Source organism: Rhinichthys klamathensis, unplaced genomic scaffold (genome assembly GCF_029890125.1).
Source record: "Rhinichthys klamathensis goyatoka isolate OS25496 unplaced genomic scaffold, OSU_Roscu_1.1 h1tg000165l_1, whole genome shotgun sequence".
NCBI lineage: Eukaryota > Metazoa > Chordata > Actinopteri > Cypriniformes > Leuciscidae > Rhinichthys > Rhinichthys klamathensis.
In genome coordinates this window covers 4,928,287-4,998,546 of record NW_026606697.1, presented here as the reverse complement: position 1 = coordinate 4,998,546, position 70,260 = coordinate 4,928,287, and the positions used below count along the sequence as shown (strand labels likewise).

Genomic DNA, 70,260 nt, shown 5'->3' with positions numbered 1-70,260 from the left:
GGTTAGAATTATGGCCAGTGACAGATGTTGTCTGCTAAATCTGTGAGAGTTTTACAACATCCAAACAGCGACAGAAAATTGCGAATTTATTTTGAATGTTTTTCCATTCCTTTGCAAATTGTAAGTTAAAGTCATCATCAAAATTAAAATTAAAATCAAAATTGCTAATTCTTGTTTTTATGGAAGATTGCAGTATTTATTGCATTCATTCATGTTCCCTCGTAATCTTTAATCAAAATATCTTCCCCTCCCTCTTGCAGCGACATCTCTTCTCTGATGATGTGTTTACTGGCACGAGGGCGGGGCAACCTGTCACTCACATGAGATCCACCAATAGCAAACCACAATCCAATCAATTCACGATTGACAAAATCAAGTCCCTCCCTACATTTTTTCTTGTTCGAAAAGCTGTTTCACTCTGATATACTCCACAATAGGGAAGAAAAATCAATATATATCTAAAATTTAAAAAATCTTTAGTCTTATTTTGTGAAGAAAACAACCTACACGATGGAAAGTTTTTATTCATAATTTTATAAATATATTAAAATCTATAAGTTAAAATATACTGACGCTGTACGGCTTCTCTCCGGTGTGGATGCGCAGGTGGCTCTTCAGCGTCTGCAGGTGTCGGAAGCGTGTTCCACAGGTGTTACATGGGTACGGCTTTTCTCCGGTGTGGATCAGAACATGAGCGCGCAGGTGAGCGACCTACAACACACATCATGCATTTTTCAAGAATATCATTTGAAATGCTCAAAAACAAGAGTGATACATGCAATCCTGCGCAGACGTACCTGGACGAATCTGGCGCCGCATGTGTCGCAGCGGTAGGGCTTTTCTCCCGAGTGGATGCGGGAATGAGTCTTTAAATTCGCAGGCCGGTTGAACTGCGCCCCGCACACATTACAGCGGTAAGGCTTGTCTCCTGGAGTCAGCGAGAGCGTACGAGAGATATAAGGAATGAGATACAAGTCAGTAATAATAATAAACTTTATTTTATATAGTGCATACAGAAATACAATTGTTGTACACTGTAAAAAAAATATTTTTTATGATTTGTTATTACAACTTTTTTTCTTTTGTCAAATCAACCTAGATAATTAATGTGGTTCAGGTAACATAATATTTTGAATTTTTGCTGATTAAACCAAATTTTTAATTTCGATGAACTTAACTAACTCACTTTTTTAAGTTAAACCAACAATATTTTTTTTACAGTCAACATTAGTCAACCACCTCACCTGAGCAGGAAGGTTTTGTGTTTGTTCCTTGATTTCCAATGTAACTGAGCTGTGCAGGGAGGTTCTCAAACTTGATTGGATGTTGGCCCAATAAAGGATTCTGATTGGCTATTTGGGTGCAAACATAAGGACTGCAGAGACCTTTTAAAAAGGAAGAGGATGAAAAATAAGATAAGATTGTTTATTTTTGTAAGCACAGCTAGTCATAGTAAAGCTAAGAGATGCTCACTGACCTTTATCCTCACTGATAGAAAGGGTCAGGGGTTGCAAACGGCGGTCCACAACATGATGGGGATATTTTTGCTGTGACATATTGTACGGAAGATGCAAACTTTTCCTAGATGAAACAAAACATTGGTCAATACATTTTTAATCAGTTACATCAGAAGTTCTTTCAGTCAAAAGAGACTAAACACACCTATTATTCATTCCAGGCTCCTCCCCTGTCCAAATGTTATTCGCTGTTTTAGGATCTTCCATCCTATCACTGACAAAGGGGGCGTGGCTTTGTGCTTGACCCTCCTCTCCAGGCCCCTCCTCCTTTATAGGTGTGGCGCACAGAGGGTTGAGGACAATATACTTGTACTTTTTCCAGTTGCAGGCCTTTGGGTCAGGAGTAGGTTTAGATTCAGATCTCTTCTGTAAGGATGAAACATTACAATTACGCCACGTTCACACAGCAACAGAATACAGTTGTCAGCCCTATTTGAGTCCTTTATACGGTTACATTCACACACACAGTTCTGTTATTTATGGGAGTGAAAACCGTATTCTTTAACTGAACTCACACCCGTAAATTTTCAGGACTCACAACTACATTCTCGGAAAACAAACGCTGTGTAAACAGAACAGGACTGGATTACTTGTCTGTCACGTCGTACAGTGTGAGAGAGACGGATTAGTGCGTGTAAACCGTGTTGCTGATTTTCGTGTGCGGTTCTGCTTTCGGGAACTTACAGCAATTCTCAGGAATTGATTGCATCGTAAGAAGTTGGGCGTTGCTAACTAAATGGGGGTGAACGTCAGGATTTTTAGTCCTACCCTCTGCCGTGACACACTTGTTTAGAGGGGGAGGGCAGGTTAACGTATTTGATTAAAGATTAAGACTGAATTAAAAAAATAATAATAATAATGTGCACAGATAAATCATTCATAAACATGCACACCTTTAGTTGAGGAGAGAGACTGCAGCCGCTGGACTCAGCAGGAGAGTTGGGCTGCCCGCTGGATTGGGAAGGACTGTCTGGGGATGGTGTGGAGGGGGGTGGAGGAGACGATTCCTCTAATTTTAGGGTCTGAGACTTGGGGATAGCAATCAGGCCAGTTCCTGGATCCAGCGAGGCAAAGCTCTCACCTGGAATCCTGTAGATATACAGTTGATGTATTTTATTACCTTTTGATAACCAATTTAGAGATGGGATATAGTGGAAGTTTCAAGTGCATTCAAACACATAATATTAGACATTCCCTCTATAAGCCTTTTACCTGGCTCGGTCTGGGATGGGATCTTCTGCCTCAGCATAGGGCCTGGAGGGGGAGGAGAAGATGGTGGGATGAGCAGGAGGGGATCTTCCACCGAGAGGCGCTCTGGAGGCTGGCTCCATCAAAGAGGGACTCACAGCGATCCTTTCACTGCAGAGAAAAGAACAAACTTTTGGTCTATTTATGCAAACATAGTTCAAACAAATATTTGTAAAGCAATGAAGGTGAGATGGGAGGAAAAAATGTTTAAAAACGTTTGCGTTCCCTTGCAAAATCTATTGCGTTCCCCTGAGAAACTTTGCACTCCCTCGCAAAATCTATTGCATTTCCCCTGATAAACTTTGCGTTCCCCTGAGAAACTTTGCATTCCCTCGTAAAATATCTATTGCGTTTCCCCAAGAAACTTTGCGTTCCCCGAGAAACTTTGCGTTCCCTCACGAAATCTATTGCGTTCCCCTGAGAAACCTTGCGTTCCCTCGTAAAATATCTATTGCGTTTTCCCAAGAAACTTTGCGTTCCCCGAGAAACTTTGCCTTCCCTCACGAAATCTATTGCGTTTCCCGAGAAACTTTCCGTTCCCCCGAGAAACTTTGCGTTCCCTCACGAAATCTATTGCGTTTCCCCGGGAAACTTTGCGTTCCCTCACGAAATCTATTGCGTTCCCCCGGGAAACTTTGCGCTCCCCGAGAAACTTTGCGTTCCCTCACGAAATCTATTGCGTTTCCCCGGGAAACTTTGCGTTCCCTCAGGAAATCTATTGCGTTTCCCCGGGAAACTTTGCGTTCCCCTGAGAAACTTTGCGTCCCTTCGCAAAATCTATTGCGTTCCCCTGAGAAACTTTGCGTTCCCTCGTAGAATATCTATTGCGTTTCCCCAAGAAACTTTGCGTTCCCCGAGAAACTTTGTGTTCCCTCACGAAATCTATTGCGTTTCCCCGGGAAACTTTGCGTTCCCCCGAGAAACTTTGCGTTCCCCCGAGAAACTTTGCGTTCCCCCGAGAAACTTTGCGTTCCCTCACGAAATCTATTGCGTTCCCCCGAGAAACTTTGCGTTCCCCCGAGAAACTTTGCGTTCCCCCGAGAAACTTTGCGTTCCCTCACGAAATCTATTGCGTTTCCCCGGGAAACTTTGCGTTCCCCCGAGAAACTTTGCGTTCCCTCACGAAATCTATTGCGTTTCCCCAGGAAACTTTGCGTTCCCCTGAGAAACTTTGCGTTCCCCTGAGAAACTTTGCGTTCCCCCGAGAAACTTTGCGTTCCCCTGAGAAACTTTGCGTTCCCCCGAGAAACTTTGCGTTCCCACACGAAATCTATTGCGTTTCCCCGAGAAACTTTGCATTGCCTCACAAAAAAACGATTTTTCCCTCCCTTTTATGATCTAAAGAACCTTTATTCACTTTAAAGAACCTTTTGCGCAATGGAAAGGTTCCATGGATGTTAAAGGTTCTTCATGGAACCAAAAATGCCAATAAAGAATCTGTATTTTTAAGAGTGTACAGGCTATTGTTGCATCATATTGTTGGTTATTTGCATAAAGTTGAGTTCTGTTTAAATTTGTAGCATCATTGTCACTCATGTCAGCAGAAATCTTTGTCTGCAAATCGCTGTCAGTGTTCTGTGTGCGCTTCCTTCTCTGAGCTGCTCTGGTGTTCAGTCTCACCTGTGCTGGATAAATGCTCGGCAGGTTTCTGCGACGTGCTCCATCTGCAGGTAGGAGGCAGCGGCGAGCACTCCAGAGACTGTGTGGGGCGTGAGAGGGAGGCAGGAGGTGTACATGAAGTCCAGCAGCAGAGACACGCTGCCTGAGTCCAGGCCCTCCGGCAGGGCAAGAGAAAACACCCGCTCACCGCAGGCACCGGCCGCTCGACGAGAGAACAGAGTGTAGAAGAATCCACTGTGGGAAAACAGATGTATAAGAAAGAGTAATGAAACTGGGATACAAACACTTTCAACTGACTGCAAACTCTGACAAACGTGGAAGACCATTTCCACTCAAATCATGCTTTTGTAAATTATACTTTATAGCTATATATTCTAAAAATCTAAACTATGAGACACTAAATCATAATCAGACATTTATCTCATAATCACAATGAGTCAAAATTATGAAAAAATCATAATTTTGTCATAATTATGATGCGGAAAAACGAAATTATAACTTAAAAGTCATAATCATGATGACATTAAAATGAGATTATGACAAAAGTCGAAATTCTAACTTTAAAGTCATAAAAAGTCATATTTTTACTTTATTGTCTTAATTTTTCTCATAATTTCAACTTTTTATCTCAATTAGATAAAAAGTCAAAATTATGACTGTCATAATTATGACCATTTTAGAATTAACATTTTTTCGTCATAATTTTGGCATTTATGTATAATTTCGAATTTCTCTCCAAAGTATGAGAAAAAGTTAAAATTATAACTGTCATAATTTCTAATGTTTGTCATAATTTCAACATTTTAATCTTATAATTGTGACTTTATTTGTCAATTATGACGTTTTATGTCATAATTTCGGAATTTTGTGGCGGATTGGCCTTCCATACAAAAGCGTATCTGCTTACAATAGTAGGCTACTACAATAGGCTACTTGTGAAACAAAAGCAGTGTGTGTGCCGCGGGGCTGAATATGATCTCATGCAGGACAGGAGTGAGCTAACAGTTAACTGTCTTCAGAAAAAAACAAATCTTGGCACAAACAGGAAACATGGCGGAGGGGGGCGGGAGAAAGTGAATGATCTGGCACTCCCAGATGCCCGACCTGCATGCGATGAGCACGGCGCAGTGCGCGCGCAGCGTGGCGGACCCCACGAGCAGCGTGGCGTCGGTGAGGATGTCGCGATGCCGCAGCTCGTTTAAGTTCAGCAGCACGTCGTTGGAGTGGCGGGTGAACTCCTTAATGTAGCCTTTCTTCACCTCCATCACGTGCTCGGAGGGGCTTCCGTGTTCCTCTTCCATCTGCATTTATTTGGCTATTTCATAAAGAATATTGTAAACATAATATTTTCTAATAATTACGCTCTACAGATAATATTTTGCATTATATTCCAGTTAGCAAAAAATTATTGAAATAATTAAAATATGTAGCTATATTGATATTAATAAAGGCTAATATAATATATATATATAAACATAAAAACCAAATAATTTGACAGCCAACTGATTTAACAATATCCAACTGATTTAACAATATAGTCTACTTATTTGAATTACAGTCCTGTAAAGCTTTATAGTAATCATAAAATATGTTTAGTAAACATAACAATATTTTTACCTGGCAAAATGAGATTCAGAAGCATTTATTTGGGGAGGCCAGCTCCCTACTCGTACCTGACATCAAAAAAATAAATCATTGTAACTCACATGCACCAAGTTTAATAACAAGTAAAAAAGTAAACATCTTTTTTTTTTACATGCATGTCATTTTATGAACCACATTACTGATACATCATTCTGCAAAACCATAAAATATCATGCACAATAAAAACTGTGATGCACTGACTATTGCATTAGTTCAGTTAGCAGCGGAAATATTTAATTAGCAAATCAGTAAAACTTTATAAAACTTAATTATTACAAAATTACTAAACTCCAGACAGCCTTTTAAAAATTAAACACATCATAATAATTCAGAGTAAAAAATTTGTGGACAGTGAAAAAATGACCACGTTGTCATTCATTTATTAGTATTTTGCCTCATGCACCCCCTAAACCACAGTCATAACACCTCCTTAGTTGAGCATAAGGATGCAAAGGGATTTTCCCACATTTTGCAGGTGGTTTGAGCATCAAAACGTATAATCCAAAGCATCACATATTTGAAAAACTAAGTAAAACTTTGAAGTACAAAATATTTGTCTGCAAGAAACATCTATACAATATAGATATGCATTAAAAAGACTGAATTGAGAACTCACCCCGACCAGCAGGGACGAGAACACACACCGCCCTGTTCTTACAGCTCCTCTCTTCTGATCCCAGGTTCACACACACGCGGTCTAGACTCTCTCACTCAAACGTGTCTCTGGAAAACTGACCAGTCTGACCTAAGAGAGAGTATCCTTTATAACGCCGTGCAGGAAGTCTCATTCAGTCAGGGTGTTTATTTCCTGTGTTAGTTAAGCTGCCTTTTCACACTGCTCCCAGATCAGTTTTGTGGCGTTTCTTATAATGACTTAATGCGGGATGTCGACGGTCTCTGATCAGGGTGGGAAAACACCATCCCGAATCCTCTTCTCCACCTTCCTAACTCTGCCCACGCGCTGGAAGCTCAGCGGGAAAAGGCTCCAGGCCCCCGTGTGTCAGTATTTATAGTTGTGTATTAGAGCCCTTTTGTGTTTAATGATGACAGGAAAGTGGGTAGAGTGCTTTTTGATGCGTGGTGTGTGTGTTTTGTAAATGTTTGTATGGATGTGAAGAATCCAGGGAATGTAGGTTTGTGTGTGTGAGAGTGTGTCGTTTGCGTGGGTTTATGCACATTGTCAACGGGTCAGAAGTCCTGTCAACACTGTCCAGGAGTTCAGCAAACCAAAGCAAACGCGCACGACCCGGTGTCTGTCCAGGACGAGGGAAATCGTCTCAGAGGAAGTTTGCGCAAATACATCAACTTCATTCTTATGGTTTGCCCAAAGGAATCATCTGACAAGCTTGAGTCCACAAGGCAAACATTAGATCAGACTGTGCAATAACGCTGTAATATGTATTTTTAAGTGAACTTGAAAAAACTTCATACCAGTCTCAGCTAAATTTCTAATATATATGCATTAAAAAGGAGGGAGTCTATGAAACCCCTGAAGGTGTCCTCTTACACCAAGACATTAGCAGCGGATCCTTCAAGTCCTGTAGGTTGCAAGGTGAAGCCGTCGTGGATCAAACTTGTTGGTCCAGCACATCTCACAGATGCTCAGTTGGATTGAGATCTGGGGAGTTTGGAGGCCGGGCAACACCTTGAACTCCTCATCATGTTCCTCAAACCATTCCTGAACAATGTGTGCCGTGTGGCAGGTGCTTTATCCTGCTGAAAGAGCCACTTCCACCAGGGAACGCCAGTGTCATGAAGGGATGTTTTGCGTCCACATGAATGGCTGGACCCAGGGTTTCCCAGATCATCACACTCCCTCCACCGGCTTGTCGTCGTCCCACAGTGATCCTGGTGCCGTCAGTTCCCCAGGTAAACGGCGCACACGTACACGGCCGTCCATGTTATGTCAAAGTTTCGATGCATGTGTGCCCATTGTAGGCGGTGGACGGGGTAATCATAGGCACTCAGATTGGTCAGGGGCTACACATCTACATTCGCAGAAGAGTGTGATATACTGTGTGTTGTGACCATCATTCACGAGTTCACACTTACAAATAAGTCAGATAGAATAAATGGTATGCATATTTGGCGTGCTGTCCGAGGAGATAATATGTCCGGTATTTGGCCCGATCCCAGAGTACTCCCCCCGTATTCCTGGCTGTGGAAGGAACAAGCCGAGAGTGAGGAGTCGGTCTGGTGGAGGGATGCTGAAAAACTGTCAAGGATTGTAGGAGAGTGGACTGAGTGCCTATGCTTCCTCTCATGCTGATGGGATAGTCATGATGATTCTTGATGACAAGTTAATTGGATTGATTATTTGAACGTGCTCCTCCCAAAACTTTGTCTAGTGAAACATCATTTAAAATGTTGTGCAACTTTGTGTATACACATTCACATGTCTCTTCAACACACAATTTGAGGCATCATTCAACACTAGAATTGCAGGATGAGTATTGAACCCAAATCAACTGAGTTTTTAAGGGGTCAGTTGTGACCTGATGGTTAGAATCAGACTTCCCAGACAGCAACATAGTGTTGGGCCAGATCGGGCCCACATCTGTTACGCGTGGAATCCACAAGATATGGCCGGGATCTGGGCCGACACTATGTGTTCCTGTCTGGGTTTTAACCCGAAAGTTGCGATTCTCGATTCTCAATACCGACAGGAACCGACTGAGGTGCCCTAGAGCAAGACACCTAACCCCCAATCGCTCCCCGGGCGCCACAGCATAATGGCTGCCCACTGCTCCGTGTGTGTGTGAGTGTGTGTGTCCATGGTTTGCAGTCTGTTTGTGTGTGTTCACTACTCACTGCTCCTAATGTGTGTGCACTAACTTGTATGGGTTAAATGCAGAGGACACATTCAGAGTAGGGTTGCCATATACTTCACATGCCGCTTTCATTTAACTTTTTTTCCAATCTAAGTAGGCCATCTCAAATGACTCTAGAAGTTAACTTCCTATCAGTAATTTTGTGTAGATTGATTGAACCAGGTTGCACAGTAAACATGGCCTAAACAAAGTGCACAACCTTTGTTCAGATCAAAGATAAGCAACTCAGCGAATGCAGCCAGGTCAGCAAGTACGGCCACATTAGGCCTCACCTGCCTCTCTCAAGGGTTGCCGGAAACCTCTGTCTGGCTTCCTGTGACAGGAGAGTGTGTGCTTTGGGAAGCTTGTTATGGGCAATGAGCGGAAGGAAATAGGAGAGTTTTAAAAAAAGTGATATGGGTGATATCCCTCTCTCACGACCGAAAAACAAGGGACACCTAGAGAAATGCAGCCCGCAGATGTGCAGGAACTATGGAACACCCCCTGCCCCCCCTTAAGGCTTCCTCTGAGACACACACAATTATACACACACACACACACACACACAGACTGGGATGAAACGCCTGCGCAGGACATCCGTCAATAAAGCAGGCAGGAGAATGAGACAGGGGATATGGGGGCTCATGTAGGTCTCCAATAGCTTAAAAACAAGCGGAAAGTTACCTCACCTTCTTCACTCACTACACGGTTTATGGAGAGTTTGGAGGGAAAACTTATTAATGGCCACAAAGACACAGACAATTAAGTCTGTATGAAATTCTGCTCCTTATATATGCTTCAGGTTTCTTGAGTTCATTGTTTACTCTTTTATCATCCACCAGGCGATGATTGCTTGATAGTCATTGCAAAATATTAAGGATTTTTTTAGTTTATTGCTGTCAGCTCATTTTTAAACGGTGCATGCTAATTTTCACAGTTTTTATGGTGCGTTCAAGTCCTCCTAGGAAGTTTGTATTTACGAGGTGGGAAGTCGTGTTTACAACGCCAGGTGCGTTTAAGTTTTCGTCTGAGAAAGATGGCGGTGTAACTTCTCTAAATTAACTACACAAAAATACAGCAAGGTTTTTAACTCTATACTTCTAGAAAATGAAAAACAAAGAATGTGCATCAGGTGTGTTTTGCTTTTTTATGTTTTTAAGTAATCCATCAAGCCACTGTAAACTTTATTGTTACATATTACAACGGTATCTTATTTTGTGCAGGCAATTAGCTTGCTTCAGTGTAAATAAAAAAGCTTGAGCATATCACTGCTAAATACCTGTAAGTATTGTGGTATTCCACAATGTATCTCACTGCCCCAACTCATAAACATCAGGGCTTAAAGAAAACCCCAAGCTTTCCACTTGTATTAACGACATAGTGGTGGCGCTCATGTGCGTTCAACTCGTAAATACGATCTTTCCGACATGACTTGAATGCACCATTACATTTAGAGCCTTTGCCATCTCTGTACGCATTATAGAGGAATAACGAAACTTTCGTTAGAGTAACAAAAGTTAGCATGAGCATTGTAATGTTTGAAGCGGATGTCATAAATGTCAATTTAAAACAAGGTTCGTTCATATTCATAAATCTGTAAGATCTTACCTTCATGCTGTAGAAATAAAAACCGGAAGACAGAACACGACAAGCGATAAAAAGGGGCGTGTCTGAAAGATGATGAAAAATACATGAGTTCTCAGATTTCATTGGTGATTTCAAATATGAAATTTAATCATATGCTTGGTGAACAGCTTTGGAGAATTTAATGTTTCCCCTTTAAAAGAGCATGACATTACTTGCCTTAAAGGGACTTTGATCTAGACATGCAAATTAATTAAATATTTTTAAGTGACATGGATAGTTCTCTTTTACGTCAAGCCACGACAGTCGTGATAAAACAGCATAAGTGTTAATTAAGCGTTGAGAAGTCATTACGCGATTAGTGAATTCGTCGTTTGTTTGTGTTCAAACCAGGTTCAAACACTCACTGTGTGTGTGTTAATGCGAGTCGGAAGTAGGCTATCTTTTGGACGAGGGTGTTGAGTGCGTGTGTGTGTCCTTGTGCTCCTATTTGTTTTGATGTTGACTGGATCAATTGTGTCTTTGGTGTGAGGGGAAAAAGAGAGATTGAGAAAACAACATAAGAAAAAAAAAAAACATGTGGGTCTAGGCGACTTCCAGGCATTGTGCGAGCAACGGAAGAGAGGGGGCGGCGAGGAAAAGTGAGACCATTACTAAACGAGCTCGGCCAATTAACGGAAACCATCCAGTCTGTCGGAGCGTTATATGGATGAGATCCTCATCAGAGCTGCGTGCCTCGGCTAGTGTCCGGCAGCACGGCTCGAGTGGGCTGAACCTCGCTATTGTGATTCTCAGAGCTGATGTGATGAGTTTATGGAGCCGCAGTTGAGTCACTGTTTAGTCTTTCTAATAAGCATGAATCAAGGAATGAAAAGGTGGAATAATGTTGTTCTGACAAAGATTCACTGCACTTTACAATAAGGTTTCATTTGTTAACACAGTGTAAAAAAAAGTTGCTTCCTTAAATTTGTAAGTACTATCAACTTGGATGTTTAAGTAATTTCAACTTAAATGACATTAAACTGACTTAAAAAAATAGTTGAATCTTGTATAAAATGAAAAAGTTGAAGTTCATTAACTTATTTTGATGAGTTAAAACAATGCAAAAACATATGTTGTCATAACTTATTAATACAGGCTACATCAAAATGTACTTATCTTAATGACAACCTTTACTATGATCAGAAGTTAACCTTAATGCGCACGTGAACTAACACAAACAGTTTTATTTTATTTTTTACTAATTTTAACAAATTAGAGCTTATTGTAAAGTGTTACCGATACACTGAATATTTAATTTTTTAAAAGGTAGTTTAATGGATAACTTTCTTTATTATGTGGAACACAAATAAAGATATTAAAAATGTTTAGGTCCAAAATATGGTACAGTGTTTGTTGGACCCCTCTGACTTTTAAAATCTCAAAAAACAACATAATATACATATTGATTATTTAAGCTGCAGAAACAATGACTGTATTTTTAATAAACTGCCTCTTCCTGATGAAACTGAGAGATTTGGACATATAAGGACACGCTGTGAGCTCATCCGGTGTGGTGTGTGTGGATGAAGGGGGATGTTTGTCCTCTTGAGGAAGGTGGAAGGAGGTGGGGAGACGGACAAAAATGGACAATGAAGAAAATTAGGATGTACTGAAAAGGGTCACAGGTTGAGAATGAGTGAAATGCAAAAGCAAATTCATACTGTTTATGCATGCTACCGTAAATAGTTTTGGGTCAGTAAGATTTTTAAAGTTTTTAAAAGAAGTCTCTTATATGCACACCAAGGCTGCATTTATTTGATCAGATATACAGTAAATACAGTACTTTTGTGGAACAACTGGTTTTCTATTTAATATATTTTAAAATGTAATTTATTCCTGTAATGAAAGATCAATTTTCAGCATCATTACTCCAGTCTTCAGTGTCACATGATCCTTCAGAAATCATTCTAATATGCTGATTTGCTGCTCAATAAACATTTATTATTATAAGCAACACTGATTTTATTTGTGGAAAAAGTGATTTTTTCCCCCCAAGATTCTTTGATGAATAGAGAGTTTAAAAGAACAGCATTTATTTGAAAAAGGTTACACTTTATTTAGATGGTCCACTTCAGACAAGTAAATTTGCAACATGTCAACTCTCATTAGAGTATTAACCAGATTGTAGTAAACTGTAGACTTTTATGTTAAGATTAGTAGAATAAGTTTACATGTAGTTGCAAAGTTACTTATAGTCAGTTGGTGGAGCATTAAAATAAAGTGTTATCAGATATTAAGCAGACAGTCTACTAATACTCTACTAATACCCTCATTTTAGAGTTAGTTTACATGCACTGTAAAAAAAATCTGTAGAAATTACAGTATTACTGGCAGCTTCTTGCCAGTAACTTACTGTAGTTTTAAATTGTTGTTATTTACTGGCAACAGTTTGTTCAAAGTTAAATGAACATTAAACATTAACAAGTCTTTATCTTTACAGAATAAAACTAAAATAACAGCCTCATGCAAAGCATTCTGGGAACCAAAATCTGAAGGAAAAAAACAGAAAAAGGTTGATGAAGATTTCTGGTTCCCAGAATGCTTTGCATTAGATTGTTATTTTATCATTTTATTCTGTAAAGACAGAGACTTGTTCTTGTTTAATGTTCATTTAACTTTGAACAAACTGTTGCCAGTAAATATACATCAATTTAAATCTACAGTAAGTTACTGGCAAACAGCTGCATAACTACAGCAATTTTTTTACAGTGTGTAGCAAAGTTACTTATAGTTAGAAGAATGTCTAAAGTGGACCATTGAAATAAAGAGTAAATGCAGTAATAATGTTTCAAGAGATTTATATTCAGTAACACTCACTTTTGATCATTTCAATGCATCCTTGCTAAATAAAAGTATTAATTTCTTTAAAAAAATCTTATGCACCCACCCAGTAGTATATGTGTGTGTGCTTGTGCATGTGTGAGTAGTTAAGATCCCTCAGATTTGACCCTACTGAGTCTAACATGATGGACAAATCTTGAAGACAAAATATATGTAATAATAAATAAATAAAAATAAACCACGAATGAGCCAGAAATGATTAACATTCCAAACCCCAGAAAAGCTCAATGAAAATAAGACTGTATGTGCTCTGTATATAGAGAACAATGTTTCTCTTAAAATACTGTGCCAGGATCATTAGATGAGCAGCCAAGTAATCAAGATGTTTGCTGAATTGTCTGCAGCTAAAAATGTGGAAGATATTTCAGGTCATGAGTTACTCTTTCATAACCAGCACACAGCTATTCATAGAACCTATTTCAACATTAAAAATGACCAGCGAAAGATCTTAGATAAATTCCTAAAAACAATACTCTATTCATATCTCTGTCAGCAAGCACATATACCTCATTGCAAAGTATTTTTGAAGAATATTATGCCAAGAGCAAACCTTTTATAGTATGCATTTTCATTATTAAACTTTACTAATGTTGCTTGTAAAGGGGTCACAACATAAGTAACACATTTCCCCCAAATTGTCAGTTCTAATGGAAGTCTCAATATAAACCCATTTTCTTGTAATCCAAATACACTGATCATATCTAGATCTACTTGTGGATAGATTCATGTTCAATCTCTTGATGAAATATTCTAAGAGCAGCAATGAAAGTGAGCTATAGAGAGATAGGAGGAGGGGAACAGTCTGTGGTGTCTGAAGCGTTCCTGATTTTGTCTTGGTAGTGAAGTGTCGTCTTGGTAAAGTGACCTCTGAAGGAAAAAGGGGAGAGAATGATACTGGTTCGGGTCGGCCATTTCCTCTCGAGAGCCGTTGAGCTTGGTCCGATGGTCACGTAGAGTTTCCGACAGAGGGTGTTTCACGTGCCGGCCTGGAGGTGAGAGGTATTATCAGGATATTAATAGCAGGATATTAAAGTGAAGCCCAGAGTGTATCATAATGGGTAAGTGGTTATTGGAGAGACCAAGACCCGCAATAAATCACAAAGTCTGACACACGAAATTTTAATGTGTACCAATTTTTTAATTTTTTTTGTACAAAACAGTATAAAATAATGTGATGTGAGATGTTATTCATATGGTTTGATCATTATTCAGTTGCTTTAGCATTGGCTGATTTAATCAAACCCATTGGCTTAACAATAGATTAATCAATAAAAATGCAACTGAAGACAGCTAAACATTCCTTTTCGTTTTGAGAACAAGTGATATGCCCAGGATTAAGTTGCCCCGGGCGATAAATAAATCCCTCATCTGGCACCATATGTCATTCCAATATGGGACACACAGCATGCATCCCAAAATATGCTCCACAACTCCCTGAAATTTATGGCAAGCCAATTTAATATTTATTCCTTTAAAATAAATAGTATATTTTCTGTAGATTGCGTTGGTCATTATGGAAATGATCCGGCTGCGTCTGTGTTTTTTAATTTGACCGTCGTCAGTAGATCACGCACAGAACTTTCCACTCCCATCGGCGCCATTTTGGAATTGCTGGCCCCAGATGTCAACTATTCACTTACGATTATTAAGTACCTACTATTAATTGTTGTTGATACCTATACTCCAGTTCTACTAGAAACATTTTATTAGGTACTAGCTACTTATTTATGAGACACTAGTATCTATCCCATATGTGATAAAAATCCTATGTAATAGGCTATTTAATGACCACCAGTCACCATGGCAGCTAATTTAACCCTCTGGGGACTAAGCCCTTTTTGGTCCGTTTTCTCTATTTTTACATTTGGGCTTATAAACCATATGTAATGGAGATGGAACACTATGTGTTTGGTATACATGGATTCAGAAGACCCTAAGCTAACATAAGCATGCATGTAATGTGTTTACAAAGGAAGTATGAGTGAAAATTGTTCAATAAACTAGAGAATTTCCAAAACAGTTTTTTAACAAAAAAATATATTTGTCAAAGCCTTTGCTTGACCACATGTGTAATTGTTAAATAAATAGTCCCAGGCGTTTTTCTTAGGAATGCTTAGAATTTTCTAAGCAATGCTTTCCCCTCGTCACTCTCCAGTAATTGTTCCAGAGCTTGTTCCACCGTAAATCGTTTACTGCTTGCCATCATAAAAGTGCTAAAACAATAAATAATGCTATAATTGTATGTATATATATATATATATATATATTATAATTGTTCTGTCTCTCTCATATTTCTCTGATAATCCGCTCCGTAAGCCCAAGCCTCCGTTCGCTCGGTCTCCTTCTCTCCATTCAACGCTGTTTGCGTCATATCCCTAACTATATAGTACCACCCCTTGCAAGGCTACAGAGTCCTCTGATTTTCTAGATACGTCATGGTAACCTTCCTCTGATTGGGTAAGAAAAATATTTCTCCATCAGCAATTTTTCCATTGGTTGTTGCTTGCGGAATCTGCCAAACAACATCGATTTCATTGGCCTTTTACATCGTGGTATTGCGCAACAAGGAAGTGTGTATATTTACAAACCGTTTTCAGCGGAATCTGAGGAACACGGTAAAAAAGACCGCACCTCTCTATAATTAATAGTTTTTATGATAATTACACATTTGTAAAAGTATGCCATTTTGGGCGGTACCGCCCAATCCGTCCCCAGAGGGTTAAATAGGCTAAATAGCCATTTCAATGTATTTAAATAGTTTAAAGTAGGCAATTTCAGAGAGGCTAGCAATTGCAAGCTAACTTTGATAGCATGGGATACCACCCTCCCTTCAGAGAGTCTCTAAAGCCTTTAAAAAACATGAACGCACACAGAAGAGTCTGTAAAGCGTCACACAACAAGAGACGGAGTTAAATTACCTAATGTCTCAAAGCACACAACATTATAATAATAATGAACGTAAACAACTTACAGAGCTCTGACTTGTCCTAGCTGACTGCTGCAGATTAATTTCGACAATGATCATGTTGACATATATTACAGACGCATAAATCTGAGTCTGAGGACGTGAACAGCTCCAGCTAGAACGTCACGGGTTGCCATCTTATAATTACGATAGTTATGTCATTGCGTGAAGTGAACGCAACATAAACTTGTTGTTTTGGTTCAGGAGGAACTGTAAAATGCAGCTGCTGTTCGTTCTTGGCACTCTTTGGATGTCTGTCTTCATCTCTGCATCGCCTAACCGAACGTGCTAAAGATGTGTGATGTCTGGGTGCACAAAGGCATGAAAAGTTGACAGGCATAGTATCACTGCGTTCGGACCGAAGAGGCTAACACTTCACTTCAGTCCTGAAACTTCGACAGAAGATATATGTACATTTTAAAAATACTTAGACCACTTATATTATTGATTGCTATGAGGATGTGAAGAAAGTTTCAACCAGTATAACGAAAAGTGTTTGTATATATATATATATATATATATATATATAAAACGTATCTACCTTTAAAAAAAATTTTTTTATTGAGAACATTATATAAACAAAGAAGGAAACAGTCACAATGTAGAACAAATAAACAAGAGAAATAATACTAATAATAAAAAAGACACGACAGGAATATAACTAATCAGAAAAGATTACATATCAAAGGAAAAGAATACAAAATTAAAAGACTTACATATTTCAATTGTTTTTAAAGCCTTCTTGTTACACGAGTCAGAGATAGTCCCAAAGTAATGTTGTACAAGTTCAGTAAGCTAAAAAGTGGTTTCGCTAAAAAGTGGTTTCTGACCTGAAAATGTACATTTACGTACATGTTTACTCTACCTTTATGTACATGTTTTACTCTACCTTTAAAGTCCCCGTGAACCGGAAGTTGCAAACGACTTTTCTCCAGTGTTGTGACGTATTTCCGAGAGAAACGGAATACTAAATGAGGCAAAATAGTGGGCGTGGCTTTTTTCCCAACTAGCACCTGATTGGATCTAGAAAAGTAGGTGTTTTCATTCAGTCTGTCTACTGTCAGTTGGAGGGGCGTGATTATGGATGTTAAGAAGACGCCCAAACCGTCAAACCTACGTCATCAGGGAAGGTCCTCCAATGCAGAGGGGAGGGGAAATTTCAGATTTTGATTAAAGATTACGAAGCCAAAAAAAAATTTTGTGTGGATTGACTTGCATGGATGAATTGTTCACCACAAAACGATCAATTTAGGCAAACAAAGTAAGTATGGTCAATTTTGAATTCATGGGGACTTTAAATGTTGGAGGAGCTTGCCACGTGACGTCATGCGCGTGGACCGCTGCACACAGGCCTGTCAGCCGCTGCTGATCCTCCAGGAAAAGTAGGTTACTAAAATGAAACCGACAGAGAACCAAAAGTGTATTGGTCCAGATACTAACCTAAAGCTAACACAGCTTACTGATAGTGTTAACTCACATCTTATGAGGCTGTATTTCTTTTAGAAAAAAAAGAAAAAAAATCTCGTATAAATCAGCCTTGCCGTATTCGCTTTATTTAACACACAAATAAACAGTTTAAACTGGATGCTACTCGTCGACAAACTGAGCGGTCTTGAGGGCTCGTTTGTCGTTTTTATGTTTAGGGGATAGTTTTTAATGTTTAACAATTGCATTCATATACTTGGTGGTAAGTGCACAAGGCTGGGAATCTATGAACTGAACTTTTTAATTGAAACACAGGCTACCAGACAGACACACGGACGAAGCTCGCCGGCTCATTTCATGTGCTGATTTCATTTTGCAGATGAAAACGAAGCAAGACGAGGCAGATGCTCGGTAGACTGGGAGTCTGCAGCGTTTTCGAGAGGTACGGGAAATCGTTAATGTCCTATTGTTTAAATAACCCAATAAACACAGGACGCAAGTTACCATAGATGAGTTATTGTTATCGCAAACATCCACGATGACGTTTGTGTGCGGCAGTGTCGCACTTTTATCAGTCGATGTAACTTTGCAATGTTCACAGTCCACTGCAGGAGAGAGAAGCAGTAACGCGTTACATCGTAGATTAATGTGCTTTCAGAGATAAAAAAAAAACATTGTCATACGGGTGATTCATCGGCCTAACAATCCCCGGCTTTGGGTATGAGCTTTCACGGATTGCGGTGCAATCCAATGTGGTCAGGCTGAACATTTCTCTGGATACAAACATAGGCATTTATTAGTATGTAGATCAGTGCAGTGATTAGAAGTCACAGCTGAAAAATACATCTTAAGGTGGTATTTGTTTTGTAACATGGTCGCAGTGGTCATTATCTGGTCCAAACTGGTCTGGTTGACACCATTGGACCAGCAACAACAAATTAGCTGCTAGTTATTTATATAGTTAAGATGGTTTGACTATTTTGGGGGGCATCATAACTGGTCAACCAGCTAATGACCAGTTTGAAACCAATTGCTATCTTAAAGGCACAACATGTAAGATATTTGGATTAAAATAGCCCAAAACCACTAGAACATAGATTTTGTTGACTTGTGTACGTACTTATGTTATCTTAAATGTTTCCAACAATGTTTAAATCCAGAGAAAGCAGCTATTATAACCAGTGTAACGGCCCATGTCAATGTGTCACCTGTCAATGTCATCTCATCTGTATTACCAACAATTTCTGGGTTGACTTCCTTAGAAACCTTGTAAACACCATAGACGGGTTATTTATTAGACGGGTGAGCAACTGTTTGGATACCTTTATCGACAGTTACCGTGTTGTGAGCTTTATAACAATGATTTCTTTTGTCTTATTGTTTGAATCTCTTGTTTTCTAGATTCACCTTGAGTTTGTACCCAGAAAGTAGATCAGACAACACTATTTTGTCAAGTTGCTAACATCGCATATTCAGAAAGAGCTTTATTTGTAGTAACAGTAATACAGCATTTTCTCCACCCCACAGTGTTTAAAACTGAATTGCATGCCATTTAGCAACACAAGTCATCCAGCTTTTATTAATATGATATTCTAATATCGATCTAGCTTACTGCAATGTGCAACAAGTGTCTCATTGCAGCCACCGAGCGAACGCACAGAGTTAAGGGCCGTACACACCGGGACGAATATCGGCGCGCGTTATTCGCCAGAGTTTTTCAACGTGTTTTTTGTGTTCACACCCAAGTGATTTTTGCTGACGATGAGCCGAGTGAACATGCAAATTCATTCCCTGACATTAGATGGCGCCCATTTGCTCTGCAATACCACTCCATAACAGTTCTCTTTTATCAAGATTTTTGTAGTCGCTGTCGCGTTTGTCATATAGCTCTTTATGTTCCGACACCAACGAGACCAGCAGCTCTACATTCATCTTGCCTTGCATCTTCCTCGTCTTATTTCTTCCCGGCAGTGTAGACGCTACTTGGCGTATATCTTCTTTGCCGTTACGTATGTGTGCTCTGCAAGACCATTTTGTGTTTGAGCGCCCCCAAGTTGTGTTTTACTGTAACTTCAGAAGCTCCAGACACGCGAGCAAAAGCGCCAATCTCATTGGTCGTATAGTTTTTGACGCGACGCGTCAAACTAAAAAAACGAACCCGAGGCGTTTTTAAAAAAATGACGCTTTTACGCGTGCCGTTTTTCGTGTCGGTGTGCACACTCACATTGGCGCCCTTTGTTTAGTCACGAGGCGGTGTTAAACGTCGGCGAATATCGCGCGCAAAATTCGTCCCGGTGTGAACAGGCCTTAACGTTAACATAACTTTCAACACAGCACACTAAAACAGTGTTGCGTTACCCCAGAATAATTAAACGTAACTGTAACAAAGTTCAAGAAAGAGGCGAACGTTGAACGTAACTTTAATCGTAAAATATGCATGAACAAAACGAAAGGAGCGGCAGCATCCGATAATGAAGCGTATAATGAAAACAGCAACGTAAAATCTCTCGGCCCTGCTTCATGCCACAGTAACGTTAATAAGACTTTAATATATTAGCTCATCCATGAACACGATTTTTTCCTGTCAGAATTGCTTTCCATTGGTTGTGGAGGTGAAGACGACAACTCCCATGATTCCACGCTCATTCACTGCGCCATCAAGCTACGACTTTGTTGTTTTGAATAAGCGACCTCTAGTGGCGAAACTTACATACTGTGCCTTTAAGCTGGATTTTCCTGCACCATTTCAAAGACCCTGTTTGTATTTTAATACTTCCCATATATCTGTTCTGACTGCGTTTACACTTGTTAGCATCTTGTATTGTTGTGAGGTTTATTTGCTTTGTTTTCGTAAGCTTATAATAACAAACAATCCTCAGCCCTTGCATACACAGGACATTGTCCGGCGGACACCAGATGGCTCAAATGAAAAGTTGATCATTACATAACATTTCCTATCTTATTTTCATGGACGGACTCTGTATATAAAGGATTGTGGATTAAGTGTTGTGGACAATGGCCATTGTACCAATGGTAGACTTGAGAGAGGAGCGAATACATTGCAAGTACTGTGCACCTGTGGGAATTGTATGTATATTTGTGTGTGTGTGTGTGAGAAAGAGAAATGCATTTCGACTAAGGAACCCTGGAATTCCCCTTTCGGCTGCGAATGGTTGCCTTTTCCTGCTTTTTTTTAATTTGGTGCCTATTGTTATCGTGGAAACCATGCGTTGCCACTGGAAACTCAGCATAAAGCATAAACCTGTTTTGTGTAGTTACAGTTATGCTTTTTTTTTTTTTTACAAGTTTGGACAGCACTGCTATAGGGCCGGATCTCTTTGAGTTTTAGGTTTGAGGTGTGTAGTAGAAAATCTAGTTCTATATTATTTAGTCATGCTCATGTACAAACAAGTCACTTAAAACAGAGAAAGGTTACACACTGACAATGTTTATTCTGTGCTGTCCTTGTAGAAGCCTGGTATATCTGGCCCCAACTGGCTGCCTCCAAGAACCCTGGGTAGTTCAGATAGAGCCACAGCACCAATGTCACACTCTGGCCCCGCTCTCTACAGACCTCCTAAGAAAGGTCTCCCCGACCAGAGGCCCAAATATAACATGTATGAGCAGAATGGCGGAACAGGAGGAAATGGGATGCCTGTAAGATATATGGCAACTGGACCTTCAGGTAAGAACCCTTAAACTCTCCAGTGCAGGTTGATGCATCATGCTTCAATATTGTAAAAAACTGACTTTGTTTTTGTTTTGTTTTCTGCGATATACAGTAGTCAACATTTGAAGTGGATCTCGACCTTTCATCAAAGTTCTACATGAATTTTGAACAATACCCGTTCTTCTTGATCCACTTCAAATGTTGACTACTGTACTGTATATTGCGATATGAAAACATTTTCACCAGATGAATTGAATGGCTCTATTTGAAATTAATTAATCTTTCTAGAATGATTGGGGAGATTTTAGGGGAGTGAATCTGCATAGAAAATGATAAACAATTTACAAGCATAGATAAATACAATAGAACAAAAATGCCAATGAAATAAACACTGTGCTCTTCAGGTAAGTCTAACAGTATTCATGTACAGAAATTGAATAATCAAATGTAAAATAGGATTGTATTCTCTTCAATGTATAAATAAAATATAATTTTTTTTTTGTTAAAGCTACAACAGTGTTTTTTTCTTTGTATTTTGTTGTTTGATGTCATTAATGACATAGACAGTAGCAGGAATATTAGGCTGCTGTCACTTTAAGAGCTAATGCACTGATCCAATATAATGAAACGCATCTGTTTTCTTTCTCAATTGTTTGCATTCACGCAAGCCTGTGTTTATGAGGATACACGCCAAGACACGTTTTGGGCATTTTGAATTTCGCATGTATGTGTCCGTTCAAGCATGAATAGACACAGAATGAGAACTGAATTTGGCTCTTTGTGTAGACAGAAAACTGACCACAAGTTGCGAATTCGGTTCTGTTTTGCGTCCTCTTCAGCTCAAAATGGTTTAAAATCTCTTGAGTGTTTAAACTGACAGGACCTAAATCACGTTCAAATGATACATTTTGCAATTAAACCGGGAATCACATGCGTTTCAAACCGTAATGCCTGGTCCATACGGATCATGGATCAACTACGATCTCTTTACTTGACATCGCACATCCTGCGATGTGACTATCTCGGATGCGCACAACGTGATAGCGATGCTAAAATGAAATATCGTGCAGCCCTTTGCTTCATTGTGCGTGAGAAGTTTTATATTGTTGATTTTTAATCATGTTAATACAAATGTTGTTTTATTTAAAGGGATACTTCAGGATTTAGCATTAAGCTTTGTATTAGTAGAAAACCTGTAGTATTTTCAAATTACTGTGCTTTCCACCCTCATATCCCCCTGAGACGAGAGATTTATGTATTTTTTGTCTGGAAAAAATCCTCCGATTACGTAAAAATCGTCATTTTGCGTCATCGGAGGACTTTTTGGCCAGAGGCTAAAGACTACAGCCAGTAGAAGGAGCTGTCCCGCATGTCCTCAACCCGCCCATAGAGGGTGGGATCTCACTCACAGAATGGACACATAGTGTCAGACATCTTTTTTGGAAGCTAAGCTAGCAGGCTCTTGTTCTGTGGAGAAAGCTGAGTAACTTAGTAGGAGAAAGCTGAGTAGTAGGGGTTACCATTCATCCTCTTTTTCCCAGACATGTCCGACCGTCGAGATCATACAAAATGTCCTGGATTCAGCTTTTGCTTTCTGCAGTCGCCATTCATTGTTTACATGCACACCTTTTGTTTCAATCTAAATGAATTCATTCTGATTGGTGAATCTAAAATACATTTTTTGGCTTTTCTCAGTCTAGAAAGCTCCAAATTCAAAAATAATTTCAAATTTCTTCTACATAAATTACCTATTTTAAATACACATTCATCTTTCCAGAGGTGAAGTATCCCTTTAAAAAAAAAAAAGAAGTCTTTAGTTTGAATTTTTAAAAACTCAAGTATAGTTTTTGCCATAAAAATAGCCAGAGAAGCTGACATGGTGTTAAAAAACAAAGAAACAAACATATGCATCATGCTTTTTCCAAACGGACCAGTTTGTGACATGGTTCTTGTTGAACATTGTTTATAATTGTCAACCTTACCATCGCAGTGGTTATTTGATATTAAGCAACTCATCTCTTTACTTGAATTTATTCTTAAAGAAATAATTGATTGAATACTATCTGTGTGCTTAGGGGGATCCATGCAACACCAGCATCAAGATGATCGCTCAGGGTCTTCTGGCTATCATCCATTGCCTCCCCAAATAGGAGAGCGATACTATGCTCCAGGCCAGGGGCCCAAAGAAGACCACCACAACAACTGGAGCCCCCGCATGGCCAGCCATGAACTTCACGTCAGTGATACCCACATGTTCTTTTATAATTATCGTTAAGGACTTGTGTTCTGTAAATGTGATTTGGTTCAATTTGAATTTGTCGATCATTCCTTAAATTTTCTCAAAAATACTGGGAAAATATCCTTCTCATTAAACGTTTTTAAAGTGCCCCTATTATGCTAATTTAAAGGTTCCTGATTTAGTTTTAAATGTCTCCTACAATAGGATTACATGCATCCAAGATCAAAAAACATTTACTTTTCTCATAACATACATTGCATATCACCTCATCAGTCTAAATTTGAAGATTCAGTCTCTCTAAACCCCTCCTTTCCAAGAGCGTGCTCTGCTCTGATTGGTCAGACGGCCCAGTCTGTTGTGATCTTGTTGTGGTCGACCGCTTACCAAAAGCCTATTACCATATCTGAATTTCAGCTCCGGATCTTCCTCGGCGCTTGATACACAGTGATATGAACAGTAACTATGGCTTGGTTTTTCTGTATCAAGTCCTCATCCTATGGAAGTGCACGTGAAGTGGATTTTCAGTGCTAAAAATATCATCTTCTCAACACGACGATATCACAAACCAAATTTTTCCAGGCTTTATTAGCTACAACTACAGTGTTTGAGAGTCAAAGAAGACGTTGATCGCGGGCAGCCAATGAAGAACATAGACTGGCATTATGTAAATTTGTTTCATCATGTTTTTAACAGCAAGTGAGACTAGAGTTACTGATGAACTGTTTTTTTTTCTTTTAGAAAATCTTTAAAACCTCCAGAACTGTTACATTCACAATTAGCGACACTTTAATTAAAAAAAGCATAGAGGCACTTTGAAACATTCCCCATACATTTAATCATTATTGTGTTTCATGAGAGAATAATAATGTGAGTTTTATATGTGGCTGTTATTTGTTCAGGGTCGTGGATCAGAGAAGCACATCTCCAATATTGACGCAGAGATAGACTCTCTTACATGCATGCTGGCTGACCTGGACAATCACCCTCAGAGCTCAAGCGCACCGGTAAACACTTTAAAAGCAGTAACCTTTCAAAATAATGAGTTAAACCAAGTGCCACGGGGAAAAAACGTTTAACAATAGTTTAAAGAATGCTTTCAGACATATTAGTAAGTAAATGTGTTTCTTAAGGCTGGAATACACTACATCACTAGTGCGAAACTGGTTTGGCCATGGGACCCACATTTTCCTGTGGTCATTAAGCTGTGAAAATAAAATGGTATTTTGGGTTAAGGTTATGGAAACTTTAGTTACCATAGCAAATACACAATACTACTATGAACTGTTAATAAAACATGGACGCTGATCCTGAAGAGTAGAATGAACATCATCCCTGCATGCAAATCCTTCCCAGCTAACACACGACGTACCAGTTACGTAATTTTGGTAATCATGACTTACTATTTGACAACGTAGATTGTGCGTGCAATTGAAGAGTGTGTGCCGTGTGCACCGTTTATCTGACAGGACAGGAAACTAAATTTTTCTGAGGTGAGAGACTTTTTATTTCATAAGAAAATAATGTTAGAATAATGACACTGACAAAAAGCCTGACAACTTCTCATCTGACCGCACATACTTAATCAGGACAATTTGACAACATGTTTTTCTCAGGCACTCTACTTAAACTGTGCCTGACAGAAGAGTCAACAGCTTTCACTCATGTCTTTCAAAATAAAAGTCTCGCATCAGTAAAACATTTAGAATGACGTTTTTTTTGGTTTGTTGTTTCTTTGACTACACACTCCACGACTCGCTCAAAATGCTCTTACGACCCACCGGTTGAGAAACACTGAAGTTGAACTACATGACTTTTAAAATCTGAACAGATTCTAAAACACTAGGCATCATACACTTGCTGATTTTGTAAATGGTTAGAGAAAAACTGGGCGTCATACACTAATGACTGAGGATCACACACTACCAGACTTGCAAACACAACAAACTCACACAGAAACATGGCGCCTCGTTGCTAGAAGACGCATGCAAATAACTTTCGCCAACTATAGCATCGGCAAAAATTGGATAGTGTATCCCACCCTTTTGGGTAATGTTTAGTATTGGGGTATTGTGCACAGATCTCTGAAATACTTGATTGTGATTGTCTTTTTCCCCCCATTTGTTTCTACAGTTGTATGACAATGTGCCTTACAGCAAGCACGTCCCTATTGACCGATATAACTCTCCCAACCAGATGGGGGCTCCACCAACAAGCAGGTCCTCAATGGGCTACCCCGCTCCACTCCAAAACCAGTACCACCCCGCCCCACCGTACACCTCTACACCTCAGCCGGACTATATTTACCCCTCCGTCGCCTCTTCAGTCCACAAACCTTACCCACAACCAGTGCCTGCCTCCTACACCACTGCCTCCACCCCGACCGGTCCACGCTTTACTGTACAGGTGAAAACGGCTCAGCCCGTCACCTATTCTCAGAGCGGACGACAGGCGGAGCAAGCGTACACCCCGCCACCGCCCCGTCAGCATGCCTCTCGGCCCCCTCAGCAAGATCGGCCACATTATGAAGCGCAGGGACAGGGCTGGTACCCACCGCCACCTCCCCCTGCACAAGAGCCTCATGGAGATCCCGCTGCCTATAAGGGAGGAGCAGGGAATATGCCAGGAGGGAGAGCCGGCCAGGGAGTGCCGGTGAAGTTGAGTCAAGACCAAGTGTCAGCATATCAGTCTAACAAGGTAAGACCGGTTTATTGGGAGAGGTCGATGTTGGTTTGTCAAGTTGTAGCACAAATGGAAACGCTGCCATGAGACCAAAGGCAGACTTCCTATTGAGTGGCTTTTACAAAAAAAGAAGAAAAACTTGCATTAACCCTTTAAGACCGACGCTCCCATTTGTGTTTAAGAGCCGATAGAAACTGAAAGAAATGGCTAGCTCGATAATTCTTTTTGCATACAAAACCAGAGACGTTACACGTTCAGATCAAGCCTCCAGCATGCTCCTGTTGCGTTGTTTTCACCCTCTAATGAGTCTGTGCAAATTGCCGTAATATGCGTTTACAACAAAAACACTGAAATGCATTGCACGTCTTTGCACACGTTCTATAGATCTGCGATTGAGTTACGTCTTTCCGATGGCTCATAGATCGCTCAGAACCAACTCTTGCTTGCATTTACTCTTCTGTACTGTATGTTCCTCTTTTGTTCTTCCATGTAGTTCATTCATCTTCACTTTATTTTTTGCGAAGCATTATTTGCTTCGCTTTAGTGCTGCACGATTAATCATATCGCAATCGTAATCGCGATGTCAAGCCTATGCGATTATATGACGCAAAATACTGCGATTTTATATTAAATAAATAAATTAGGGCTGTTAACGCAGCATCTGTTATTTTTTGTCGTCCTTTGGCTAGTGTTACATGATCCCGCTCTTATTCATGCGAATGCTTTAAACCATTTAGCGAGACAATTCGCCTTTGGCTAAGCCCCGCCCCCCTTAGTTACTGTTGTTACGTCCGACAAACAAACTTCATCTGGGCTCTGGTATCAACATGGCTTATGCTGTGACAGCTCTTCCTGCTGAAATTTTATCAAACTTTTATAAAGCAGCAAACAAAGTGTCCGATAGAAGTATAGGCAAAAGGGGCTGCAATATACGTTCGAAGGCATACGTTCATGACATACAGGTGAAACGCAAGGAACAACAAGGCATCCAAATAGAGGCAAAAGCATACCGGTCACAGTAAAAAAATGAACCACCGCTTATCCTACTAATCGAGACGGAGGCTGGGACTAACAATATCAAGGAGCAACACTGTTCATGCAAAGCTGGGTAGGTCTCTATTCACTTCTATAATCGTTATTACAAAGCAAACGGACTACGCGAGTATAACGTTGTATTTATTAGCAGCGTGTGCTAGACGACACTTGTCAGGATTTGACTTCGGTTTTGGGAAGGGAAAAAAACGGACACCCCCCTCCAACCTCTCTGGGAAACGTGTATCTGTGTTACAAATGCCCCAGGCACAACGTTTAACCATATTTTTGATAAAACTACGACGGTAATAGCTGGCCGAGACCAAAAATATGAGACGCCTGTGTTAAAGTCAATGGAGCGCTGTGGAAAAGTGTCGGACCTCTGTGGGAGCTCGTTCTTGGCTGCGCTGTGATTGGTCAATCTACATTCTAGGGTGTGGCTTAGCCAAAGGCGAATTCAAAAGAGAGCGCGCTGCCTGTGAATGTCCTGACTGAAAGACGCGCGCCAGTATCATGCGCGTGCACAGACCGTGCGCCAGAATACAGTTCTCTTTCCACTTGAAATGAACGGACAATAACACAATTATGCCAAAATATCATTTGTCGAGTGTCTTCATAACATAAGAGCAGCCTTATGATGGTCGTAAAGAGTTGTGAGAGAATAAGGCGCGTGTGAGATCCGCGTCTCTGTCAGCAACTCTTAAAGGGCCAGCATCCAATAATGCTTTCTGTCAGTAAAGTTAATCAAAGAACAAAGGGAACAGAGAAAAACACTCACTGCTCTTGACCAAAGAACTTGTGTAGCTTTAAATAGGATTTTAGTCCATATAATTTATGCAGCGCAGACTGTTTGATAACTTTATTCAATTTCTGTATATGTCCTGTTAGACAGGAAGAGCACAGGTAAATATGACATTTATTATGGGTTTATGTGAGGATTGTTTTAAGGTTCACTTAAATTAAAATTAAATTAATTTTTATCCAGACATCAATGGCTTATTGATCATTATAGGTGTTATCAATCATTTAGTTGTTGTTGCTAGTTTGAGTTGAGAAATACACATTTCAGAATTATCACTAATCTGTGTGTGCATTTTGCTTTAGAACCAAGCAAGTTGACTCATGAAACCATTTGTTTATTATATCGCAATCGCATATCGCAATATTGACCTCAATAATCGCAATATGACATTTGCCCCAAATCGTGCAGCCCTACTTCGCTTCAGCTATGATAGAGACATCCACCCTTGCGTTGTGTAACTTGTTCATGCATTTTGTGGGCGAAGCAATGAAGGGAGGGAATCGCTTACTGCACCTTTATGTTCGACTTAAGTGGCCTTTTACTTAATACTAATTATCTGCAAGTACAGTTTTTAAATCTCTTTATGATTTGAAGTAGTCTACAAGTGCACCTGCAATACAATGACATGCACTGCTTTTCAAAACGGTAGTGAACATGATTTGTGTGTACAGAAACTCTGAGAATGTATAAAGTTTACATTTGTACAAGTATGGTAAAACATGTACAATGTTCTGCCAGCAGGGGTCAGCACCGCATCCAGAGGAAGAGTTGGATCGACTCACCAAGAAATTGGTGTATGACATGAATCATCCCCCAACTGAGGAATATTTTGGTATGCTCCAATATTTAATGCATTTTTGCTTATTTTATGTGTACAGTGAGGGTCATGGATCTCTCTGTCTCTCTCTCTCTCTCTCTGTCTTTCTCCCTCAGGTCGATGTGCTCGGTGTGGGGATAATGTTCTGGGAGACGGCAGTGGCTGTATTGCCATGGAGCAGGTGTTTCACGTGGAGTGTTTCACCTGCATCACCTGTCATGCCAGACTGAGAGGTCAGCCCTTCTACGCATTAGACCGGAAGAGCTACTGCGAGAGCTGCTACATAGTGAGTTCTCTCTTTCTGTCGTCTTCTCTTGGTTTCTGCCTTTTATTGTATGTTTTTTCTTTCTGTAGCACATTTTACATCAAAACTTTGAGCATTTTTTTCTTCGTCTCTGTTCACAGAGCACACTTGAGCGCTGTTCAAAATGCTCTGAGCCCATCCTAGACCGGATCCTGAGGGCGATGGGAAAGGCTTACCATCCTCGCTGTTTCACCTGTGTGGTTTGCGGCTGTTGTCTGGATGGAGTGCCGTTTACTGTGGATGCCACATCTCAGATCCACTGTATTGAGGACTTCCACAGGTACTCACTCACTTCACTTCAAGCCTCTGTTTCTGTTGATAAACAAAGTTGCATGTTTTCTTTTACTAAATCTTTGCATTATTTGTATTAATATGAGGCTCTTTCAAATGTCCTACTAGTTACTAAATTGATTGATTTTATCTCTAAAACCTTGTTTGCGTCCTGTTTGAACAGGAAGTTTGCCCCCCGCTGCTCAGTATGTTGTCAGCCCATAATGCCAGAGCCCGGGCAGGAGGAGACCGTGAGGATCGTTGCACTGGATCGCAGTTTTCATGTTAACTGCTACGTATGTGAGGTAAGAACCATCATTTTGCATGTTTACTGTTGAATTATTTATGTAATGCACCAACTCAGATATTTGAGAGTAGTTTATTTTTAACATCCATGCAAAAATAAGGGGTTGCATTTAGTGATGTATGATATTGTATCTCAATATTTAGGGGGATTTTGTTAATTATGAAATTAAATTTTTTTAATTTTGTAATTATCTGATTAAATAAGAGTTGTCCATTTTGATTTTCATGGCGACATTATATTTGTAATGATGACACAGCGATTTAGTATAAATTATATAATTACAAATGTTTAAATACATGATATACAAGTATAATTTAGTTTACCATGCTTGTCAGAACATTCACCAGTGCACTTTAACCATATTTTACATATAACTTTATTATTTCTATTGTATTTAACGATATATTGAAATCAGCATCAACAAAATCCATCTTTGCTTTTTTCAGGGTTCCCGCGGATCCTTAAAAAGTCTTAAATTAGATTTTTAAATTTAAGGCCATAAAAAGTCTTATAAAGTCTTATTTTTACCTATGAAAGGTCTTAAATTTTAGATGACACTTTGACTTAGACATATCTAAAAGCTTTCCAAATTAAAACCATCTAATTAGCGTACGTATTTTTATTTATTTATTATTCTATCTTTGTGGATTTGCTAGTTCACGTGACATTTCGCGTCACTCGCGAGTCGCGGCAGCATAACTGTCTCCTGCACGCGAGAGGAGAGAAGGAGAAGAAAGGTCGTAAATGTCAGTTCAGTTGTAAGTTCATTCTTTATGTGCGTATGGTGTGCGATGTGTATTGTCTTTTATGATATTGTAATCATTGTTTTAACAATGTACGAGGCACTGCGAGCTGACAGCGCATTTGTCTCTCGTGCTTTCACTGCGTGATGTGTGCAGTGTAACTGTTATGTCCCCAAGTTAGTTTTTGTCTTATATTTATATCATATTATGTTCTTATATTAGAATATCACATCAGAAAGAGTGCCGTTGTCCCGTGCACAATTCCAATTGTGATATTTATGTTGTACAACAGTTAAATTAACAATAAGTTAACATTGAGTTACTTTTTAGACACAATATTGTTTGTTTTCCCTTTATTTCGCCGACTATAATTTCAAAATGAAACCGTAGCAGAGTCTCAATGCAACACAGCGATGATTTCTTGACTGAAATCCGCGTTTTGAACGAATCACTTGCTTCTTTCCCGAATGAATCAGCCGTTTGAACGAATCGGTTGAATGAATGACTCCCTCAACTCACTTAAGACAGTGATTTGCCGCTGCGGTTTCATATTTAAAGTACCCTTTAAATAAAATGTTAAAATTCGAAATCATTTCATAATTAAATATTGAATATTGATTTAAAAATATATATCTGATAGCTTTATTTATGCCGTTGTAAATGGAGTGTAAATAAATTAATGCCACTTCAGATGCCGCTTCTGTCACCTCTGCACTGCAAAGATGGATTTTGATTGAATGATTTAATTTGACTGTAACAGTGGTACTGTATGATTATTATATAATTAAGTATTATTGTATAATTACTGTATAATTTAATTTGAATGATAGTATTTGACATTAAAGGTGATGCATAACTCTAAATAAGTTTAGAAAAAATGTCCATATATAGGTGAAAATGCCCCTGAAAAAATCAATTTAAGGTGGCAAATATTGCCCCTTAATTAAAATATTAATTTCTGTCACTGCTGTGAACTGACCACTGCATAGAATATGAAAAATATGAATATCTTCGTGAGTCAGCTGTCAACAACAGACCTAAACCAGCCATGGCACCAGCACAAAAACACAATCAGTAAAATATCATCTAATTATTATTAACAAAACGTTGAAAATATCAAGATATATTTTTGTCAATACTGCACACCCCTAATGTACGGTATCAATTTTGATTTCTTCAGGTCTTAAAAAGCCTTAAATTTGACTTTCAAAAGTGTGCAGGAACCCTGTTTTTTGTAAGACTTAATTTGATTGGTAACAGCAAGACACTACAGGCAAAACCATTGTTTTTCAGGCAATGGTCAATTTTGAGATTTTAGGCTATTTTGCTTTTACTAGACTTCTTTCCACTAGTCTGTCAATTCATGGAAGCAAAACAGCCTAAAAATGCCTGAAAAAGTGTAGTGTCTTGTCTTAATCTGGCACTACTGAGTCCAACAGTCAGAAATAAAAACTCCATTTTCTCCATAGGGAAATAGATTTTTAGCTACAACTTATAAACCTTTAAATATAAGCTTTACTCTGAGCAACGACGAGGGTGTTAATTGGTGGTTTTTGCTGAAGCTGTCAGCGCACATTATTTCAACTTTGTTTTAAAATAATCGGAATTCCTGGTGGAAAACTACATTACCCATGATGCTGTACAGAACATTCCACCAATAAGAGAGAAGACAAGCAAAATGTGCCAAATAAGATCTTTAGCTCCGCCCACTCCCATGAAGCACTGCAAATGTCGATCTCCCTATGCTCTCAAAATATTTGTATGTGTGTATATATATATATATATGTGTGTGTGCGCATATTTTATTGCAATAAACGTAATATATACACATATATATATAATCAATTTAATATACTGAAATCAATTTCTCCATTGTTTTTTATTCGATTATGCTTATTCGGAGTGGTTAATAGGATTATAGTTCTTTACCTCTCTTCTTTCCCTACATTTTTTTTTCAAATGCTTTTTTGCTTCTAACCAAAGTTTGTAATGTGTGTAGCTTGTTGGTTTGGTTCATGGCTTATAATGTTTTAATGAAGACTTTTTTTTAAATCCCAATGGGAGAAATGAATAGGGGGGAAATATTTCTGGAACCATCACCACTGAAAAAGTGCGAGGATACTGTTGCAATATTGTTAAATACGTGGCATGAATGCATTTACACTGCAATTACAAATGCATACATAATACTTTGAGAGTATTAAAAATAATTTTGACTATTGAAATGAATGAATAATAAGTGCAGTGCGTGCTAAAGACGAGCTGTGTTCGTGTTGTAGGAGTGTGGTCTTCTCCTGTCTTCAGAGGCCGAGGGAAGAGGCTGCTATCCCCTGGACGGACACATCCTGTGCAAGAGTTGCAGCGCTCGTCGCATCCAAGACCTTTCTGCCAAAATCTCCACCGACTGCTAACGCCCCCGTCCTGACTCGCTGTGCCCTTTCTCTGCTTCATGGTTATTCTTCAGAACATGCAACTATCTAACCATCCACCACCTGGTATTTCTTCCATCCTCCACACTAAATATCCACACGTCAATCGCACAATCTCATGGTAGCATAGAGCTGTGGACAAAACAAACAAACAATAGCTCTTGTGCTTGGAGGAGACTGACTGGAAAGATGAATCTTTAATAGAGAGAAAGACAGGTGGTAATGAAATGTGTGAAATCTTACGCGTGTGTATGTTTATACAAAATGTGAGTCTTGTGAACAGGGTGCATTTCTGACTTTGGAAAATCTGTTTTTACAACAACCTTTCATGAAACAAGGTTCAGTTTCCTCAAATAACGCCCCGATTCTGCTGGCAGTTGGGGTCACTTCATATTGTCCCCGTTCAGATGCTCTTTCACATCATCTCGGTTCTCTTATCCTCTCATAAACAAATACATGATGTTTTCTTCTGCTACACTCGGCGGAGATCAAGCGCTCATTATTTTAATACTTGAAATCATGATTGTTGAAGGATATTATTACTGTATTTCATTTACGGACTTGGTGTTGATATATTATCGTTAAATTCATCATGATGCTAATAATGATTCTCTGGTAAAAAGGTGGAAAAGTTTAACACGGGCAGCTTTTTTTGTTCTTTTTTTTCCCTCCTGCTCTTGTCAGTCCGAACAGCCTCTAGGGTTATGCTGACCTCTTAAAGGGATAGTTCACCCAAAAATAAAAATTGTCATTAATTACTCACCCTCATGTCGTTCCAAACCTGTAAGACTTTTGTTCATCTTCAGAACACAAATGAAGATCTTTTTGATGAAATCTGAGAGATTTCTGTCCCTCCATTGACAGCTACACAACTGACACTTTAACGCTTCAAAAAGTTCATAAAGAGATCGTAAAACTAATTCATATGAATTGAGCGAGTTAGTGCAAATTTTCTGAAGAGACTCGATCGCTTTATATGATGAACAGTTTGAATTTAGGCTTTTATTCACATTGATCAGCAAACATGAACAGAAGCTCAAACGTGATGCGTAACACAAGAATGAACCTCATTGGTTCTCGCGTGTCAAGTGAACATGCTTGAGCTTCCTTTCACCACAACTGACGTGTGAGTTGATTAATGTTTATATGTGAATAAAAGCCTAAATTAAATCTGTTCATCATATAAAGCGATCGAGTCTCTTCAGAAAATGTTAGAACAAACCGCTCAATTCATTTGGATTAGTTTTACGATCTCTTTATGAACTTTTTTTTAAGTGTCAGTGTGAGTTGCGTAGACAGTCAAAGGAGGGACAGAAATCTCTCAGATTTTATTAAAAAGATCTTCATTTGTGTTCTGAAGATGAACGAAAGTCTTACGGGTTTGCAAAGACATGATGGCAAGTAATTAATGACAATTTAAATTTTGGGTGAACTATCCCTTTAAGCTGTCATAAGAATACAGCATATTGTCAGATAGGAATAAAGAGTCAATGCGCTTCAATGAAGGAAGTCTTTGGACAGGTGTGTGTTGAGCTGCATGCAGAGTCTTCTGCTTTGCTCAGTGGTTTGCTTTCGGCAGCGAGCTCGAATAGTGAGAGAAATAGTGAGCGATTAGGGAAAGGAATCTACTATGTTAGAAGAATGACAAATATGACCTATTAGAACGTTTCTCGTAACATTGAGGAAGTTAGTCGCAATTTTGTTACTTAATATACAGATTATTGCCTAACAGAAGATAAGTGGAAGGAAGTTTACAAGAAGGTTAAGACTTTCACTTCAGATTTTGATTGTTATGCATCTGACTTTTGTGCAAAGAGATTGTTACTGACTGGCTTTGTTTTTTTACATCTCTTTTTTGCCGTATTTGTTTTATTTTGTGTCAAAATGCCTTTTTTTATTTTTATTATGTGCAACAGCAAGCATCCATTACTTAAAGCGAATTTACAAAAAGGTTTAAAATAAGATTTTGGTTGTTTGAAGCAAAATAATTAAGTACCAGTGTTTGTTCCGATGAATAGTTACATTTATCTAGAAACTAAAAGCATAAAGTGGGTCAGATGGTTGCATGCTTTATTTATTGACTTTGTCTGGAATATTTTGTAAGATGGTTCAAATATGGTTCAAATCTGATCAATTTGCTGCCACAACTTTTTCTAAACCTGTCATCATTGTCATTAATCACTGATTGATAAAGTGCCCCTGGTTCTGCATGGTTTGTTTTAATGGCTGATATGCTTTTTAAGCTGCCGGTTTATTTCAGGGCTTGTTTGGATGACGTTGCATTTTTTTTTCCCCTGATGTTGATTATGGGGATACAAAAAATCAGCTTTATAAATCCATTTGTATTTACAGCAAATGTCTATTGATTTCTAGTTTTTGTACTGACCATTGTTTCCAATTTATGATTTTATGAACTGTGAAAGGAAAAAAAAAAAAATTCCAAAAAAAAAGTTGTTTGCTTTTTTGTGTTATATTACAGAGTCACGTAAACAGTTTCCCTGATCACAGTTTATTACAGAGGACTAAGAATCTAATGACACTGTTGCAAAGTCAACACAACCTATAGATCAAGATTTTTCAATTTAATTTTAACTTTAATCATTCAATCACTTGCTATCAATCTCCATAGTTACCATAACATAAATATTTTATACCATACAGTGCATAAAAATCAATACTATACAAAAGAGTTACACTCAATTTGTACTGGAATAGTATTACTGGTGTAATTTTTTACCAATATGCGTGCTGGTGAATTTTAAAAACATTGTTGGCAGATTTATATAGTATCATACAGGAGAAACTGAATACAATATAGATTAGTTATTACAATCCAGGATACAGGCATAAAGCACAGGACTAGAAATCCTCTAAAACAAGTAATATTGACTTCTAGACCAATATGTCAATGTTGAAAGGGTTTGAGTTGATACCAAGCAAGTTGACTAACAGGAGGTGAAGGTCTTCCAGTAGAAATTTCGACAGCCTGTTTTCCGTTCTCGATGGGAGAGGGGAATCTGGCGAACCACTTCATTGTGAACGTCAAGATCATCGTCGATGCTTTCACGAGCCTGTTTCTCCTCGGGTGCCACCGACTCAGAAAGTTGCTTCAGGAGGAGCAAACGAAAGAAATCCCGAAGCTGCAAAGAATGAAGATTCACAAGCTTTTCACGGTCAAAAAGAAAAATAGATTCTAAATTGAACTTGCTTCGTAACTCTTTACAATTTAATGCGTCGCTGTCTCGCGGAAACCTATCTTCAAAAAACGAGAGGTCGTTTCGAGGGGGGAGGGAAGGGTAATGTATTTGATTAAAGATTATAAGGGTACATGAATTTAAAAAAAATAATGAAGTGCACCGATAAATCATTTATAATAAACACTACAATATTACATATAAAAAGAAGATTTGTCAAATTTGATTTCATGCCGACTTTAAAGTTGATAATGTGGCTTTATACATGGTCAGACAAGTGTGTTATCATATTAGGCTATAACATCATAACCAAGCTCAATTGTCTTTACGAGGTTTTATATCCAGAGAAATTCGGACATACTTTTGTTCGTCATTAGAACATCTGCATCTGAGGCACCATTATGTTTTCATCAGATTAATAAAGTTTACTGTAACTATGTGGGCGCTCGTTTTTTTTTCTCTCATTTGGCCAAAATCTCATCGAAAGTGCTTCGCTTAGGCTATTTAATATTGGCTATGCCTCAACGACAAATAAAACATTCGCCTTCTTGAGTAAAGAAAATCCAGCTGTACTAATTCAAAGAACCAGTTCTTTATTTACTGTTGCATTGCAAACAAGCAGAGACGCAACAAACTGCGCGTGACACTCGCGAGGTTTTACTGCCAATTGAGGATTGAGTGACAAGGTTTAGTCAAAAGCTCTTTTTAATACTTTTCATTGATTAAACATTTGCAAAACAAATTAATGATTAATGAAAAATAAACAGTTGTATTTTTATTAACAAAAAAAGTTATACAATTTTATACATAAACATAGATATACACATTTATTGATTGATAACAAATGTATTGCTGATTGTTATTTTTTGTTATTTTAACAATTTTCATTATTTTCTCTATATCTGCACAGACATCTATCTAAACAACCTGTCGAAAAGCTTGTGTTCTACCTCATTCTCCTTGGGTTCCACTTCAGACCGTAACAGCTGGATCAGCATGTCTCCTCCAGGTGCCGAACTGACGCTGCACAGCAGCAAAGAGAGCGATAGAGTCGCCATGACCATCTGTAATGGGGAAAACATCTTACAGCACTGTAAAAACACTGCCTTAGATGCCTTTAAGAATGACAAGCTTATATAGGCACCAAAGGTGGGAACCTGGGGTTGATTAAAGAGAACTTATTGGTCGAAACATAACACACGAAGGATGATGAAGGTGGTCGTGTGGGTGTACAGGAGAAGGGGTAAAGGGTAAAGGGTGAAGAGACATTTGTGCGAGGGAAAGGACTCCCAGACCCAGTAGGAAAGATGTTTGATAAGGTCACACCCCAAGGTGTTACCTTTGCATCAGAAGCTGTATCAATTCTATGTTATTTGCAATAATATATCATGTCAAAATTGAGCATCTATAACACAAATATCATGTTTGATAGGGGAAAGTGTTAATAACTTCAGTGGCAAGGCACTAATGAATTAGTAAGGTCTTAATTATAGCAGGGTGATGATACTGTCGTGGTCCTGTAAAGCGTGTGGTGTCACTTGTGATTTGGAGAACCGTGCATTTCTGTGTCTTATTCCCACTATGAGGTCCTCGTTAGACAGAGGAATTAATGATGCGAAGTGACTCAAATGTTAATTGGTCTGCTTAGCCATTACGTCACACCATCCTCCATCTCCGGTGATATAGGTGACTGTATGTGAAACTTGAAAAATTAGGATATCGTGCAAAAGTTAATTTATTTCAGTAATTCAACTTAAAAGGTGAAACTAATATATTATATAGAGTCATTACATCCAAAGTGAGATATTTCAAGCCTTTATTTGTTATAATTTTGATGATTGGCTTATAGCTTATTAAAACCCCAAATTCAAAATTAGAACATTGTGAAAAGGTTTTCATAAGCTGTAAGCCATAATCATTAAAATTATAATAAATAAAGGTTTGAAATATCTCACTTTGCATTTAATGAGTCTATATAATATAGTTTCACCTTTTAAGTTGAATTACTGAAATAAATGAACTTTTGCACGATATATATAGATCCTGTCCATCGTATCAAATCTGATACTCATGTGTGGCTGATATTGGACAGTTGTGCACCTCTAACTCTCACTGAAGTTAGAGGATCTCAGAGAGCAATTACTCAGACTTGGCCATCTCAATGGGTGGCCATTAACATTTACAAGGGAGAGGTGAGCATGTCAGTGCTATGGGTAACATGCTGGGCACCTAAATGAGGCCAGCTCATCCTTGGTTTAATAAGAGAGAAAGAAGTAAGCGTTATCTTTAGAGTTAGTTTGTGACAGATGACAAAATGTCTCAGAGTGACAAGACCCATCTAGTGTTTAGATGAGTGGAAATTAGTTTGTTTTAAATTGGTCCCTATAAGATGATCAGAGTGGCACACACGCAGGTGTCTTTTATGGCATTTATGGAGTGTAGACTGATGTGAAAAAAAATCATTTAAAAGCATTTAGCATAAGGCTGCAATGTAACAAAATAATTTCTGAATCCACTGTATATAAAATGCTTATTTTTGTTAATCAGATCTGTTAATAATTTCACAATGGCAGGTTCACAATGGTTTGATATCATTTGAATAGGCTATAAATACATTGCACTTTCATAGTCACAGAATTAGGTTATTCTTTCCAACAGCAAAAAAGGTTTTGAAAAGAGGGCAGTGACTGTTGACTTTGAAAGTGATGTAAAACTTGATTTATCATGTGTATCTAATATACACTCTATTTTTACACACTTATCAGTCTATGGGTCACACTCGTTCTTTCATCAGCACATTCGTCGAAGACACCACAGACAAAAACATCTTCACGTTCCCTAGAATGACTTTTATTTTGAAGGGATTGAAAAGTAGCGACGTTATCCGTTTGCGCATGAACCTGTCACAAAGCAGGAAGTAACTTCCAAACTGTCAACACAGTCCAACGCAGTACCAGTCACGACCGCTTGATTCTGTCCTCATATTTATGTTATTTCAAATTTAAAACATTTTCTGACAGTGATGTCTCGAAAGTCTAAAACTGAAGAATATTATCGCTTCTTCACTGTGACAGATCCACGCACACACGAGAAAGGACACACGGAATATAAAGTAACAGCAAGGGTTAGTAGCACCATAATATACTGCATGATCATATTTACATCTTTTCACAGAGAGGAATAATATAGATACTGCATAGTTTCGACCTCAGATATCTAAATTTTGTGTTTTTAATTGATTACAGGTATCTGAGATATTTATGTTTTACACTTTGATAAACTGTGCTTCATAAATACAAAAGACACTGATCCTCATAGAGAGGGTTAATAATAACTAACGTTACTAGCCTCGGTTTGTGTATCTGGTTTGCTGTGAAACTCGTGATTTAAAGAATCTGGAACAAGATCACGTGGCTCCAGTCTCATCCGCTTCCTCATTCATGCTTCAAATAATAAGCCCTTTCAAATCTTCTCCCTTTGGTGTCATGTGGTTTAACTTATCCGTCTCTTTCTCCACAGTTTGTATCAAAGACAAAGCCGGAGAATGTTAAAGAGGTATGATCATCCCTGACCCTGTATGTTTGCATACACACATGTTTGGAGCTGCGTTGGAGTCATTGTTGGTTTGATTGGCAGGTTGTGGTGTGGAAGAGGTACTCAGAGTTGAAGAAATTACATGGAGAGCTGGCGTACACTCACAGGAACCTGTTCAGGCGGCTAGAAGAGTTTCCCCCTTTTCCACGAGCGCAGGTGTTCGGTAAGGTCAACGGAATTGCTGAGACGGCAGATTTGTCACTTTATTTCCAACCACCTGGATTTGAAGAATTTCATTGTTATGACTTGATGCTGTAAGTCGGCTTCGTTGTGCTTTTCTAACTTCCCTCACCGCTCTCTCTGTGTCTCTCGCTCTCACAGGGCGTTTTGATGAGGCTGTGATTGAAGAGCGGAGGAAAGCAGCCGAGGACATGCTGCTCTTCTCTACAAACATTCCTGCTCTGTACAACAGCCCTCAACTCAAAGATTTCTTCAGGGTTTGACATATATATTATGCCTATAATTGCCATAGAAAGCAATGCAGATATTCTGGAAAATGAAAGAGCGCCACAGGACGCACAAATTGGATCTGAACAGTGGCGACAGTGTGGGCAGTAACTCATTTAGATTAGTAACCAATTAGACTAAGTGTGTGTTCACGGTTCACACTTGTTTGGTTTGCTTAGCGTTCACATTGGCATTTTAACACCAAACCTAAAGATACTGAACCTAAAGGCATAGGGATATGTTCACAACCTGATTGGTCGGCTGTTATTACGTATATTTCACGACTGAACTTACCGAATCTTGTGACATCATATCCTGTTTTTGGTTCGTTTACATGTCTTTGGTCCATGTTGCGTTCAAATTTCAGTGGAAGCGCACAAGAGTTTGTTTGGAAGTGGACCGAGACTCAGCTTTTCCGCTTGTTTGGTGGCACCAGGGTTCGCATGGCAGCGTTCACACTTATTAAAATGACACGCAACTAACCGAGCAATCGCACCAGGGTTCGTTTTAATCCAACCAAACATGCCAAGTGTGAACACACCCTAAAACCACATTTTTTAACGGTAATGTGTATACATATAGTTCATCAATTACTCATCCTGGGGTTGTGTTTAGGTGGAACATGTAATAAATCTTGCTCTTATCAGAGATCATAATGGGCACATGATCAATCTCCAAAAATAATGAAAAAGCCCCCTAAAAGTATCATAAAAGGTGTCCAACCCGAGTGCTGTATTTGTCTGATTGTGTGTCTTGTGAATGGTAATCCGCTTGGTGATTTTTCCTCTGTCAGGGAGGAGAAGTGAGGAGACCACTGGAGACAGCTGCCATTTCCACGTGTCTTCCTCCTCCTCTTATTCCCCTGCCGGAGAGGAACGCTGAGCTGTTGGCTGAAGAGGAGACGGGGAGAGATGCTCCTATCCCGGCCCAGGAGCTGGAGTCCAACCCAAGACTGACAGATCTAGCCCAGCCAGAGGTAGCAGTCGAGGCCTTTTCCGTCGACAGGGAAAGCAGCCCCACACCAGAAACACAAGCAGAAACGCAAATACAGGAACTGACAGAAAAAGAGAGCGACACTGACATCACAACACATGAGAGTAACGGCACAGACACAGCTACGGACGCTACAACACGTTAGTTTGTTATCTACTGTACGTCTTTTATCCTGTTTCTATTCGATTTCAATCATGGCTAATTGCTCTATTCCTGCTCTTCATCTTCCAGATGCCTCGCTTGAAAATGAAATTCCAGGTTCTCCAGTCGACCAATTAGAGGAGTTTGATTCGCTGTTTGATTCTGGATTGGAGGAACATTTAGAAAAGGCTCCGCCTCCGCTTTCAGATACAGACCTCGCTATTTTTGACCCATGTGCCAAAGAAGGTAGGGAGGTCTGCATAGTTTTATCCATTTTTTTATGCAAATCTCACTCTAACCTCCTTATTCAATGCGTCAGATCAACCATACGGATCACCCAGCCATGCTCAACTCCTGTCTGTCCCTCTAACGGGTCCAAACGGGACGGAGTCCGGTGGAGATGTGAACTACGTGCACCAGGCCAATGAAGAGCTGAATGCCGCCCAGGAACGAGAGAGAGAGGGTGATTACAGTGGAGCGGTGAAACGATACAGGATGGCCGTCGATATATTTATGAAAGGAGTGCAAGGTAAGACGAGGAGGATGTTTGTGATGGCAGGATATATGTTTATAGGATATGTCTGTATGCACAGAATCATCTAAAAACTAAATACTACCTTTGTTATATGTGCTGTAGTCAACGAAACACACTGTTGGGAATAGAGAATCCCAGAATGCATCTCAAGTCACCTTCATTTATATAGCGCTTTTAACAATATAGATAGTTTCAAAGCAGCTTTACAGTGATAATAGGAAATGAAAGTAACAGAGATTGTTTTGGCTTTACAGCAGCTCTAGAATAAAGTTATTGTCCAGCTAAAGTTAGTATGAGCTTGACGTGACCTTCCATTTCCAGTGTGACTAATTAACTTGAAGTTATAACAAGCGTGCACAAAATCTTAAGAGTTTAAAATGCAATAATACTTTTATTGTTTTTTAAAAGTCTCAGTAATATTGTGAAAAATTATTACTATTTAAAATAACTTTTCTATTTTAATATATTTTTAAATGTAATTTATTACTGTATTGGCAAAGCTGAATTTTCAGCATCATCAGTGTCACATGATCCTTCATAAATCTTTTTAATATGCTGATTTGCAGCTCAAGAAACTTATTATAATTGTTGAAAACAGTTTTGCTACTGTAATACATTTTTCTTCTGGATTCTTAGTTTTTTCTGAATATAAAGTTCATAAGAACAGCATTTATTTGAAATATAAATATTTTGTAACCAGTGTTGGGGAAAGTTACCTTTAAAAGTTATGCATTACAATATTGTGTAACTAATTGCATTACTTTGTGTTACTTTTCCTCATATGGGCTGGGCTTGTTTGTCATTTTGAGGAATACTGAATGTGTTTTTGTGCAAGTGAGAAGAGTAAATCCTCACATTTAGTCTAGAACTACAATATCCATCATGTTCACACACACACACACACACACCTCTGCACTTACTCACGATTTCTCTCAACATGTGGACATAAAGAGCCGTCAGTCAATACGTGGAAAAAATAAAGTAGCTTGCGTTACTTGTTTGAAAAAGTACATTTAAAAGTAATGCATTACTTTACAAGTTGAAAAAAGAAATCTGATTACATAACTTGCGTTACTTGTAATGTGTAACCCCAACACTGTTTGTAACATTTTAGGGTGTGTTCACACTTGGCATGTTTGGTTGGATTAAAACGAACCCTGGTGTGATTGCTCTGTTAGTGCGGTTCATTTGAACAAATGTGAATGCTAATATCTGAACCCTGGTGCCACCAAACAAGCGGACCGAGACGAACTCTACTGAAATATGAACGCAACACGAACCAAAAACAGGACATGATGTCACAAGATCCTAAATAGGACAGAATGTTCAAACATATCTGTTTTTTTCCTCATAGTCTTGTTGCCCATCACAGTTCGGTACAGGCATCAGAACCGCGTCCCCTCGCAGCAGATCTGTGTGTGTGTGTGTGTGACGGAGGGATTCCTGTAGCTGTTTTGACTCCTTTACACATTTTATAAGTTCTTCACGAGTTCTCAGCTGGTCAAAATACCATAATTTGTAGGCTACGCACACAAAACGAGCGCATGTAGCCCAGAACACAGCATTGTTTCATAATAAAAGCCGACCAATCAGGTTGTGAACGTATCCCTATGCCTTTAGGTTCAGTATCTTTAATTTCGGTGTAAAAATGCCAATGTGAGCACCCAGGACTAAACGTTTTGGGTCCGTACCAAAACAACAAAGTGTGAACACACCCATAACGCTCTTTACTGTCACTTTTGATCCATTTAATATATCCTCGCTGAATAAAGCTATTCATTTCTTTATAAAAAAAAAGCAATGTTTTTATAAATTGCATGACCAAAACACTGCTGTTTTAGTAAACATTTGAGGTTTTTTATTATCTAAATAAAAATAAAATTGAAAAACTGGCCCCGTATACAGGTTACAGACCCTAAATCATACAAAGGCCAATTTGCTGTGGTCCGAATGACCCTGGCGTGATTCAATGATTAGAGAGGAAAGAGCAGAGTAGCTCTCAACACAAGGACATTACGTGCAATGTTTTTTTCCTCGAAGCAGGAAAATTGGCTCTGTTTGGATGCAATGTAAAATATTGAAATGGTAGGAGGAAACTAAACCTCACTACATCCCTTTGTTCTACCCTTTTCTCTTCTCTCTCTATTACTCATTCTCTCCCGCTAGGAGATGTAGATTTGAAGAGGAGAGAAGCAGTGAAGAGGAAGATTGCTGAAGTCCTAGAGCTTGCGGAGAGACTTCTATCTATACAGACTCCCACTCACGACCACAATACATAGAGAAACAATTTAAACACACACACACACACACACACTAACTCAAGCTTCATCAAACCTGGGATACCCAAGCTCACTCCCACATGTGTACCCTCGTGAACCGAGTTTTGACTAACACGCGCACACGTTGAAACAATTCCACCACGGTTTCACTTAAGTGCAACTCGCCGACCACCCACACGGTCAACACACACACACACACACACACTTGACTCCCACACTCAAATAGTTACACTTGTAGCCCCATCCAAACAGATGTGTCCAATGGATGCACTACACTCTCTGCATTGTAAGACCAAGCAATTTCTGCTTGATTTGACACTATTTTAACGTAATCATCTAATACTGTCTGATCCTAGGGAACGTCTTTAGAGGCTTTTTCAAACTTTTGTGTAAATGAAGCTGTTATGTAAATGACTGTTGTCTAAATGAAGACATTGCCTTTTCAATTGAATCTGTCTGTTTTGTAAATTATAAGTAATTTAAAATGTAATATAATTATAAAAAAGCATTCTCAACCCATTTTACTTTTGTAATATGATATTTCAGGGTGGAACAGGATATTCAGTGTATTCAAAAGTCTTCGTTAAAGTGTTACAAGCCATGAACCAATCAGCTACGAGGTGAATCACAACACTACAAACTTTGATTTGAAGCGAAAAAGTATTAGAAAACTGGACAAAAATACAGTTACAAGACTGTGTAGTTAACAGCTTATGTGGTATATATACACTCACCGGCCACTTTATTAGGTACACCTGTCCAACTGCTCGTTAACACTTAATTTCTAAGCAGCCAATCACATGGCGGCAACTCAGTGCATTTAGGCATGTAGACATGGTCAAGACAATCTCCTGCAGTTCAAACCGAGCATCAGTATGGGGAAGAAAGGTGATTTGAGTGACTTTGAACGTGGCATGATTGTTGGTGCCAGAAGGGCTGGTCTGAGTATTTCAGAAACTGCTAATCTACTGGGATTTTCACGCACAACCATCTCTAGGGTTTACAGAGAATGGTCCGAAAAAGAAAAAACATCCAGTGAGCGGCAGTTCTGTGGGCGGAAATGCCTTGTTGATGCCAGAGGTCAGAGGAGAATGGCCAGACTGGTTCGAGCTGATAGAAGGGCAACAGTGACTGAAATAACCACTCGTTACAACCGAGGTATGCAGCAAAGCATTTGTGAAGCCACAACACGCACAACCTTGAGGCGGATGGGCTACAACAGCAGAAGACTCCACCGGGTACCACTCATCTCCACTACAAATAGGAAAAAGAGGCTACAATTTGCAAGAGCTCACCAAAATTGAACAGTTGAAGACTGGTCTGATGAGTCTCGATTTCTGTTGAGACATTCAGATGTTAGAGTCAGAATTTGGCGTAAACAGAATGACAACATGGAACCATCATGCCTTGTTACCACTGTGCAGGCTGGTGGTGGTGGTGTAATGGTGTGGGGGATGTTTTCCTGGCACACTTTAGGCCCCTTAGTGCCAATTGGGCATCGTTAAAATGCCACGGCCTACCTGAGCATTGTTTCTGACCATGTCCATCCCTTTATGGCCACCATGTACCCATCCTCTGATGGCTACTTCCACCATGTCACAAAGCTCTAATCATTTCAAATTGGTTTCTTGAACATGACAATGAGTTCACTGTACTAAAATGGCCTCCACAGTCACCAGATCTCAACCCAATAGAGCATCTTTGGGATGTGGTGGAACGGGAGATTCGCATCATGGATGTGCAGCCGACAAATCTGCGGCAACTGTGTGATGCCATCATGTCAATATGGACCAAACTCCCTGAGGAATGCTTCCAGCACCTTGTTGAATCTATGCCACGAAGAATTGAGGCAGTTCTGAAGGCAAAAGGGGGTCCAACCCGTTACTAGCATGGGGTACCTAATAAAGTGGCCGGTGAGTGTATATATAATATGTAATTAGCAGTGCTTCATTGGAGTGGGCGGAGCTAAAGAGATCCTTTGGTGGGTTTGCTTGTTTTGACTCTGATTGGTGGAAGTTTCCGTGCAGAATCATGGGAAATGTAGTTTTTCCACCACAAATTCTGCTGTTATACACAGTTATTTTAAAACTAAGCTGAAATAAGGTGGGCTGACGGCTTCATAAGAAGCAAATACTATCGAGTTGCAACCTCGTAGCTCACAGTAGGTCTTTCTTTCAAGGGTAAGTTATTGTTAAAAATCAATTTCCCTATGGAGAAATTTTACTTCCGGAACCTGATTGATGTATTGACTCGTTGTTAAAATGTTGTTGATTTTGAACAAAAAAAAGTTACGTAGTTCACCTTTCAAATGGTTAATTTTCATCTCGTGTTAACTTTAGATCCCCCTGTGGTGAAAATCAAGCTTTTAACCCTCTACTGCACGCATTATTATGCAATCATGGAAAAAAAATTTTACAGTGTTTTTTTATATATAAAATAGACTCAAATTAACATTTCTTTTTTTTTTTTTTTTTTTTGGGAGGGGTACTTTTGGGTACGTTGCCATATGGCAACATTGTGCGACAATGGAACAGCCTGATGCGTTTTCTCCCAAAATGATATGAAATTCATAGATGATTACAGACAGAATCTTTTAGAAATGAAATTGTTTTTATTATTTAAAATGTTTTCAAGAGCTTTGTGTACAAAATATGAAACTAATTTTCAAAGTATTATTTCAACAATATTTACAAAACATCTGACGCAAACTCATAAGAACTGTTCAAGTGAAACTACTCAATGTGAAACGATTATTTCAACAACATTTACAAAACATCTGACGCAAACTCATAAGAACTGTTAAAGTGAAACTACTCGATGTGAAACGCCTTAAAGCAGTTGTTCTCTCCGTTAAAGGTGGGGTATGTGATTTTCTTTTTTGACCATTTTTTCAAAATCACTTGAAATCCTATTCCTAACCCACTTACAGCCACTGAGTTAGAAACACTGACATGAAAATTAAAAAATTTAATCATCTGTGGAACGGGCAGGACTCGAAAAACTCCAGCCAATCATTTCCAAGACCACCTAGAATCATTGGACAGTAAGTGCGTCAATCAAACGGTCGTACCATACCCCCATGCCCCTCTTCGAATGGGTGGAGTCAGGGCCAGCGTTGGAGGAAAGAAGGTAGGACCTTTTGAGTTGTGTATTTTCAAAATCTGCCGGCCGTTTTGCAAATCACTTACCCCACCTTTAAGGCAGAGGTGCACCTTGCACTTAGAGCAAACCCCTCTGACGATGCCCTTACAGCCAGGATTCTGGCACCTTCCTTTTGGTGCACCCATCTCTGGCCAGTGATCAAAGCGGTCAAGACGGATATATATTTTACTTTTATACTTTACTTTTACTTTACTTTATAAATATATACAAATATATATAAATATATGAGTATAATACAACCATCCAACTATATCAGTGCATTCATACAAAGCTACTCTGCATTAGCATGGGCAAAATATTGTTCCATTACCGCACAATGTTGCCATATGGCAACATACCTATTTTATTAAATAAAAAGGTAATATAAGTATCAAAACAATGTGACAATGATTGAAAAAAGATTAGAACTTATCCCAGATGCTTGATGTATTTTTTTTTTCCGAAGAAATATGAAAAAAATGAGGAAAATCTTCACATATACACGAGCACTTTTTCAGCAGCTGGAGTCATCAAAAGTGTGTGAAAAGAATGACGTTGCAAGGGTGTGTGTAGTGTCGTGATGTCATCAAAGCATATCATTGGTTACCACCGGGTTCTATTATGAATTTAAGATCAATCAGAGCTCATGTTTATTTTCAAATTTCAAGAAATGTCCAAAGAAAGGGTATGTTGCCATATGGCAACACTGTGCAGTAGAGGGTTAATGTTGTTTATGTGTCTATGTGGTGTTTTTAATGTGCTTTAAGACGAACCATGTACAAATTCCTAAGTCAACACCATTGCAGAGTATTTTCTCCTTAAAACTGCAGTGAATCTCTGAGCTGCTGCTGTGAGTGAGTGGAGGCGGGGCTAATTTGCATATTCATAGAACCGCGTATACTAAATGAAGCAAGGGTGTAGAGTAACATTCGAGCTATTTTAAGTCATGAAGAATTTTTTTTCAAGGAAAAAAAAACTTTTAAATATGACATTTTGTTGATCAAAGATGAGTTTTAAGGAATACACTGGGGGTGAGCGCAGTTGTTTTAATACACCACCAGCTGTCGCTGTTTTTCCTAAACTAGATCAAGACATCAGCGCAGATAAAACCACATCTCTCTCAGGGCCATCATGTGTAGCACTCACTTTGGCTCTCTTTCTGGAGAGGGGTGAAGGGAAGGAACGAATATAAAGGACAAAAAGGATTACATAGCTGAAAGAACTGAGGGATGAGCAGAGGATGAGCGTGGATCATCTCTATTGTCAGTGGATGGAAAATATCCCTCTCTTTCCCCTCCTACTGTTGTTTTCTCGCTCTCCCATCGAGCTTGTGTATTTGCTGTTTTGGCTTCCTGGAGAGAATGTGGAATGGAGAGAGGTTACCGCACCTGTGTGTGTGTGTGTGTGATGAAGAGAGTGACAAAAAGGAAAACGGGGGAGATGGAGTGTGTTTGGGCATTAGCATGCTGAGAGTGTCAGCTCTCGATGTCCCTCTCTCCCCCTCTCCATCCCTCATTCTATCTCTCACTCACCAATCCCTCTCTCCTCAGTGTCCATGGCAATTATACCATCAAAACACTCCAGCCAAAGAGGATAATTGCAACCTGAGTACTGCGGAGAGACTGAGAGGGAGAGTGAGTGAAAGTGTGTGTGAGCGAGCGCGTTTTCTCACGTCTGTGGTAGCTTATCTGTGTGCGGTTGAGAGCGAGTCGGTGCATTATATTGTATTCCTGAGGTTCTCCACCGCATTGTGAGAGTCATTTCGGTCAAAGATCAAAGAATATGTTTGCGGTGCTGAGAGGACAAGGACAATCCATTGAAGACACATGCACACACTCACAGCTTTAATAATGTGCATTACCGCAGTCAGTTTCCTGAAACTCAAGGTCAGAGGCAGAAACTCAAAACAGAGCTTCAGTAAAGAGGAGTTTTAACAGAAAGCTGGTGAAACAGTGGCCATGGCTCAGCTGGATCCACAATCCAGTGGTGTGTCGGTTATTTTTAGTGCTCAAATGATATCTATAATTGCCGATAGCTGATAAAATGCAGATTTTTACAGGATTCTCCATAAAATTCACAGGCCCAAAATGGGTGAGACGGGGCTTGACAAAGCCCCTTGATATACACTATGACCCAAGAGTTTAGGTTCAGTAAGTAACTCGACTAATAATTTTATACAGCAAGGATGCATTACTTAGATATGGTTTATAAAATATTTCAATTTTTAATAAATGCTGTTCTTTTGAACTGTGACACTGAAGACTGGAGTAATGATGCTGAAAATTCAGCTTTGCATCACAGGAATAAATTACATTTTAAAATATATTCAAATAGAAAATGTACAGTTAAAGGTAGGGTTGGTAATTTCAGAGAGGCTGGCAATAAACCTCATGTCTCAAAGCAAAACATATTGAACATAAACAACGTTTCGGGTGCGTTTCCCGAAAGCATCGTTAGCTAATTATGGGCGCACGTTCCATTGAACTCTATTGCTAACGACGGAACTTGCGACCATCGTTGGATTTGGAAAACGCACGCCTGTACGACTGCTGCAGATTCATTTCAGCGTTGATAGTGTTGCCACTGAAACGCATAAAGTCGAGTCACGAACCGCTCTGAGTATAACGTCACGGGTTTCCAAAACTCTTCCAAATTACGGTAGTTCTGGCGTGAACGCAGCATACGCTCGTTGTCGGACAGAATGCAGTGATTGGATGGACATTTTATGGTCCTACTCCTTACACAGACTAGAATATACATATAAATACTTTGAAACCACTTAACTAGTGATTGCTATCAGGACGTGAAGAGACTTTCAACCAGCGTAACAACAAATCGTCTACTCTGCCTTTAACAAACTGAACTTTATTGTAAAGGTCACTGAAGATCTATTTGAAAACCGATAATGTGCATTATTATTTTTCATACTGACATATTCATTGCTCATCCTGCGCAGTTTTCATCTAATAATCTCAAAATGTGTTCCATTAAATCAACTTCAACCTCTTTTTTTATGTATCATAAACACTCTCTCAACCTGTTTGTGTGTATTTGTCTTCCCTGGTTTTTTTTTTTACGTCTTTGTGGTACTAATTCCCGAGATCTGCATGTCCCTTCAGATTGAATATCCTCTAGTTCAACTGCAGTTGTCACTCACTGTCTCTCCTCAGTCACCTTGCCCAAGGCTGAATGTGTGAGTGCTCTCTTCTCTCAAACACACTTTCCCTCAGAGGCAGCCAATGGGCAAACACTTTGCCTGTCCATCGACCCCCTCAAAACGTCTATCTGCACTCCTGCTTTCTCTCTCTCTCCCCCCGCTGGATGCCACATTTTCATTCCGTGCATATTACAGACTCATAATGCAATATGTTTGATCGTGACTCATTCAAATGAGACATTTTGATAAGTCTCCCACCGTTTGAAAGGATCGACATTCGTGTGGCATTTTTAAAACACTGCTCGCAAATGGCCACGTCCCTTTGGTGTATTTCATAGCTCTTTGTTAGAATTGCTCATGCATTTTAATATTGTTTGCTGTCAGTCATTTGGCTTCAGTTCAAAGCATTCAGTGTGAGTTGCTAATGTAGTTCAAAAAGCCTTTCAGCCTGACCTTACAAAAGGTGTGTGTGTGTGTGTGTGTGTGTGTGTGTTTACAGTGCAAATGGACTGTAAGGAATTGTCGAATGCGGAATTTAACACTTCTGTTGCACACTTACTGTCATTTGTTACAAAGAAAAAAATGGATTTAGAAATAAAACAGGGAGGAATCCATTAGCATCAACGTCACTTGAAAAAAAGTATGCGAGCTGTGCTAATGTCTATATATCCAATATCTGTTCGTTTTTAAAACTACATTTCAATTACATTTGTTTATAGATCGCTCTGTAGTCGCAAGCACCTTTTATTAATAAGGCTTTGTGTCATATTTCTTGTTTCCATAACAACAGTAACCAGTGGTTATTGTGAACAGTTTGGTTGGTTGAGGGGTATTTCAGTGAAGTGGGGGAGAGAGGGAGTGATGGAAACAATGAAAGAGAGAGAAGGGGTGCTATGAAGAGGAGTGGAGGGACCGATAATCAGCTTTCACACGTTCAGGGGTGGAGGAGTCTCTGATTATCAAGAGCTTTATTGCTGCATTTTCATACCGGCATTGGCATATGTACAGTCTCATGGGGGAAATATGTAATCAAAAAAAAAAAAATTCATTAACGGAAGGTTTTATAAACACTTACTGGTTGAAACTCTGACATCCGGATAGCAATCAATAATATAAGTGGCCTATGTATTAAACCATGTACATATATCTTCTGTGGAAGTCAAAAAATGTTCGTCCCATCAATGCATTCGGTCCGAATGCAATAATAGGATGTCCCACCTGCCTGTCAAAATATGTATTTCCATACCTCCTCGCACAGACATCACACATCATCACACGTCATGATACTGTTCACGTCCTCAGACTCAGATTTATGTTATGATTTATGTCTTAAAACAATCGATTCTAAGTCAAAAAAATGTATAATCGCAATAGGTTCTCCAACATACTAGTTAATTACTGCAGTCAGTGTTACTATAATATAGTTAAAAAGAGTCATTAGTCAAAAGAGAATTAAAAAAGTTGTGAAATAATGTGTACAGAATTCCTATTAGAATTATATCTTCATTTGGAACCTCTCCTAACACATTCCAGTGCAAGCAACAACAAAAAAAGAAAAGAAAAATCCTCCAAGAACCAAATATGTTCCAACTAGAAAAAAAAAAAAAATCTTACAGCATTTTTTTATTTTTAAAAGTCCTATGTCGCGTCTTTATCGGAAATCTACTTGTTTTTGTTTTATTACATGTCTTAAAAGTTTAGGGTTTGGTAAGTTTTTTTTTGTTGTTGTTGAAAAATGTCACCAAGGCTGCTTTTAATAAAAAGATATATTGTGAATTAAAATAAGTGTTTTAATATTTTTTAATGTAATTTATTCCTGGTAAAGCTGAATTTTCAGCATCATTACTTCTTCAGTGTCACATGATCCTTCAGAAATCACTCTAATATGCTGATTTGCTGCTCAAGAAACATTTATTATTATTATTATTGTTAAAAATAATTGTGCTGCTTATTAATTTAAGAGACTATGATCATTTTTTTTAAATGTATTGAACATGTTTGATATAGATTTTGTATCAATGTAAACATATTTCCTGTCATTGTGATCAATTGAATGCGTCCTTGCTAAACAAAAACATTAATTTATTTAAAAAAATTAAATAAAATTGTACTGACCCCAAACTTTTGCGCGGTAATAATAAAGGGGCATTTTATTCCTTTGGGAACTTTATAGTCCTATTGGGAGCTATGTATCATATCTATCTACTGTTTGTTCAAAGCAAATTCTATTTAGGGCCTTTTGGATTCACTTCCAGTCAGCTTTTTACATTGAATGAGATCCTTACCGATTATTAATTTTACATTTATTTAAATTGTAAATCTTAACAAGAACGGTTATAACTGAAAAAAAAGGTCACAATGGATAATTTGACCATATATGTACATCATATTATTTTAGTAAATCTGGTCGTTTTTGATTGGTGGAGGCTCATAACCAAGTAGTTACCCCACGTGGAGAGCGAGTGGGAGAGCGCGCGCGAGAGAGAGAGGTGTGTGTGTGTGTGTGTGTGTGTGTGCGCGGGGCAGCGGACGGACATCCCTCCCTCTCTCACGCCTCGCCTCGACGCCCACTGGCTGATCACCACGCGATAGAGTGCGCGAGGATGAGAGATGGACAGCGCGAGGCAGGAGCGACAGCAATAACAGGAAACTCGGTGGCGCGTTTAACGCTGATGCTCCCGGTGACCAACGCACACCTCGACAAAACCGAAATATAATACGACAGGAAAGTGACCGACCGGGGGATGCTTTCTAGCTGACTCTTTTGTAAGTTTTTAAAAATATTTTACCTTGCTTTTTACCTTAGGGACATCCGTGTATTTGTTTGTCCTTGTCAAATGCGCCTCATCTATTTATTTGTTAATGAATCTGCGACACACACACACACACACACACGCGCGCGCGCAGAGTTTACAAATGTCCGCTCGTGCGCCGGTATTTGAGCAGGAGCGAAATCTGTCTTCATAACAAGAAAACTTTGACGTGAACTCTGCGATATTATTCATGGCGAGTTGGGTTAGTGTGTGAGTAATTAAGGCAAATCAATTTCTATAATTTATCCGTGAGGGTGTTGTCCTTCCATCTGTTCATTTTTTTTTTTCATGGCAGTTAAACGGCTTTAAAATCGAGCTATAATCTGATGACATCTGTGGCATTTGTGCCAATGAGGGAAAGGCGAAAACGTCAGTTTAGCACAGTAATTTCCATTAATCTGATTTTAGGATAAATGAGTTGTGTATGTGTCTATCTATCTATCTATCTATCTATCTATCTATCTATCTATCTATCTATCTATCTATCTATCTATCTATCTATCTATCTATCTATCTATCTATCTCAAAACTATTTAGTAGTACTAAAAGGTCTGAATTAAGTAAAAATGCAGATTCAGAGCTTTGGGACTATAGTAATCTCATTAAAATATTTACTGTCTCACCATCCATGTATTTGTGTTGAGTGAGTGTGTGTGTGTGTGTGTGTGTGTGTGTGTGTGTGTGTGTGTGTGTGAGAGAGAGAGGGAAAGAAGGATGAGAGCAATAGAGTCAACAGTCTGAACAAACACAGGGTACAGCTGTCAGCGGATAGATAACGCACACATGCAGAGAGGGAAAAAAAGAGACTATGATGATGCCGATAACAATGAGAGGATTATGAGCAATGAGCAAAAACCGATCCAAATAGCTGCGTATATTCGTCTATGATTCTGTATTTATTCACAGCAAATTGTGCTCTCTTTAAAGATCCTGAAACCAGATCAGAACGGAAAAGGGGGCTATGGATTCCCCTTCGGATCGATTTCATCAGCAGCCTTCCCAGATGTGTCCCTTCGAACTGTATCACAGCCTGCCAGATTCAAACCCCTCAAGCCACCGATTTTCCCCCGGCAGCCTGTCTTCCCACCCGCTCTTCTCCCCTCTCATGCATCCCAACAGTGCGTCCCAAAGGTGGGGTAGTTTCCGCCAGCGCCAGGGCTTGTTCCCTGGGCTTTTGGTAGATGATGATATAAGGGAGGAGGATGTGTTTGGGAAGAGGGAGTTTGCAACCCCATCATCTCAGCGCTGTCACGGAGAACGGGGACAAAGCTCGGCTCCCGACCCTGGCGAATGGGATTTCGCGAGAGTTAAGAGACCCAGGATGGACTCGGCAGCTCGAAGCGAAGAAGAAACGGGGAGAGAAGGGAAGAGAGGGAGGAAGAGTAGAGCTTCGGTTAGGATGGGTGAGAGGAAGGGAGAGAAACCAGGGAACAGGAGGGAAAGCAGGGAAGGCAGAAAGCGACAGCGACAAGAACTGAAGCTTCAGCTGGAGGAAACCAAAGGGAAACTTCTCGAGCTCCAGCGAAAGGTGTGGAGGGTTTACGGAGGGCAGGCGGATGACGAGAAAGGAGGCGAGGAGGAGCAAGAGAACGGGGCGATCATTCTCGATGAGGTTGCGGAGATGTTTTCCGACAGCGACGATCCACTCGTCAGCAGTGGGTTTTCTCCTCCGCGCTGTTCGTCTAAGAAAAACAATGACACCAACGGGAATGGCAACGCTGCGATATTTCCAGAGACCTCCGTGGACCTGGACTTGGAGTTAAATGGCGATCAGGTGTGGCTGGGATGCAGTTTGGTCCGGGGCGAGTGGGAGAGCGCAGAAGGAGGGCAGAAGTTTGCTCAAGCTCTAAAGCAGGAGCTTGCGAATGTCGTGGCTCAAGTTATCGACAGAGTTGTCCGTCTCTATGCCGAAACCGACGCCTCGACGGTCACATCCGCCACCGTTTCCCGAGAAACCAGCATGGCGTTGGATTTAAACTCGGACAGGAGGGCGAGACCTCATGCGGTTGAGCAGGTGGAAGCGTTGCCACTCGTCACAAAGAGTCCTCAAGACAAGAGAGCCCCTATCGCTCAAAGTGTCCTCCTCCCTCAAGCCAATCCCAGCCTCCCTCCGCTATCCCAGCCCCCTCTCCCGGCACTTTTACCCCCCAGGAGCAAAGACCACTTCTTGCCCTCTTATCCCCCGGACAACCCCGTTCCCTTGCCCCTTCTTCACTACACCATGCAGAATCTCTTCGCCCGCTCCCTCTCCAGTTTGCCTCTTCATAAGGACTGCCTGTCTGAGTCTTTCATGGACTTTCGTTCACACAACTCTGCGTTCCCACCCCTCCCATTGTTGGGGCAGCTAGAGCCCTCTCCGTCGGATAGAGCGAGAGAAGGAGGGATGAGGGGAGGCGGAGCAGGAGGGGGGGATGGAGGAGATGCAGCTCTCTATCTCGCCGCTGGATCAATATCCTTTCATTTAAAAAATAAATAAAATATATATATATATATTTACACAGCTGTTCTAAAGTTTGGGGTCAGTTTTAAAAAGAAATGAATACCTTTATTAACGTAAAAATGTTCAAATGTTCAGACCTTTATAATGTCACTTTTTTAAAAATAAAAACATTTGTTTTCAACATTGATAATAATAAATGTTTCATGAGCGACATATCGTCATATTAGAATGATTTCTGAAAGATCATGTGACACTGAAGACTGCTGAAAATTCACAAGAATAAATTACATTTTTAACTATTTTCAAATAGCAGTGGTGAGCATAAGAGACATATTTCAAAAACACAAAGAATCTTAGGGTGTATTCACACCTGCCTTGTTTGGTTCGATTGAATCGAACTCTGGTTCGTTTCCCCCCTTGGTGCGGGCCTTTTGGGCAGGTGTGAATACAGCAATCGAACTCTGGTTCGTTTCCCCCCTTGGTGCGGGCCTTTTGGGCAGGTGTGAATACAGCAATCGAACTCGGGTGCGGACCAAACCACCGAACTGAGACCCAGCTGAAGAGGTGGTCTCGGTACGGTTCCAAACGAACTCTGGTACGGTTCGAATTTCTGTCCAATGAATGGACGACCTTAGCACACGTGTGGTTTTGCTTACAAATTTTGGTTCACTTGCAAAAAGAGCAGTGTGAAAGCGAACCGTACCAAAAAAATAAAATTTTTGGTCCGGACCAAAGCAAGTGAACTATCGGACTTTCCTGGTGTGAATACACCCTTACAGACCCCAAATGATTGAACAGTAGTGGATATTATCCATACGACTATATAAATGTATTTGTGCTGCTCTCAAACATTCCTTAACCATCTGCACTCTCAGGAAGGGCTCTCTCCGTGCCACCTGAAGAAAGCCAAACTCATGTTCTTCTACGCACGCTACCCCAGCTCCAGCACTCTCAAGACATATTTCCCTGATGTCAAAGTGAGCATCATTCAGATAATCCTCAACGCAAAATAGAATAGCTTTGTGTGCATGTCTTGCACAAATGATATGGGCTAATGACTTATTGAATAAAGTTACACTGACCTATATACAGCAGTCTGACATGGTTTCCCTTTGAATCAATTAGAGCAGTCAGAAAATGTCCCTATATTTATGAGTCCATGTCAATGGATTTTTTTAACTAAATCATGCGTATTATAATAAAGCTTTGTCCGTATGTGATTAAACATCACAGTATGTCTCCAAACAGAAATGATACTAAAATGTTTAATGCTGACCTACATTTATTATATAGCCTCTTTTCTTTTTTCCCCCCTCTCGCACAGTTCAATCGCTGTGTCACTTCCCAGCTGATTAAGTGGTTCAGTAACTTCCGGGAGTTCTTCTACATCCAGATGGAGCGCTTTGCCCGCCAGGCGGCCAGAGAGGGGCCTACATCTGCCAGGGATAGATCACTCCGCCTGGGGAGAGACACCGAGCTTTACCGCATTCTCAACATGCACTACAATAAGAGCAATGATTACCAGGTCAGTGTGTGCAATGCATACGCACAGCGAAACAGTTCAATTACGTGTTTAAACGTCAGTTTTGCTCTCCAGGTTCCTGAGAGGTTTGTGGAGATATCTGAGATTGCCCTGAGGGAGTTTTTCTCCGCCATACAGAGTGGTCGGGATACCGATCCGTGCTGGAAGAAGGCCATCTACAAGATCATCTGTAAATTAGACAGCCCGGTGCCTGACAGCTTCCGGCTGCCCGGCTGCCCTACAGACACTTACCGCATGGGTTAAATCGGGTTTATCACACACACGCACAGCCTCAGAAAACACATCATTTGTGCACAGATTGATATCATAAGTGTGGAAGAGTGTTTAACAATTTGAATCAATGGCATAGAACCAAGAAGTAAACGTACAAAATGATGCTTGTAAAGATCGAGAACACTAAATAAGTGTTTTATTATTATCATCATCATCATGATGCTTAAAAGTATTATTTGTTTAAACATTACCTGATTAATACTTCTACTTTAGTCAAGCATTATTACAGTTAGCATTGAAAAAACGCTCTGAATTTATGGGGGGGGGGTCTCATTTTATTCGCTGTTACATTTAAGGCTCATTAATTTATCTGAAAATGCAGGCCTGGTTGGCCTTTGACCTTTTTATATTACTTGTTACTCGTTATATAATGTTGTTGAGTTTCTGTGTATTTGTGGTGTCATGTAATAAAATGAGTCAAAACAATCTTTGCTGTCAGTCGACGCTACAAATTAGTGCCACAGTATAAATGCTTATTTTTAAATGCAAATGCAGTCTTACATCATGACATATATATTGGCTGAGTACATTAAATAACATAAATATATTTCATATGGTCAACTGTGGGAGGGGAAGGAGACCCTGGCTCTCAAACTTAAGAAATCGTGACAGTTACTTACCCTGATACTAAGCTCAAACACCTGACCGCACGAGTCTGTCTATACACAGTGGAATGGGCTTCTATTGCAGTCAGATGGCCCTAGACAGGGTTGGGGATAATGAATTACATAATCAGATACTTTTTCAAGTAACTAGTAAAGCTTCACATTTATTGACTGACACCTGTCCTGTCCACGTGTTGAGAGAAATAATGAGTAAGTGCAGAGGTGTGTGTGTGTGTGTGAACATGATGGATATTGTAGTTCTAGACTAAATGTGAACATGCATTTACTCATCTCACTTGCACAAAAACACATTCAGTATTCCTCAAAATGAATAAAAACTCTGAAATTCAAACTCAGAATATTGCGCAAACCTAAAATAATTAAATATGTTAATCCATACTTTATGGATTTAATCTCACTTTATTAACCAATGTCTTTGCTACTGACATTCAGTGATCCAATTCAACCAAACTAATACAAGCAAAAGGGACTTTAGATAAAGATCACATTTGTGTTTCATTTTTTAGTTTTTAATGCTGAAGTGTTAAACCCTTTAGCTGTGCTGTCATTACGGACTGCAGAAGAAGAAAGTTCGTTTGAGTTGCGCCCTACTGTTCACACCAAGGACGGTAACAAGATAACGATAAAGATTTCTCAAAATCGTTCACAATATTAAAGAATAGTAGAGTTCAGCTATCGTTGTTGGTGTGAACGGGCCTTTCATTTAACTTTTGGTGTGAAAAACGCCTTTACATTTGCCAAAAGTAGAGCTTTTGTTAAAAAACAAAGCAGCCCGGCCCAGGTGAGGAAAAGTAACGCTTAGTTACTTTTTTAGCTAGTAACGCAAAATTGCAAAACATTACTTTTAAAACTTTCCCCAAATCTGCTCCAAGATTTGTAGTGCTTTATATTTGACTTTGGTTGAACAAATGATTTAAAGTGTGTAAGGGCTTTGCAATGTGTGCACTGATCTAACAGAAACTAAAGTAGTTCAATTACAAGTAAAAAGGTCCTAATTTAATCACAGTTAATGTAGTAACTCTCAAATCTAGTCAAAATTAAGTAGGTATATTTATATATAAGGTGATTACCATAAATGTGACCTATTTTGGTGCTTATGCAAGGGAATGTGGTTCTGTTAGTTCATGTTTTTGTTCGATGTTGCAATCACATGATTGTCGTTAACTCATGATGCGTTTTAGACACATGAGTGCGTGTATGCGCGCTGCCGCGGCTGGTTAAAGTCAGTGCGGAGTTGTGGCGCGCGCGCACACACACACACACACACACGCTATGGCGCTGCCGTGGCCTCTGTTGCTGGAGCTGATGCTGTATGGCAGCTGTTTTATCTGTGGGATCATCACAGCCGCATCTGTTACAATCTCACAGGTATATCTGCTGTTTGCTATTTAATATAGAACACTATTACAGACTTTACCTTGTTGTTAAATGGTGCTATTGCGTTCAGAAACACGACAGAATGTAATTTTCAAACTTTGACGATGTTAGCTGAACGCTTGTAGTTTACTGTTGTTGACAGTTTTGTTTAGCATAATTGTTTGCAGGGGATGTGTTTTGCTGTTTTCCCTAGATGCATACAAAAATCATAACTTTTCTTCTGGAGTGTGTCTGTGCTTATACCTTCTCACGAGTTGCCCTTAAAATCGTCATAGTCATGTGACCAGAAATGTTTTACTTTTTTTATTTTTAATAATCCATACAGTAGAAAAACTAATAGGCCTATGCTTTTATAATCTTTATAATTATCCATACCGTAGAAAAAAAATAAAATAAAAATAGGCCCACGTTTTTAAAATAAAACCCGGAAGTGAAGAGAAAATGAAAGTGTAATAGAAGCAACTGAAGCTTCCAGTTCTGTCACTGTTTCTGTCATGTGACCAGCTGAGAATTTGCTTTAAAGAGGAATTGGTTAATTAAAGTCAGATGAGCAGAAAAGGAGAGTGTGAGTAAGAATGTCAGTGTTGAGTGTTTCATCAGTGGATATAGTAGGAAAAGAATAAAAGGGAAAAATGAAGAAGACAACCATGAGTGATGCTCTTGTATGTAGTTGTGGAGTTCACTGGCACATACATTAAACATGAGAAGGGTCTAGTTTGAATTGCATTAAATTCCACCTGTATTTCACCCCTTTGTGCCCAAGTTTTTCAATAGTTTCATGCCCTCTGTTGTACATTGTAGAAAGTGCCTACTATGGGCATTGTAAGCCATAACATTCTTTCCTTATTTTTTCACTCAAACAGGGAAGTTTTGCTGGGAAGTGTATGCTGTACGGTTCAGTGCGTCTGAACAACACATCCATCAGTGTACTTACATCCAGTTCTCCCTCTCTCTGTTACTTTGTGTCAGCCATCTCAGTGTGTGTGGCTGTCTTCTGCTTTTCAGTCACTCTCTACTGGGTCTACATCGCCTGTTTTGAGGGAGAGGTGAAAAGGTATGTCAAAGAGCTCCGTAAATCATGTGCTCTTGATTTTATTTCAGATATGTGAACAGGTTTTCTGTTTCCTGTTGTCGTGCTCCAGTATGGATGGATTGCAGGAGGAACTCTAAACGGATATGTGATGCAAACTAGATATTAGATAATGAGACATTGTGGTTAGTTTTTTTGTTGTTGAAAGAAATGTACAGTACACTTTTATTCAAGTATTCATTAAATCGATTTAAAAGTGACAGGACTTTAAAATTATTACAAAACATTTGTATTTCAAACAACTGCTCTCCTTTTTAACTTTCTATTTAACAAATAATTCTGAATAAAATGTATCACGGTTTCCACAAAAATAGCACAACTGCTATCAACATTGATGATAATGTTACTTTAGCACCAAATTAGCATATCAGAATGATTTCTGAAGGATCATGTCATTGAAGACTGGAGTAATGATGCGGAAAATTCAGCTTTACCGTGACACAGATAAATGACATTTTCACTTATATTAAAATAGAAAACTGTTACTTTAAATTGTATTATATTGGTGCACCAAAAATACCTAATTTAAAAAATCTTACTCACTCCAAATGTTTAAATTAGTGGTCGACAATATATCGGCAGATATGTTTTTTTTTTTGTTTTTTGTTTTTTTTATATCGCACTGGCCGATACGTTTTTTTTATTTGGCCGATGTGTCCGGAAGCAGTTTTATTTTAAAGACTTTTATTTTGACAGCGCTGAAAACGCGAGCGTAATAGTTTAAATTCTTTACTTGTGAACAAGACAAAAAATTGAAACAAATTCTTTACTTGTGAAAAATACTGTTATAGGATTACAGAATCAAGAAGTTGCCATCTAAAGTATAAGCCTGTTCTCTAAGATATATCAGCATCAAAAAATCAATATCGGCCGACCACTAGTTTTGGTAGTGTATATATTAATAACAAGCTGTGATTTTCAAATTCAGTAAGAGATGTTTCAATAGTCCCTGTGCGGTCGGTCAGAGTGTGAGTCCTTGCTAACATGAAACAAGTTTTTTTTTCTTCTAGTAAGACTATTAATTTGGAAGCTACTAGGATAGCAAGTTGCAACAACATATTTTTTTTCTTAAATGTCATTCAAACATTGTGCAATGTTGTCTCTGTCTTGTATCAGGGAGAAATTATGGATGAACGTTACTCTTGGCTTGTCTGGAGTCTTCCTCTTCTTCCTCTTGGTGACGGGATGCATCCTGAAAATCGGCCGAGACAGACTGTGTGACTCTTTGCTTAATACACTGACCCCCAATATAACAAAGTGAGTGTGTGAGAGAGACCTCTGATACAGTTGTTATGACGGTCAATACTGTCTGTCTGCATTTATCAAAAGCTATTACAATCACTAGTGGTTGTATAAGTACACTATTTTGTGCATTTTCAGGTGTGAAGAAGCGCAAGATAAGTCTTGGTTGAGCCCGATCAGCGGGAGCCAGTTCTACTCCAGACTGCACAGTGCAGAGGTAGCTACTGATCATCACTAACACATTATGCAAGAGCTATCAGCATATGCATATCATTAGAGTGACTTCTCATTCACCCCGATTCATTTCTAGAGCCTCCATCAAGTTAATTAAATCTGTTAATGTTGTTCGATTTATTGACATTCCGGCTTCAAATCTCTCATTTACCTGGAGGTGGTGGAGAAACCTCCGACAAAATCGAAACAGTTGTCTAAAACGTTGTCATATATACAGTATATGTATATAGTATGTATGTATGCGTGTGTGTATATATATATATATATATATATATATATATACACACAGTATCTCACAAAAGTGAGCACACCCCTCACATTTTTGTAAATGTTTTATTATATCTTTTCACGGGACAACACTGAAGAACTGAAACTTTGCTACACTGTAAAGTAGTGAGTGTACAGCTTGTATAACAGTGTAAATTTGCTGTCCCCTCAAAATAACTCAACAAACAGCCATTAATGACTAAACCACTGGCAACAAATAGGAGTACACCCACTTTTCTGAGATACTGTGTGTATATATTTGTATATAGTTTGTTTATATATATATATATATATATATACCCATTACCCCCCTCCACACACACACACTTATATTGTGTGTGTGTATATATATATATATACATACAGTATATATATATATATATATATAAATGCATATTATATAAACAAACTTTTATTCGATTTGACAGCACTAATATATATATACAGTATATGACAATGTTTTAGACAATTATATTGTGTAAGTGACCTCATATATTTAGAAAAAAATGTCTATTGATTTTAATTAAAGTATAAATCAATCATTCAATAAAAAAGTGTATGTTTTGTGTTGTATAATAACAATATAATATGTGTTATAGATTTATAGACAATTATATTGTGTAAATAACTTCATATATATTTTGACAAAAATGTTGTCTAAAACCTTTCTTTTTATATATATATATATATATATATATATATACACTCGGCCACTTTATTAGGTACACCTGTCCAACTGCTCGTTAACACTTAATTTCTAAGCAGCCAATCACATGGCGGCAACTCAGTGCATGTAGACATGGTCAAGACAATCTCCTGCAGTTCAAACCGAGCATCAGTATGGGGAAGAAAGGTGATTTGAGTGACTTTGAACGTGGCATGATTGTTGGTGCCAGAAGGGCTGGTCTGAGTATTTCAGAAACTGCTAATCTACTGGGATTTTCACGCACAACCATCTCTAGGGTTTACAGAGAATGGTCCGAAAAAGAAAAAACATCCAGTGAGCGGCAGTTCTGTGGGCGGAAATGCCTTGTTGATGCCAGAGGTCAGAGGAGAATGGCCAGACTGGTTCGAGCTGATAGAAGGGCAACAGTGACTGAAATAACCACTCGTTACAACCGAGGTATGCAGCAAAGCATTTGTGAAGCCACAACACGCACAACCTTGAGGCGGATGGGCTACAACAGCAGAAGACTCCACCGGGTACCACTCATCTCCACTACAAATAGGAAAAAGAGGCTACAATTTGCAAGAGCTCACCAAAATTGAACAGTTGAAGACTGGAAAAATGTTGCCTGGTCTGATGAGTCTCGATTTCTGTTGAGACATTCAGATGTTAGAGTCAGAATTTGGCGTAAACAGAATGAGAACATGGAACCATCATGCCTTGTTACCACTGTGCAGGCTGGTGGTGGTGGTGTAATGGTGTGGGGGATGTTTTCCTGGCACACTTTAGGCCCCTTAGTGCCAATTGGGCATCGTTTAAATGCCACGGCCTACCTGAGCATTGTTTCTGACCATGTCCATCCCTTTATGGCCACCATGTACCCATCCTCTGATGGCTACTTCCACCATGTCACAAAGCTCTAATCATTTCAAATTGGTTTCTTGAACATGACAATGAGTTCACTGTACTAAAATGGCCTCCACAGTCACCAGATCTCAACCCAATAGAGCATCTTTGGGATGTGGTGGAACGGGAGATTCGCATCATGGATGTGCAGCCGACAAATCTGCGGCAACTGTGTGATGCCATCATGTCAATATGGACCAAACTCCCTGAGGAATGCTTCCAGCACCTTGTTGAATCTATGCCACGAAGAATTGAGGCAGTTCTGAAGGCAAAAGGGGGTCCAACCCGTTACTAGCATGGGGTACCTAATAAAGTGGCCGGTGAGTGTATATATAATATATATATACACACACAAACACACACATTTTTTTAATAGAACAAAACCAAATTGGCTATGTCTTAATTGCACTAATGCCCTAAAAATGTTCAACATCATCTTTAAGAAACTTTTATTTTTCTCCCTCTTAGATCGCAGTATGGGTGAATTTCTTCTTTTGGATGATAATAGCAGGTCTGGTCCTGTTCCAGCGCAACAAAGGGTCAGAAACCCTGTCAGGAGGAGAGGGTCCATCAGTGACCACTTCTGAAACTGAGCCCTTCTTCAACCGCCCAGGACGTCCTTAGTGTCGCCCCACACTAAAGCAGTCTATGTGTCCCTTGGAACACTCTCACACACATACACACACACACATACGCTTACATTCACAAACGCACTGCTGGCTAGCTGAGCCAAAAGGATTTTGGCAGTTCCAGTATACGGTCTTGATTTCGTTCACTAGCATTGCCAAGGGTTAGTTGCCATGGTTACTGATCTGTGGCTGGCAGCACAGACCTGGCAGGTGATCGTGTGCGGTTGCCAGATTGGTGGTGGTGTGACCTGAACTGATTGAGACACTGCTTTATGTAAAGAGATCAAATCTGACAACACTGCCAGAGTTTTCACAAACTAAACGCAAATCTTCAGGAAAATGCTTTATGATTCTACATGGTGACTAGTGTTTTCCACTCTCTGGCCAAAACATTTCATTAGCACATATAACAGATTCAAGGCTTTTGTGGAATAACATCCAATAAATTGAACCTAGTTGACCTGGAATCAAACCAGGTGAAGGTTAATGCACTCTACTGTAACTTTTCACTATTAAAGGGACAGTTCACCTAAAAATAACAATGTTGTCATCATTTACTCACCCTCGTGTTGTTCCAAACCCGTATGAGTTTCTTTCTTCTGTTGAACACAAAAGAAGATATTTTGAAGAATGTCAGTAACCAGACAGTTGACGGCACCCATTGACTTCCATAGTATTTTTTTTTTTTTCCTACTATTGAAGTCAACTGTCTGGTTATCAACATTCTTCAAAATATCTTCTTTTGTGTTTAACAGAAAAACTCATAAAGTAAACGATGACAGAGTATTCATTTTTGGGTGTACTATCCCTTTAAAATAATAAAGCCTGCTCAGCTCTGTGTCAATGTACAACATTTTCGCCCTCTGCTGTCTGTTTATATGAATTACTCCATAAATCCCATTAGATGGTGCTCATGTGCCTGTTTTGTAGGCCAGGAATCTCCCATAAGTACTCCCCCCTCCCTAATTTCACATTTCTCTTATAGTCCTTGGTGTCCTTAACATGAGCAAAACTGCTTGAGAGTGTCTTTCCGAGAGTGTTTGCCTATTAATCTTGTGCCCAGTAGAGATGTCATTTTTAATGGCTTTTTCTTGCACACAGCCACGGGAGGTAAGAGTGTGTGTGTGTGTGTGTGTGTGTTTGGGTTGACAGGGACATAAATCCATAATTTGGCCAGTGATGGTATCCGCTTTCCACAGGCGAAGTGCCAAATCTGAGGTGCTGAAAGTCCTCGGAAACACAGTGTCCTTCCGCCTATCTCGGTCCCTGTTTGCGTCAGCCACTAAATGTGTTGGTCTCATCGTATCATCATTTGTCCTCCTCTTTCTGTGCAACTACTTTATTTAACTTACTACATTTGTTTTTAGAACCGCTGGTTACAGATTATGCACTGATATTTTTTATGAATATTAAATCTGTTGTATAACCCCCCTATGCTTGAGTCTGTGACTATGCAAACACTTCAAAGCAATTAGTTTAGTCAGCCAAGAGCTTATGGTGTCGCACAATATGTCTAAATGTCAAAGGTGGTATTTTTAATATTAAAATGTATCGGATTTTTGCGCTCAGGGATTTTATTCATCTGCCATCTGGGTGGGAAAAACGTGAAACGAAAAAATAAATTCCCAGTTTAAGGCACATAATAGAGTGGTGCGGGTATGACGTCATTTTGTAGGCAAACGGCAATTAGCATCATCACACTGGTTCCCTCCAGAAAAACCCAATAGGATTTTCCCATAGGCTTTTGAATTATCACTAAAAACAAGCTCTGTGTTCAACAAAAGTTTATGATACTTGCACGTTTTGTCCATCAAGAGAATTATCACAGATAAACACGACTTTTATGAATTTCGAATCTTAAATGCAGTCGCCAGAAGTAAAAAGCTAGAAGTATAGGCTATAAACGAACAACTTCACGGTTTGTGCAATTATTAGACGACTGCTTCTTTGCTTTTAAATCAAATTTTATTAATACACTTGAAAATTATGTAAACAACTTTTTACAGAGATATTTAGGCCTACTTTAGCTTGACTTCCCAGACAGCAACATAGTGTCGGCCCACATCCGGCCCACATCTGGAACGTGTGGAATCCACACGTGGGCCGGATCAGGGTTGACGCCATGTTTCTGTCTGGGTTCATTTCTTCGAATTCACGTCTCTACAGCTGCTTGCTGAGTTTTCGGGTCTGTCTCTCACGGGCCTCGTAGGCGTGTTTCGTATCCAGTAGCTGGTCTAGCGTGCGTCTGAGGCGGGCCATGTCCAGCTGTGAGGCCTGACACTGTTCCCGCAGGCTCTGGGTGTCCTCGTGCAGCTCCAGCGCAGACGCGGACAGTTCCTCGCTGCGCTCCCGGCACCATGTTCGTATTCGGCCGGCGTCCGCCAGCATGGACTCCACACTGGACACCACCGAATCGGTCTGCGCCTTTGCTATCTCAGTCATCATCTGGCAGAGAGAAAAAGAGGAAGTGGTCATTTACCACTGTGATTAAATAGCCTTCTAATTAGGGTAAAAATAAAATAGAAGCTCCATTTGTCAGTTACCCATTTTATATAATATATTTACGTAGCACCAGGTTGATTTATAATTGTTTTGAAAGAAGTCTCTTATGCTCACCAAGGCTGCCTGCATTTATTCAATTTAAAATGCAGTAAAATTAGTTTTGTGAAATATTATTGCAATTTAAAAGACCTCTTTTTTATTTTAACATATTTTGAAATGTAATTTATTCCAGTGATGCAAAGCTGAATTTTCAGTCTTCAGTGTCACATGATTCTTCAGAAATCATTGTAATATGCTGATTTGGTGCCAAAGAAACATTTATTATTATTATTATCTATGTTGAAAACGTTTTTGCTGCTTAACATTTTTGTGGAAACAATACCATTCAAATATTTGTGGTAAGATAAAAAGAGAAATTTATATTTTTTATTTATGAAGGATGCATTACATTGATCAAAAGTGACAGAGAAGACATTTATAATGTTACACAAATATTTATTTAATAAATACTTTATTAAATGTAATACATACATTCATTGAACTTCCTATTCATCAAGAATCTTGAAAAAAAGTGTCACCACTTCCACAAAAGTGTTAAAGTCCCCCTTTACTCAATCATTTTATTCCTTAAAACACAACCTTGATCACCAAAATTACATATTTAAACGTTTTTCCATGAAAAATGTCTTCATCCCTTGAAATAGCTTGAATGTTACTCTACCGTCTACACCCTTGCCTCATTTAGTATACGCGGTTCTATGAATATGCAAATTAGCCCCGCCTCCACTCACTCACACCAGCTCAGAGATCCACATTTGTTGATCTGATTGGTTACAAGGTAGTTTGTGACGTCAGAAACACCAGTGATTTCAAACCTTTGAGACTGTCTTTGGTTCACTGCAGTTTTAAGGAGAAAATACTCAGCAATGGTGTTGACATAAATTCGCACATGGTTTGTCTTAAAGCATATTAAAAACACCACATAGACATATTAACAAAATTAAAAGCTGGGGTTCCACCACAGGGGGACTTTAAGCAGCACATGTTTTTTGAACATTTGAAGTGGATCAAAAGCTTTTATCAAAGTTACACACATGAATTTTGAACATTACCCGTTCTTGTCTTAGGACAACTTTGATTAACTTTTTTGATCCACTTCAAATGTTGACAACTGTATATTCAAATATAAATTATGTTAATTTGTAATAATATTTCACACTATTACTGTTTGTACAGTATTTTTAAAGAAATAAATGCAGCTTTGGTGAGCATAAGATACTTTTTTGAAAAACATTTTTTAATGTTTTCAAACTAATTTGATCTTATATACTGTAAATATAGGCCTTTACAGTAGGCTACCCGTCAAAAGTTTGGTAACAAATTAATGCTTTTAAAAAAACAGTCTATACACACACACACACATAAATATATAGCCTATGTGTGTGTGTGTAGACTCATAATGTATGTGGATGACTTATTTTTTATGCTGCCATTTCTTCTAAGTGATGATTTTAATAATAGGCCTACTGTGTTTGACAAGGACTGTCCAAGGACTTTAGTGGCATCAGCGGAGCATTTACACTCTGACAAAGTGAAAATGCGTCAATCATTAGTCGTGACGCTTTATTATTATACAGCAGCAGCGACAGCCTCGGGTTGATCCTCTGGGCTTGAAGGGCATCAAGCGGCTTACAGAGGCTTACCGAGCCGCTCACATCAGCCTCATACAGTAAGTGATTGGGGACATTAGCTACTGTTAAAGCACGAGACCGTGTAGAAACAAGAGCAGGTAAAGATGTAACAATTACAGTGACTACATACAGAAAGGTGTTGTGAGCCGTTTTTTATAGCCTTCAGTCATTGTCTTTACAGCACACAAAACAAAGTTCACACAACAAAATGCAAATTACTTTCCACATCAATCAGACAAGATGTCTTACCAGATTTTTCCCGCTGTCTTGGCCACGTCCTAGCCGTCTCTATCGCGATCCAGCGTGACTGTTAAATCCGTGATTTTCTCTTACAAGTGGTTTAAATCTACACGACAGGATTAAGAGAGAGAGAGAGAGAGAGAGAGAGAGAGAGAGAGAGAGAGAGAGAGAGAGAGAGAGAGAGAGAGAGAGAGAGAGAGAGAGAGAGAGAGAGAGAGAGAGAGACTGCGAAACATATAACAAGTTATTTATAACATATTTTTTGAACGGAAATAGAAAGACTAAGCGCTAAAACAGAAAATTTCTTACAGGGGTAAATTCCTTTTAAACCGAGCTTTTAAGAAATATGTACACACGTTGAATTCTTGATTCTGGTTGGTTGAGCATGAGATTCGTTTTTTTTTTTTTTTGCACTGCTGTAGTAATGGGTATGTTGACCTAATTTCAGTTCCATAAAATTATATTTCTGAACTAATACTAACGGTGCATAGACTTATAGGCAAAAAACTAAGGCATTGGCAAAGGAAGACGCAGGTTTTCAAAAAACAACAAAATTGAATAAAACCTGTAGATAGGCCTGTAGCCTATGTAAATGTGGTAACAATATCATATTACAATTGTCAACATACAGCATACATAACGCATTCTCATCCTAGGGCGTCATATTTTGACATTTCGTCTACGTCCAACGCACATAGCACCCTTTAGCGTCAATATGAGACGCAGATAGATATGGGTAGGTTTAGGGTTAGACCGCTAGGACCCTTAGACCCTTCTGGCCCATATCTATCTGCGTCTCAAATCGACGCTAAAGGGTGACATATGTGCGTTGGATGTAGACGAAATGTCAAAAGCGTCAGTGTATGACGCCTTGGGATGAGAACAGGCTGGCATACATGCTCAACGGAACAGAACAGTTCTAACAATGTGGAAAACAATGCAATAGGAAGGTCTAATACATTTGACTTGACCTGATTGCAGTGATGAATCATCATAAGCCAGACAGCAACATAGTGTCAGCCCAGATCCGGCCCACATCTGGGCCATGTGGAATTCACCTGTACCAGATGTGGGCCGACAGATGTTACTGTCTGGGAAGCAGTTTTTTTTTAAGCTTTTTTTTATCACAGATGACACAACATTGAATTATATAAAAAAATTAAACCAGTTGAATTTACAAATTGATAACTGGGCACAGAGTTCATAATTTCAAGGCACAAATAAGATTTCAAATCAAGCATTTTATTATGT

At 39.2% G+C, this 70,260-nt stretch overlaps 6 protein-coding genes across 11 annotated transcripts in view; 4 read left to right on the top strand and 2 right to left on the bottom strand.

Moving 5' to 3' along the window:
* Window positions 1-6,975, bottom strand: part of bcl6b (BCL6B transcription repressor) — an 8,168-nt gene extending 1,193 nt beyond the window's left edge. Inside the window, exons 1-11 of the mRNA XM_056259334.1 lie at window positions 6,646-6,975; window positions 6,003-6,058; window positions 5,490-5,700; window positions 4,386-4,619; window positions 2,730-2,876; window positions 2,411-2,606; window positions 1,663-1,883; window positions 1,478-1,581; window positions 1,245-1,385; window positions 798-928; window positions 574-711 (exon numbers count right to left, since the gene is read on the bottom strand). Coding sequence (XP_056115309.1) covers window positions 574-711; window positions 798-928; window positions 1,245-1,385; window positions 1,478-1,581; window positions 1,663-1,883; window positions 2,411-2,606; window positions 2,730-2,876; window positions 4,386-4,619; window positions 5,490-5,692 — 1,515 coding nt within the window. The 5' untranslated portion in view covers window positions 5,693-5,700; window positions 6,003-6,058; window positions 6,646-6,975. The remainder of the gene's footprint in view (window positions 1-573; window positions 712-797; window positions 929-1,244; window positions 1,386-1,477; window positions 1,582-1,662; window positions 1,884-2,410; window positions 2,607-2,729; window positions 2,877-4,385; window positions 4,620-5,489; window positions 5,701-6,002; window positions 6,059-6,645) is intronic.
* Window positions 6,976-17,602: 10,627 nt separating this feature from the next.
* On the top strand, window positions 17,603-33,292 carry trip6 (thyroid hormone receptor interactor 6). 4 transcript variants are annotated; one of them, XM_056259329.1, is made up of 11 exons: window positions 17,603-17,653; window positions 18,012-18,138; window positions 21,168-21,381; window positions 23,442-23,602; window positions 24,505-24,609; window positions 25,736-26,299; window positions 28,857-28,950; window positions 29,052-29,221; window positions 29,341-29,519; window positions 29,694-29,814; window positions 32,839-33,291. In XM_056259329.1, exons 3-11 carry the CDS (start codon window positions 21,240-21,242, stop codon window positions 32,968-32,970), a joined length of 1,668 nt encoding a protein of 555 aa, XP_056115304.1. In that variant the 5' UTR covers window positions 17,603-17,653; window positions 18,012-18,138; window positions 21,168-21,239; the 3' UTR covers window positions 32,971-33,291. The 4 variants fall into 4 exon arrangements, with proteins under 4 accessions (XP_056115304.1, XP_056115307.1, XP_056115305.1 ...); XM_056259330.1 differs by lacking the exon at window positions 17,603-17,653 and adding an exon at window positions 17,786-17,958 and having other exon boundaries at window positions 18,076-18,138; XM_056259332.1 differs by lacking the exon at window positions 18,012-18,138 and having other exon boundaries at window positions 17,608-17,653; window positions 32,839-33,292.
* Window positions 33,293-35,775: 2,483 nt separating this feature from the next.
* sst5 (somatostatin 5) lies at window positions 35,776-37,283 on the bottom strand. Its single transcript, XM_056259118.1, has 2 exons — window positions 37,133-37,283; window positions 35,776-36,128 (listed from the first exon to the last, which is right to left on the bottom strand). The coding sequence occupies exons 1-2, from the start codon at window positions 37,262-37,264 to the stop codon at window positions 35,934-35,936; spliced, it is 327 nt and encodes a 108-aa protein (XP_056115093.1). The 5' UTR covers window positions 37,265-37,283; the 3' UTR covers window positions 35,776-35,933.
* Window positions 37,284-39,102: 1,819 nt separating this feature from the next.
* On the top strand, window positions 39,103-44,542 carry snx15 (sorting nexin 15). 3 transcript variants are annotated; one of them, XM_056259326.1, is made up of 8 exons: window positions 39,103-39,306; window positions 39,702-39,737; window positions 39,819-39,939; window positions 40,098-40,213; window positions 41,017-41,356; window positions 41,448-41,603; window positions 41,677-41,886; window positions 44,059-44,542. In XM_056259326.1, the coding sequence occupies exons 1-8, from the start codon at window positions 39,205-39,207 to the stop codon at window positions 44,169-44,171; spliced, it is 1,194 nt and encodes a 397-aa protein (XP_056115301.1). In that variant the 5' UTR covers window positions 39,103-39,204; the 3' UTR covers window positions 44,172-44,542. The 3 variants fall into 3 exon arrangements, with proteins under 3 accessions (XP_056115301.1, XP_056115303.1, XP_056115302.1); XM_056259328.1 differs by having other exon boundaries at window positions 39,104-39,306; window positions 41,475-41,603; XM_056259327.1 differs by having other exon boundaries at window positions 39,104-39,306; window positions 41,463-41,603.
* Window positions 44,543-52,938: 8,396 nt separating this feature from the next.
* On the top strand, window positions 52,939-57,634 carry prox3 (prospero homeobox 3). The gene is made up of 5 exons (XM_056259325.1): window positions 52,939-53,235; window positions 54,210-55,731; window positions 56,592-56,699; window positions 57,047-57,247; window positions 57,320-57,634. Exons 2-5 carry the CDS (start codon window positions 54,244-54,246, stop codon window positions 57,506-57,508), a joined length of 1,986 nt encoding a protein of 661 aa, XP_056115300.1. The 5' UTR covers window positions 52,939-53,235; window positions 54,210-54,243; the 3' UTR covers window positions 57,509-57,634.
* A 1,739-nt stretch (window positions 57,635-59,373) lies between these two features.
* On the top strand, window positions 59,374-64,601 carry tmem179ba (transmembrane protein 179Ba). Its single transcript, XM_056259117.1, has 5 exons — window positions 59,374-59,532; window positions 60,405-60,595; window positions 61,748-61,888; window positions 62,012-62,090; window positions 64,416-64,601. The coding sequence occupies exons 1-5, from the start codon at window positions 59,437-59,439 to the stop codon at window positions 64,569-64,571; spliced, it is 663 nt and encodes a 220-aa protein (XP_056115092.1). The 5' UTR covers window positions 59,374-59,436; the 3' UTR covers window positions 64,572-64,601.
* The last annotated feature ends 5,659 nt before the right edge of the window (window positions 64,602-70,260 follow it).

Bases quoted from the DNA above. Each gene is read 5' to 3' on its own strand.
- sst5 (XM_056259118.1), bottom strand. From the start codon at position 37,264: ATGTTTTCCCCATTACAGATGGTCATGGCGACTCTATCGCTCTCTTTG. The intron at 36,129-37,132 runs GTAGAACACAAG...CATTCTTTGCAG, and splicing joins TGGAACCCAAGGAGAATGAG to CTTCGGGATTTCTTTCGTTT.
- trip6 (XM_056259332.1), top strand. From the start codon at position 21,240: ATGTCACACTCTGGCCCCGCTCTCTACAGACCTCCTAAGAAAGGTCTC. The intron at 21,382-23,441 runs GTAAGAACCCTT...CTGTGTGCTTAG, and splicing joins TATGGCAACTGGACCTTCAG to GGGGATCCATGCAACACCAG. The intron at 29,815-32,838 runs GTAAGAACCATC...TTCGTGTTGTAG, and splicing joins TTAACTGCTACGTATGTGAG to GAGTGTGGTCTTCTCCTGTC.
- prox3 (XM_056259325.1), top strand. From the start codon at position 54,244: ATGGATTCCCCTTCGGATCGATTTCATCAGCAGCCTTCCCAGATGTGT. The intron at 56,700-57,046 runs GTGAGCATCATT...CCTCTCGCACAG, and splicing joins CATATTTCCCTGATGTCAAA to TTCAATCGCTGTGTCACTTC. The intron at 57,248-57,319 runs GTCAGTGTGTGC...TTTGCTCTCCAG, and splicing joins ATAAGAGCAATGATTACCAG to GTTCCTGAGAGGTTTGTGGA.
- tmem179ba (XM_056259117.1), top strand. From the start codon at position 59,437: ATGGCGCTGCCGTGGCCTCTGTTGCTGGAGCTGATGCTGTATGGCAGC. The intron at 61,889-62,011 runs GTGAGTGTGTGA...GTGCATTTTCAG, and splicing joins CTGACCCCCAATATAACAAA to GTGTGAAGAAGCGCAAGATA. The intron at 62,091-64,415 runs GTAGCTACTGAT...TCTCCCTCTTAG, and splicing joins CCAGACTGCACAGTGCAGAG to ATCGCAGTATGGGTGAATTT.
- snx15 (XM_056259326.1), top strand. From the start codon at position 39,205: ATGTCTCGAAAGTCTAAAACTGAAGAATATTATCGCTTCTTCACTGTG. The intron at 39,738-39,818 runs GTATGATCATCC...TTTGATTGGCAG, and splicing joins AGCCGGAGAATGTTAAAGAG to GTTGTGGTGTGGAAGAGGTA. The intron at 39,940-40,097 runs GTAAGGTCAACG...TCGCTCTCACAG, and splicing joins TCCACGAGCGCAGGTGTTCG to GGCGTTTTGATGAGGCTGTG.